The sequence below is a fragment of the Cornus florida genome, unplaced genomic scaffold (assembly GCF_030987335.1).
Source record: "Cornus florida cultivar Cherokee Brave unplaced genomic scaffold, ASM3098733v1 CherokeeBrave_3.0.0_Hap2_Chr03, whole genome shotgun sequence".
In the NCBI taxonomy this organism is placed as follows: domain Eukaryota; kingdom Viridiplantae; phylum Streptophyta; class Magnoliopsida; order Cornales; family Cornaceae; genus Cornus; species Cornus florida.
In genome coordinates, this window is record NW_026775573.1 from 17,254,908 (window position 1) to 17,326,152 (window position 71,245).

Consider the following 71,245-nt stretch of genomic DNA (forward strand, 5'->3'; position numbering starts at 1 on the left):
ACAAACCCACTAACTCATGATAGGGTTATGGAAGTTGTACCCTATCAGTTTATGATGGTACCGCTCAAAAAGTACTCTCTTTTGAACCAGTTCATAAATGTCTGCAGATCCCAAATATTTGAGATCATTAAAATTTAGTCCTGAACAGAGGACAACTTCACATATATGATTAGAAATAATTGTACAACCCCTAGTTGTTCGTTCAACGAGGTGAAAATGACTATGTTCTCTTTATGAAAACCAGTCAAGGAGATTTACACAAAATAACAATCACTTGTCCTGCTCATTTTTCAGTTCATATTTTTTCACGGTTAAATTTTAGCAAGTATTTGTAAAAGAACATGGCTTCAAATGTGAGGATATTATAGTAACAAATGTTCGCGTTAAAGGATAAAGAGGTTAAATCTAAATCTGATCCACCCCCCTCATCACCCTCAATCAACTAGAGAACACGGCTGATTAAAAGCCTTTACCTTCCCAGTTGTTGGGCATGAAAAGATGCAGTTATACGACTGGTGAAAAAGCACACGATCAAGAAAATCAGCGAAGAGCCCATACGATATGCTTCCTCTCAACACAAACATAAAAGCTTGCTCTCCATATGCTGTTCCTAATATCGGGCATTTGGTTCAAGCAACATCCAATTCACACAATCACAGTAACAACTAAACAGTTTAAAAGAAAACCACGTGTAGTAAACAAGGGGGCTATTTCTGCAGCCTAAAAGGCTGCAGTAATATTAATTTCCTACGCAACAGTTGCAATCAGTTTTTGGCATTTTATATAAGAAAAATCATTACCATGAGGTAGCATTTCTATATAGCTATTTCAGACAACATTTTCCCTTACTGACAGGATATGAAGAGCAAACAACCAATGAAAGACATATTAATGATAACTATGCTACGTGAGCGTATTCTTTACCAAAGGCTCCTTTCTTTCAGCTGGCATCTTGGGTGTATCATTCCGTACTGAAGCTCTCTCCTTCCGCTCTGTCAAAATTCACATGTTACCATTAACAATAAGAACAGCATCCATAAAATTCAACACAATAAGAACACAACGTAAACTATTTTCACATGTAAATTCTGAATAGAATGGAAAACGATATTTACATGGTTAGGGCTTTGAGAAGAGGATAGAGGGGGATGTTGCGCAGAAATGTACACAAATTGGCTTTGAACTTCAAATAAATTGAAAAGGGTAAATTGTATTTAATGAAAATTAAGAATGTGGAACGTGGTTACATGCTATAGTTGAAGATGTTCAAAAAAAAAAAAAAAATTTACCAGGCGTATCTAGTTTGATCTTCATTTACAATGCAAATTGCATAAACCTTTCTATAATCGGAAATGTCAAAATGGATGCAAGAATTCATCAGCAATATAACAATAAGAATTACAACTACGCCCGAGCAAGTTGCAGTTATCATCAGAAAATGGACGGAGGCACGGAGATTCATCTGCACTGAAAGTGTAATTGAACCCACATTTTAAAGCTTTTGTCATACCCTAATGTTGGCCTCATCATTTCAAGGTGGTAAGAGAGATGGGATAAAGGTAGACCTAACATTTGACATTATTTGCGCAAGGTGGTTGTTCTTGACTTGACAGCCCGAGCTTTTTACATTGCATCAAAGCAATGGCTCCCTTAAACAAAATATCTATTTGCTTACCAAAAATAAGAGACCAGTATTTAATCATATATTCATGAGGGAAAGTAATAAATAATTATAAAATTTGATTTATATAAACAATTACCATTAGGTCTGTGATGCCCTTGGACTCCGCAGTGGCAGGAGCCTCACACACTGGGCTAGCCTTTTATTTTTATTTTACAGAAAAGAATCTTTCAAGATAAAGATACCAAATTCAGAAGGGAGGACAAAGAAGTGCAAGCACAACAGTAGTTATCTGAAACATATAATTTGCTATGATATTCGGAGTTTAGTAGAAACTAATCATATTAAAGAACAGCACTCACCTTTTGAAATTTGTGCGCTTCAATTCCTAAGAATCTGATGGCGACTGTGGTTGCTGTGGTGCCTGTGGCCACATTTGTTGAGCCATGTAGGGATAAGGCTGCTGAGCGTACAAAGCAGGATCCATCACAGGCTTGCCCATCATCATCCCGGGAGTTCCAGCCTGAGGTGAATGCTGGGCTGGCATATAATAGCAGGGAAGTGAATCAGCAGGCCCTCCAACGGGCATTGCTCCTCTTGGCATTGAAGCAAGTGCTTCATCTCTCGGATCCTCCCTTGGCACAATGTCGACCAAAAAGTCAAAGATATCAGTTCTTGTTATTGCTGCTGCGATGTCATTCTTTTGGAGTGTCCTCCTCTTATTTTCCTCGGTGTGATTCCAAGAGCGCAAAGTCAATTCTAAAATGAACATCTCACATGCTCTGGCAAATACAATTGGTGCCTCGGCTGAAATCATTCTAACATCCTCATCAGCCTTCATGATCTTCTTGATTCTTGCCAAGGGAAGGCTATGGTTCTTGAAGTCAGTAACTTTCTCAATTTCTTGGTATTGGCCGGCCCAAAAAGACTGGAGTTGTTGTTGCAACTGCTGTTGTTGCTGCTGGTGGATATGCTGATAGGCAAGATGGTGCTGTGCAAGTTGAGCTCCAGCTGGCTGACCAGCAGACTGCATGTTCCCAACAGATGCAAGAACTGATCCTCGGCCGGGTGTCCCAGTCATTTGGTTTTGTTCATACGAGTTTGCACTATAAGGCAGAGCTGCAGTACTGACAACACCAGTGACCTGCTGATGTCCATGCCCCTGCTGATCCATTCTGTCTTTTGTATTTTCATAAAAAGAAAAAGAAATAGTAATAATAGAGGCCAAAGTTATTCTATGGTTAATAACAGGACAAAATTGAACATGTAATTAAGTAGTAGAAGTGGAATGATATAGCATTTAAACACAAATGTGTTAGCAATATCATTGCTGCAAAAATCTGAATTTAAACTCTCCTCAACAAAGTATTTTTCCAACTATTTGGGCTGGCTACTGGCTGTATGAATCTTGTTTCGCTATTCACAGTAAAATGTTAATCTCAGTTAATCACATGCTATCATATCTTTCTTTACAATCTCAACTCATTAATTTTAGAACCCCTTCCCTAACATTACCCTTAACAAAAACCACCTCATTATTCCTAATCAGTGCACTTATAGGCCATTGTTGCATATGGCCGACCATCTCAGTCAATTTTCTCTCATTTACCTCCAATTAGCACTACTACATCAACCATCTCACAAAACGTTTGCAATCCTGTCACTCTCATTTTAAGAACATGTTTTTGTCCGTCCAACATTCTGTCCTACAAGTGTGGCTAGTGTAATAGTTGAACTATAAAAGTAGCCTTCCAATTTTAGAGGTATACGGAAATCACAAAAAAATACAGAATTACTCCTCCATTTCACCCATCCTGCTTTAAATCCATGATTAGCGCCGTCTCCAATTTCTCCATCTCTATGCATAATCGAACCTAGATAACAAAAATGTTCGTTTTTTGGTGTTTCTTGACAATTGATCTATACTACATCCCTACTTGCATATCTAATTTTACAAAAACATACATATACATATACATATTCAGGTTTAGTCTTACCTTTTTTACTCTATAGTTCCTCTTCAAACTTCTAGTTTGCACTTATCACTACTCTAGTTTCCTGGTTTCATCAATCAAAATGATATCATAGCATATCATACATGATACATCATGAAACCTCAGTATTTATGTTACTACTGCATCCATAGCTAGGAAAAAAAGATATAGATCCTTTATGTAAACCTATAGTAATTGAGAATCACTTGTTTATCCCGCATTTCTTCTTAGCACAACCATCGTCTCATCATGCATGCCCTTCAGCAGCCCAACAAATCTCTAAGGTAACTTTTTTCATATCTAAAACCCATTATATCATACCTCTAGGAACCATATCTTAGGCTTTGCCAAATCTATAAATATTATATGGAAGTTTTTCTTTTTCTCTAATAATATCCACCACAAACACATTTTGTAGAATAGAAAAAACTCAAAATGCATATATTTATAAAAGAACAAAATTTAACTCGACATCCTATAATACAGAAAGACCACTTCAAAAATTATCAGAAACCCTTCTAAGTTCAACATTTTTTGTTCTTATGTCAATAGAAAAAGCTTTATACTTATTCCTCAATAGATGAAAATATCAATAGCTAACTATCCAGTTTATTTGCAGCTCCGATTATAAGTTTTTGTTGACCACAACCTGTAGGAACCAGGCTATCTATACAACTGAGATTCTATGCTAAGGATAAAAGACTTTGGGGATATAGAGAAGCTTGTCAGACTATACCAAATTAGGTGTTAGTGAATTCGGATAATTGCTATTTCTTCCCTGTATAAAAATAGATCTCTACCCTTAATAGATAATTTAAATGGGTTTAAACGAAAATTTTATACACTATCAACAATTGAATTTATATATAAAATAAAATAAAATAAAATAAAACCCTAAACAATGATCAGTAGTTTGAACTCTCCAAAAAAATTCTCTCTCATTTTACCTGTGCCAAACATCTAAAGTTTGAAGAAGACAGATGCTGCAAAATTTAAGTTGCTAGTGAAGGCAAAAAATTCACCAAGAGGTCATGCAGTCTTTTTCCTCTTTGCACATGGAAGAAAAATTCAATCTTAATACTGATGCCAAAAGATACCACCCAAAAAAAAAATGTTCCTATCCACAGAAAAATAAAAAATAAAAAATAAAAAATAAAGACGAACAAGACAAAACACTCTTCTGCTATAGAGGATCACCTTAGCTTCATAAGTCTTCTTAATTTACTTTCTTTCAAATGTCACCAAAATAGTGAGACAAAGCTAAAATTTTGCCTTCATAAGTTCTCACAAGAACTACCCTCAATGTAGAAGAAACCTTTTTCTCACCATAAAGTGGGAGGTAAAAGAATTGAATCCTTTGTATAACTGCTCAAAATTAACATCTCAAATTGCATCATTTTTATGACATTTTTCCAGTCAATCAAATAAATCTCACTCAGCTGAGCTGCAAGTTATTCTATTGGAACAAGACTTCCCAAAACTTCATCAATCGTTTAACATCAGAAGGAGGATTACTAATGAACAAGTCTTGCCATTTAGATTGCAAGTAGTCCTACGGAACCAGGATGTGAATTATCTTCCTAACCCTTATAACTTACCTTCCTTGATTTTATTTTATATGTTCCTACAGCATGTAAACACCAACAAGCTGCTCAATTGGTTTCAACCTCTTCTGAAGCATTATCTTCTAGGAGACTCATCCGATGAGCCAAAACAAGAATAAAAATGCAAATGCGGTAAGTACACAATTGTTAGTAGAATAGGAAGCAGAACCAAGAAGAGACAAGACAATGAAAAGAACGCCCACTTGGAAGCAAAAAAAAAGGAAGGAGTTTGAAACTGAACGAGGCACTCACTGGGAACCTAAAAGGCAACTGTATCAGAGGATACAAATAAGACCTAGGTTACATGATAGAAAAAGAAGTTGATAACTAAAATAAGATACAAATAAGACCTAGGTTACATGATAGAAAAAGAAGTTGATAACTAAAATAAGAATATGAACAATTATATGATGGGCTTGATGACATCTAAAGAGTATATGAACGAATGAAATTTATTATGGAACACATATTCCCCAAGAGTTTGGAACACTCAATTTAATAACTGCAAAACTTTCAATACTTTTTCTTCCTTTTCATTCTTACTTAAAATGAGGGTGGGCCTTGGCATAACAGTAAGGTTGATCCATTGCGACTTGGAGCGTGGAGGTCTTAGTTTCGAAACCAAAAACAACCTGTCTATAGACTCTATACAGAGGTAAGGCAACATACATCTGACTCTCCCAACCCAGCAATAGCGAGAGCCTCATGCACTAGACTAGTGTTAGGAAGAGCTTGTCCCACATCAGATCCGGATGGGAAATGACTTGGAAATATGTAAGACCGTAGGTGAGTATGCAAGACTACCTAATAGCTTAAACTTTTTGCTCAGAGGACAAAAGCCTGGCCAGCTAGCCAGTGTCTTAAAATGCTTCTTAGGCATTTCCAAAATGCTTTGAAAAAGTATTCTTTTGTTTAGGAAATGTAAAAATTATCTCCCACCCTAGATGAAGCTAAATCATTATATGATAAAAACAAAAAATATATATAAGAATATCATATCGTGTAACATCTTTAGATTCTGAAATTTTCCAAGGACCCTAAAAAAACATTTAGATTATGAAAAGTCCCACATCTTTTTCCAATCCAATGCGTCCCATGTGTCTCAAAAAACTTGTCACGCAACTCCATACATTTCAAACGTAATATAAGGTTATCACTAAAATTTAATGAATCCATAAATGATTTGGATGGTTTGATTATTCAACTCATAAAGATGATCTTACTAGAAGTATCATACAAATTGGCTCATTAAATGTAAACTTGGATCCTCTCGTCACCGTTACTCTTCATCATTAATTCCTTAAGAGTCTAACTTTAGAGATTTCTATCAGCTTGGGAAAAGGAAAAAAAGGCATCGAACACATAATTTCCTAATTTCGATCTTTCTTACTGAGGACCAAACATCCAATGTTGCTTTTGATGAGAGGAGGCTACAGAGTAAACACACAAACACATAAAAAATAAAGATAAAATAAAAAACTCTTTAAAAGCAGATAAAATAGACCTGTCTTAGCAAATTAAGGGACCATAAAGTAAACATTTTTCCCATATATAAGTTCTTTTAAATATTGATTAATTAGAAGGAAATATAAAAAATATAAATTATTCCGAATACATGTTTGTGGCATTTACGTATATATATATATATATATTCCTAAAAATTATTAAATATATAATATAGAGAGAAAGAGGGTACCTCTTAAATTCGAATCTATGCTGCTCTCCTCACAAAGATTGATCACCTGAAAAAGGAAGTTAATTTTATCAGATTAAAACATCGGAAACTACGAAAATTAAGAACAGATGCCAAAAGGAAAAAAATAAATAAATAAAAGACAAAATCGAAGAACTTTGACCAATAATTGATAAATGGAACCCAAATTTCTTTGAGGTTATTTAACGATATAGACCTTAGTTAGGGTTTGAGAAACGTAAGTACCGTAACTATGATTGTTTTTGTTTGATCGACGGACTTAACGAAACCGAGAAAGCGAGACTTTCGATTCTGACTCTGTTTGTCGAAAGTCGCCGCTTTTGTCGGGTATACTATGCTGTTTTTTTTTTGTAAAATGACGTTTTTAGCCTTCTTTCTGATGTTATCTTCGAACCAGCGATGCTCACGTCCTGGTGAACTGTATGAATTATCACGTGCCATTGGGCTCTGAAAAGCCAATTAAATGTTTTTTTTTTTTTTTTTTTTTTTAATAAAGTACAGTCACACCTGTAGTTTGACAAAAGAATATTAAACTTATTTTTTGGATAAAGACATTCTTTAAAAATTTAAAAATAAATAAAGATACCCATTTACATGAAAAATTGACCAAATTATCGTTTAACAGTTTATGAGACTTTTTTAACTTTACAATTTAATAAATTAAACTAATCTACCCTCATGAACAATTTATACATTAAAAAAAAAAAAAAACTTTATATTGTTTACTTTTTTTTCTTTGTTATTTACTTTATAAATATCCTAACTTCTTAAAAATGTAAACGTCTAAAATAATTTTTTATCCAATACATATATTTCAAATAAATTATATTTTGTTATTACTTTTTTTTTCTTTTTAAATTAAGATATTTAATTCTTTCATTTTAAAAATTAAACCAATTTCTTTTTCTTAAAAATAAAAAAAATGGTACCAGTATATCTTTATGTATTTTAAATTTAAATTATATATAAAATATTATGCATTTCTCAACATAAAATAAAATACTACATCTCTTCTTATCTCAAATGCATTCTCCTGATTAAAATTATAAATTTTTCCTCACTTATGATTTTGATGCTTTGATCCATGTCCAAAAACTTACAAATAATTAACTTTCACATATCAATTTTTTTCTATCCCCAGTAAAAAAGAAAATATATATATATCATTTTAGATGTCTACATTTTTAAGAAGTTAACACACACACACACACACATATATATATATATATATATATATATATATATATTTTACTTTTTTTTTTGTATGCATAAATTATTCATAAGGGTAGATTAATCCAATTTATTAAATTATAAATTTAAAAAAAATCTCCTAAACGGTTAAAAGGTAATTTGATCAATTTCTCATGTTAGGTTCATTTTTGAACCTTCAAGGTTATCTTTGTCCAAAAAAATAGATAAATTTTTTCTGAATATCTTTTTGTCAAGCCTCAACTTTAAACTCTTTTTTTTTTTTTTTTTTTTTTTGAACCTCCCAATTATATATATGTTTTTTTTTTTTTTTTTTTGCCCTATAGCATGTATTTACCCAATAAAATATTTTTATTTTTTATTTTTTCTCACTATTCCTCTTTCTACTCTCTCTTGACCAACCATCATCGGTACCATCCACACCACCACCCTCTAGCCATAAAAACATATATATATATATATACACACACACAATTAAGTCTTCAGTGAAGCACATGTCAGTGCACGTTACTGAGATTTCCGGTGAAGACTGAAATTTCTAGGTTCTTATTCACCGAATTTCTTGTCGTTGAAGCTTAAGGCTCTCGGTTGGTCTTCACATTGCTGAAATTCTCAGCATGGGTATTGATTGAACCAGCAAGCAACTCTCTGCATGAGTCTTCAATGGATCTCTGACTGTGCGTGGGGTCGCCGGAGTTATTGGGTCTTCAATAGCGTGGTTTCAGTTGGGTCACATCAAACAGTTTTGTTGTGCCTGTGTCATATTTCTATAGGAGATTGATGTGATGGAAGAGGAGTTGAATATCACGACAGAGCTTATCAAGAAGCAAGAAAGACTGATTCAACGATGGAGAAAAGAGTCACCAAAATAATAAATACAAAAATAAATAAAAATATCAAAAAACACTCACAAAAATAGTGACCACCTGGCCACATGACACGTAGAAACGCAAATACCCAACACAACCCAAGGGTGCACAAAATCGAAGTCAACACTCAGAATTGTCCGCACACACATAGATGAAGTATAATCAAAACAGCAATGATTCCGGCCAAGATTTTACAAGGAAAATTCCTCTCAATAAGAATCAAAAAAGTTAGTTCTTGGAGGATTCGAATCATTAACATTTCTTTTAAAGACAAAAGAGATATTACTAGACAATAATCTTTGATGTGAGATAATAACTTAAACATATAAAAACATGCATATTCACGTTTACAAGAGGGTAAATTAAACGCTTTAATATACAAATATTTCTCAACTGAAAAATAAAAAATATTATTCAAAAAAGAAAGAAATAAATAAATAAACATATAACATCATTCAAAATCTAAAAAATAATTTAATTTTTTTTCTTAAAAGTAAACATTTCTACAGCATATGGTATTCTTTGTGAGATGATCAAAAGACGCATCCACGTTAAATTTGAGCACATCCCTAGCTAGGAGGAGGAGTCCAAAAAGAAGAGATGGAAGATGGGGCACTAGAAACGGCCATAGTAGGAATATTGTATGTCATCTCCAAGTCCCAAAATTCTTCAAAGCTGGCCACACCAGGGTGGATAAGGCATCCCTTTTGCAATTTTCAAAGTGCCGAGAGTTTTCAGTTAACTTTATCAAACTGTATATTGTTAAAAAAAAAAAGAGACAAACTTTCATTTGACTGTAAATAAAATAAACTTTAATGAGGGTGAGTGTAATTAAAATTTATTAATTTATTAGAGTGGTTTCCTTATGTTTTTGTAACTTTAACATGAATATTGGTAGGAACGTACCAAAAACCATGTGGACCAAAAATTAAATATAGTGTACCTAAGCATAATTTTAATTTGTTAACAAAAACCTCCTGTTACCTAAAAACTAGAAACTAATGTGGATCCGTTAAAGGTACAATCTTGCTTCTACGTTCTAATCTACTACGCGTTCGATAGGAATATTTGATATTACCCAAAAAAATTTCAATTTTTTTCACATGCATATAGGTGATATATACACCTGCATGTATGTCCGTACTTGTTAAATGCATCAATCAAAGAAAACTCAGAGAAAACAAAACAAAACAAAAATTTAGACACTTAAAAGCCTATTTACTGGTCTGCTTGGTTTTTTGGTTCTCAAAAATTTAGAAAAAGGAGAATTAAGATGGCTCTTGAAAAATAAGGCCACGTTTGGCATTCATTTTGTTTATGTTGTTTTTGTTTTGGGACTGCTACATTGTCGATTTTGGCAACAAAAATATGTTCGGCCTTGTGTTATTTTACACAGTGCTAAAACACTTCGTGAACAGTGGCCCAAAATCAAAACACCAAAAAGATATTTTTTCTATTTTGACAATTGTTCATGGCCCAAAACCATAACTATGTGTTTTTGTTTCTGACATTTTCATAACAAAACATCGTCCCTAAACGTGCTTCCGATTTTTTTTTTCAAAACACTCTTACAGTAAAAACAATGTTTCTGTTGTTTTAGCCAAAAACAAAATGCTTAAAACAAAGCGCATGCCAAACGGACCCTAAGTCTTTTTCAAAACATTCAACCAATCAGAATTTTTGTAATTTTCAGTTATTTGCAAACACAAAACTAGCAAGGCAGATAAGTATTAATGCACATGTAACATATACGATAACAAAAGTCTGAAGTTTGAGACACATTAAAATTTGTGGAGTAGTGTCTAGAGACAGGGAGGAGTCGTCTAATATATTAGTGAGTTTTTAAGAATTTGTAGATTAGAGAATATTTTAGAAGAGTATTGAGTTTTGTACTAATAGTAAATATTTAAATAGAAAATTTTAGAGACTAAACCTTACTCTTTGATTGTAATGTATTCTATGGATTCGTTAGGGAGGATGAGCCCAAGAAGGAAGTCATCAAGTACTAAGAGTTAGGAGAAAAACTGAAAATCAAAATTATCTGCATATATCTCATTTTCTTCTCCAAACATTGAGTTATTATAGTGTATGTAGAACTAATAAATTTAAGTATTAAGTACAAAGGTTGCTCAACGTACAGATTGTGGCAGAAGACCTCTACCCCTATACAGGAAGGTAGTCATCAAGTCTTAAAGTTAGGAGAAAGACTGAAAATCAAAATTATCTGCCTATATCTTATTTTCTTATAACTAATAAATTTAAGTAAAAGTAGGAAGGTTGCTCGAGGTACAGAGTATGGCACAAGACCTCTCCAAAGGATAGGATTATAGTAGTAGACGAAACTGAGTCGATATATTCCTGTATTGGAACTTAGTTTCCTTCAAAATTTCAAATATTAAATCGTAAAAATAACAAACTCGAGTAGTAATTGTCTTTATGCTTATCTTTCTCCTTTATGAGAACTAGTCATCTTGGGGAAATCACATTGATCTGATCATAATATTCATGCCCCTCTAGTTGAAGAATCTCATAATATTCATGCCCCCTAGTTGAAGAATCTCATAATATTCATAGTTGAAGAATCTCATAATATTGATGCCCCTCTAGTTGAAGAATCCCTTACAAAATTTCACTTCTAAAGGATTCTTAATTTCACTGCTAAAGGATTCTTCCCGACATCCAAAAATGAAAGAGTGACATGTAAATGTAGGGGTAGGAATAATAATCAGGTAAAAATAGAAACAAACACTAACGGTGATAGCATGCAATGAACAGTCAACTTTCTTAGCTAAAATATTTTGAAAATAAACTGAAAGAGAACATTGCACAGTGTAGCCACCAAGAAATTGAATTTGAAAAATGAATCAAGTTGTGATTGTATAATCATGCAAGAAAATTGTATGCATTAATGCATAGTTTCTTTTTCTTTTTTTCTTTTTTTCTTTTTTTTCTGTTCTGAATGGTTTTATAATTTTATTGATACAAAATAAGCAAGGCAAGGCATACCCTAAACATGAAGAATAACAATACTGCAGCAATAGAGAGAAAAAAAGAACAGCTTGATTAACACTAAAGCAACTAGTCCAATAGCAGCATTAAGAAATGTGTGGTAGATCTGAAGGGGATAAGCCAACTGCATCAAGACCCTCAAAACACGACTCCATTGCCAACTGTTGAGGAGAATGGACTGTGACACCATGCACCCTTCTGTTTCTTTCATTCCAGATACACCCGTAAGGTAGAGCTGAATATGCATCTCATCACTTTTTCACTTCATAGAGGGGCTTTCTTCTTGTCATGTCTCCCACTCCACAGAAAGTTCTTCACTCTTCTTGTACAGCTACAGGAATTGAAAATACAGTGGCCCAACAAAAGTAATAATAGGAGGAGATTACTGATTTTACGAGTTCCACTCTACCTGCCATAGATAGGTTGAAGGATAACAGGGCAGAACAATGAGCTTTCTTCACTCTTCCATCAATCAGAGGCAAGCCTATGTATGTGACTCTAGAGAGCCTATGTATGTGACTGGAGAGAGCCTTCTTTGAAGTCCAATGTTCTCAAAATACTGCTTTTCCTCCTCACAGATTTGGACAAGAAAACTAGACTTTTCTCTCTACTCACCTTTAGACCAGAAATAATCCGAAACTTCGTCAGAATATATTCATTAAGTTGACAGCATTTCTAACTGAGGTTTCGAGAATAATGAAAAGATTGTCAGCAAAGAAGCAATGGGAGATGTTGGATCTAAATTTTCTGATTGTGTCACAGAGATCCAGTTTACCATCTACTACAGAATTATTGACCATTGGAGAAAAGCAGTCGGTAACTAAGGTGAACAGAAGAGGAGAAAGTGGGCATCCCTGTATGAGACCTCTACCTTCAGAAAAGAAATCAACAGGAACACCATTGACAAGAACTGAGTAATGGACAGAAGTTACCACCCTGCATGATCCAAGCCCTCCAGGTGTCCCCAAAACCATTCCAGGAAATAAGCTTTACTGCTTTGGAGGAGAAACCCTTGAGGAGTCATGGGCAAGAATCACATTGCTGTCAATCTTCCTGCCTTAGGTGCTCATGCCCAATCATAGTTTCGTTTTTCATTATATATTACACTACAAAAAGACCCTATAGGACCAAATCATGCACAAATAGGTTAAACCCCAACAGTCACTAGGTGAGATTTGGCATAACATGAAGGGTTACCCATAAATAAATGATAGGAAATTACTAGCCAATCACCACCTGCCTTGTAAGCAAATGTATAAATGTTGTTTCATTTTGTTGTGTGTTGTCTTCTTTTTTATTTTTTCTTTTTTTTTTTTTTTTTTTTTTTTTTTTTTTTTTTTTTTTGGCTTGTGTGACAAATTGTCATTGACGGGAACAAAATGGTAAATAGCATCACTCACTCTATCAAAATATACCCACACCAGAGCGTGCACAGAAGGTTTCATACTGGTAAAGACAATTTCTGCAATGATCATCAAGAAGATCACTGAAGTTTTCTTCATGAGCATTAAATCAGTTCTTTTTATCGAACCTAATATTGATAGTTCAATTTGCTAACCACAAACAAATGCCATAATGTTTTTAACTAGATAAATCCATAAACCTTCTACAACAAACCAATTTTTGCAGTAACCAAGTAAAATCAAATTGAACGAGTACAAGCTTACACTTGACAAGAGTGTGGATCCATATAACTATTACAACTATGATATGAATCATTTAACATTTTATCATCTGTAAAGTTCACTTTTTACCCAACTTGGGATAAACAAGAAAAACAAATCAAAAGAATTAAGGAAAAAAAAAAAAAAAATGGTACAAGTTATAAGCTAATCTATCTTCAAACTGAAAATGGGAATATATCCATGACCTTGCATTTTTTTCTCCTTTATTCCCTCCTTTGGATCAACACATTCTTTATAGCATGAGCAATGCTGAAAAGCGTAGACTGGTTCAGTAAGCTGTTAAAACCCAGATATTGAATTGCTTGCATAATCATCCGTTGGGTTGCCATTATTGATTTAGTAGTGATCGAATCAGCCGTTCTTTAGGTGGGTAGAAAAATCACACTGAAAACTTGGCAATGATTAAGCTCACTGCCATAAAAACAATATAGAGGCCGACAAGGCAGAATCCCCAAAATCTAGGCACCCGGAATCTGCACCAAAGTACTACCAACAGGGACCCCATTAGGCTGAGAAGCAAGAACACAAATGCGATTACGATACTCACGTGAAAATGGAGCTCATAAGCTTTCGGATAGATATCAGCTGTCTGAATCACCAAAGCTGTTCCAAGCCCAAAGAGCATGTTAAACATGGGTCCAGCAAAGCACCCAGCCATGGCCATTGCTGGCTGGCCTGCTTTTGCAACTGCCACATCGGCGACAAGATCACCCACTGAGTTTCCCCATGCAAGTACTGTTAGCCCGAGGAGAGCAGGAGGCAATTTGAGAAGCACTCCAAGAGCTGCAAGGCAGTTCAAGAGTTCTCTGGCCACAGTGGAGATCCAAAATACGCTCATTACAAATGCTAGGAGCACTACTGGCAATTGCTCAGTTTTGGGGGGCTCTTTTTCCACTATGAAGTGAAGAGCTGCTAGAGAAGAGCTTGCAAAGAGTACGACCAACCAGAGAGGGAAATGGACGTTTGAAATAAGAAAAGAGATGGGATGATTTAGTGGTATGAACGAGTTGCAAGAGTACAAAATGGCAAGAGGGAAAATAGCTATGTTGACAGAATGATAGAACCTACTCCATTCAGAAGGTGAAGTTTGGGGGATTGTGAGCTTCAGAAGTAGTGAGACTGGAATCTCCCATGCCTTCGAGATCTGTGGACAACAAAAAAGAGAGAATTAAGAAAAAAGAAGAAGCAAGGAACTACAAATATTTACTAAACTACAAATGAGAAGATTTGATGACCATTCATCAGGATAATTTCTCAGCTTACAGGGATACAAAGAATAGTCACTGTCAGGTATATAGTTCAGTGGGTAGCAGCATGCTAGTAAAAGTTACTTGTATTCAACAGCATTATTTATCAAAACATTATAAGAAATCACCATGCATAAGCATTTTGGAACAACTTATACAACTGACTTCAAATGATCAAATCCCAACAGAAGTATGCTAGGTCAGCAATCAAGGAAACATCTGAACAGTGAAAGAATAAAATATATTCCCCTTCGCTAAACAGTCCTGGGACAAACTCTGCTTGGGCAATAGCACAATTGGTATGCATGAAGTAGCCACTGATGCCCATTCTTTCCTTTTCCCTAAAAGAAAAGGCTGCCACCATTAACCCTTGGGCAATAGCACAATTGGCAATTACATAAGAGTGCCCCTAGTACATGTACATGATGTTCTAAGAAAGTAAAATCAGTCCATTTTGTTCTTCTATGGCCTTTAAACACAGAATCGGTTCTCCAGAATGGGACCACTCTAGTAAATGGAGCTCTCTCTAAAAATGAATAATTAAAAAAAAAAAAAAATGCATTTCATGAAATCCAAAAATTACCAGTGTTTTAAATAACTAAGAAAATCCATTTCATGAAATCCTAAAATGGCCAATGTTTTTAAATAAGAATTGAGCAAAACAAAGACTAGTTAAGTGTTGGCTAAAGCATACTATAATCATTGCATATGCTATTTAAAACTAAATTGAGATTCAATATCTATGAGAATCCAAATGGCTTGTTAGTATCTGGTCTTAATCTTAACAGACTTCTGTACTTTTTGGACTGTCAAAACAAATCGAGGGACAAAATTCAGTGAACTCAACAAAGTCTCAAAAACCATGTCAACCAGTTACGTGCGGAGAAGAAACAACTTTTTTGCCCTGTCTATGTCATAGGATATGCCATCAGGTCTTTGCTCACTGCACTTATCCATGCCATTAGAGATGGACTTTTAACCTCATGTTGCCACTCATATATCTCAACATATTCATATTATTTATTGCTTGTTTTAAAGTCCTATTTTCTTATTTCTTGACCAACATTTTATAGCATAAAGCAAGACTGGCCTTCTGGCCAGTTTGTTCAACACCCTCAATATCTTCACACTCATTATTTGGAAAATTGGACTGGCATTTCCCCCCAATTAGAACTCAAAGAAATTAAACACTTCTAATACTTCAATAAAATAACCATATCTAATATCCCTCCAAAAACAACCAGAAAAACTTGAGCACAAATTCCTTATCACTTCCTGATCCTGACTGCTTTGTCATTTTCAAGTGCATTAATCCATGTTGTACAAGACAAAAAATAATAACTACTAATCAGATTCTTTCTTTAGGGACCATCAATTTTGAATTTCACAATCTCATATTCCCATTTGTAGTAGTAGAACTATGAGTCCAACCTAATTTGTAATATATATATATATATATTAATTAATTAATATATGAATGGCAACATTAAATTTAAATAAGGCATCTAGTTAAACCAAAGAAGAGTTATAAAGGTTTAGGGAGAAATGTTTTTGAAACTCCTAAATATAAAAGCAACACCAACCTTAGCTAATAAATTTTATCTCAATTCTGCTTGTATAAAATCACAAGAACTTTCTTTATAGGCCATAAATAATCGAACTTCTTACATATTTGCAGATTTCAATATAGTATGTGTCTCATCAAGGAGATGCCTTCATATATAAAAGAGGCATGTTATTCTCCATAGTCCATACAGGTAGATCTCTTCTAAATAATATGATTATTACAGTTTGGGTTGGCAGTCAACCATATTTACCAAGTACAATTAACTTAAAATTACTTTGAATAATTATTTTCAAGCTCAAGTCTTCAACCGAAGACTTGGGCCGGATGCATGTGATTCAAGACTTGGGCCTGAATAGCATTGTTCAATTACTTTTCAATGTTATCAGCCCTTCCAAATTTTTTATGTTCTTACTTTCCACAGAATTTAGCTTGCAACACAAGTGTTTCAGCAGTCCAATATCCAGTTACTCTTTACAATCCTTTTTTCAGTATAAGGATTGATAAGTAGTTGCTCTAACATTTGTAACTAACTTAAACAGACACATAAAACTCACAGCAGATGTTTCATTCTATGATAATTTATAAATAGATCTATCATAATTTCAACAAACCAAACCTAGTTTTTACCATCATCGTTATCTTTATTTTTAACATAATCCACATAAGGCATGCAACACTCCATTTAGCTTTTATCACTATCATTCTTTTCTGCCCAATATACCACTGTTAAATTGTTCCTCAAGCAAGGTGTTGGCTGTTTCTTCATTTCCACAGCTATTTCCAACTTTTATGTTGGTTTATTTAGCGCTTTCATACAGGTGCTTCACTTCAATGCTGGAAACATAGCATGTTGGATAAGTTTTATATTGGAGCTTGGAAATCAGTTGTTCAAATTGACTAGTAAACACAGATTATTAGTTTAGCACTTATAAAGTCAGTTTTGTATTGTTTCAATCGACACTCCAATAGTTTTAACATCTGCTGCCATGAGGGCTGCATAAAGCAACTCAAAATAGTCATCCGCTGACTCCAACTACCAATTCTACAATGTTTTACTGAAAACAAGAGTGCAAACTACTCAGCAGAAAACTCAGATTCTCTGCCACACAACTATTTATCCCCTCTTTCTTGAGCATCTCACACAACATCACGATATGTCCAGTTGTCCATCATCTTTGAAAAAAAAAAAAACTATTACTTTGCTTATAACTAAATGTGTCTAACCAAGCATGATGAAGAACATAGCTCTTTCAATCTGAAAGAAAGCTTGTAGTTATCATTCTTCATTATCATAGATTTCCCCACCATTTCTTTAGTGAATAGCAAATAAAATTGAAGTCTTAGTTTGACTGAAACCTCATTTTTTGTTTAGTCTTTTTACAAAATCCTAGATAATCTCTGATAGCCCCTACTAGCTTCCAATAATTTTTTGCGTCTTCTAACATTTTCTCAATACAGAGTTACCGTGTTAGTAACATTTGGTCTCTTTAGTTTTCATTCTTACTCCAAATTATCACCTTGTTTTTCCTACAAGAGCTTAAATTTGTAGTTCATAGTAATTACCCGTATATGGGGGCTTGAAAACATTATGCGGCTTATAATGAAAGTTTACTCATGGAAAGGACCAGCAACAATGTGACTACGTGTAGACATTTTCTAACATGTCAATTTTCATGTGTGAAACACCATTTTAGGCTTCATGATTTTAGATAATTATATTGGATACAAAGAACCATTACTAAATAGTGATTGCACACTGGAAAGGTGAAGCAACAACTTTACTTTAGGATGCTAATTCAAGGTTAGTCCACTGAAGTATTAGTAAGTGATGAAAATACAAAACATCTCTAGAGATTAACAAACTCTATGTTTTTTCTAAAAATTAGGGTCATATCACAAGATTTAATCTCCCATATTCATAAACTAAATTAACAAAAAAAAAAGGCTTTGACAGAGAAGAAAGATTTTCCTCTTTTATTAATATATATGTATTATCAACAAAAATAGCAAGGGGCACAACCATGTGGATGCAAAGTATATAGGAGGATAAAAACTAAGCTCCTCCAACCAACTCAGGGCCTTGGACCAGAATAAGGCCATGAAGTTGCTCCATGATACTCTTTTAAAGTTGAAAGACTATGATTTCAAGATTGTTCAATGATTTTTATGTATATACACACACAAAATTCCCTCAGATTGCCATGTTTCGACGGTTTGTCCCTTGCCAAAATTGTGCTGGCCTTGTGTTCCTTACCAAATAAAATAATATGAATATACACACACAACCATGTACATGCAAAGTAATGGAACCATGAAGTAGTTTCAATGATTTTTATAGCTCCATAATCCAGATTGTGTTATACCTATACAACGCTTACTCAAGCTTGACAACCAAAGAGGTACTACCAACAATAATCGCATATGAAGTAGTTTCAATGGATTTTATAGCTCCAGAATCCAGATTGTGTTATACCTATACAACGCTTACTCAAGCTTGACAACCAAAGAGGTACAACCAACAATAATCACATTGTTGTGTGTGTGTATATACATATTATTTTATTTGGTGCGGAACACAAGGCCAGCACAATTTTGGCAAGGGACAAACCATCAAAACATGGCAGCAACCACTAAAAACTAATCTTGCTCAGAAGTCTAAAATTGATTTGTTTCTATGGATGAGAGATATATGACAGTTGTTTTGGCACTGGCATTTTTTGGTTCTCAATTCCAGTGAGAATTTTTATATACCATGGTGTGTGTGTGTGTGTGTGTGTGTGTGTGTGTGTATCTTTTTAGCAGAATTAGAAATGATCGCATTCGGGAGATGGTTGAAGTGGCACGAATTGGAGATTTTTAGAGAGAAAATAGGTTAAGATGGTTTGGACATGTGCAAAGAAGACCTTTAAGTGCAGCAGTTAGGAAAAGTGACATAGTCCACATTGAGGGTAATATTAGGAGAACAGGAAGACCAAAGTTAACGCAGGTAAAGTTAGTAAAGAAAGATATGGTAGCATGTGGATCGATTGAGGCTATACCTTAAATAAACCGGAATGGAAACATGGGATCCATGTAGCCGACCCCAAATAATTGGGAAAAGTCTTGGTTGTTGTTGTTGTTGTTGTTATTGTGTAGGATATATTATATGATGCACATTAATTAACAGCGAACAATTGTTTTAGAGACTCCTACCTAAATAAACTACATATTCTATGGGCTCACTTCTTGATGTCTACGTGGAAGATGAAAAAGAATTTCATGCATATATTACCAACGGGCTAGTGGACTAACGGTATCAAGCCCTTACTTCCCCCCAAAAAAAAAACTTCATGCATATATTCCTTTCTTCCCATACTCCAGTCACAGTTCAAAATTTGAGAAGTGGACCAAAAAGAAGCAAGAGAGCATGGTAAGATAAAGTGGAAACACGACCTTGAAGGAAATAAAATAAACAAATAAATAAAAAATAAAAGTGATAAGGGCCATGTTGTGAAATTCCAAAAGGAATCTTAAGGCCTCGAATGGAATCAGGGAGAGGGGAAAGATTTAAAGATGATAAGACAAAGCTACTTAAAGTCTCCTAGATGTCTCCAAACATTACCATAACATTTCTAGGGAGATTGCAAACCATTCTAGGAACAGGTTTCCCTCAAAACACATTTCCATCGTAATGTTCTGGAAAACGAGCTTTGTGAAACTATAATTGCAATCATATCATGTCAATGAAGGCCATTTGATTTCTACTCTATTAGACAGACCATGAAAAAAAATAAATAAAAAAAATAATGAAATGGATGAGACAAGAACCAGAATAAAGAGTTCCCATGCATAAGGTATCTGCCTCTACAGAGATTTTTCAAATGGACCAAAAGAACATATCAATGCATCAACCATGAAAGACTTGGCCAGAATTTTGTAACGACTTTCAATAGCACAAACCCAGGGTCCAGATGAAAGAAAATAGGGTGCATTGGTACCATCATTCACAACAAAGTAATGACACCCACAAGAAACGATACAAGTCAAAATGAATCCACTACAAAGGGATAAATTGAAGGGCAGAGGGACTTAATCAGAGTAGCACGAAGAGACATGATGATCCTTGCAAAGTAGAGGAACATCATGGCCCTTAGTGAAGGAATTGGCATAATTGGGTTCACACATGATTTTTAACTATTGTAGGGCGGGTTCATAGAGTTGACATAGGTACCATTGGTATTTAAATCAAACTAAAACCCAATATGAAGAGTACCAACTATTCTTTCTTCCTAAGAATTTAATTCAATAAGGGATTGTGATGGACATTGTCACTTCCAGTAATTTTCCCATATACATGATCAATAAATTGATTATTGCCAACTAAAACCATTTTTAGGGATAGAGAGTTGATGCAATATTATTGTTCTTGCTTGCCTTAAATAGGTAAATGTTACGCAATATTAATTATTTCAGTGGATTTTCATTACAAGAACATGCTAAACTGGTAGCATTTTGTTCTCATCATACAAATCAAGTTAGTTAGAAATGTGCATTTTGTGATTTATGCGGCAAACTCACAACAGTACAACAAATCAATTATGACAAATTTTATGGAAACCATCTTGAAAAGAAAAAAAAAATACAATGGAAACCATTAACATGTTGAGGTACCATTATCTAGGTGAGTTTGAGAAGGTTAAAAATCATGTCATAGCTGCAACTCCTCCACAATTTACAGGTCATTTATAACCCACTCCCTCCCCCCAAGGAGTGGCTAGAGCTTTGGTTATTCTTAAGCGATCATATAGTTCTTTTCTTTCTTTCTGTTTTGTTTCTTGTTCAGGTATAACTTATCCTTCTCGTGTATGTCTTTCTCCATAAAATATACACACACACACACATATATAAAAGAATTTATGTCGCAGATAAAGCTCATACAACATTACATAGAAAAGGAATTCAACTATCCTCCAACATTTTATTTTCCAGCAGGGATTTGTAGTTAAGTCTATGATAACTGATCAAGTTATTGTATTAGGTCTCCAAAAACAATACACAGTTAGATCCAATTATTAGCAGCACTTTTTCATTAACACTTGGTAACTGAACTAGTGTCATCCTTGCATTACACTTGGTAACTGAACTAATGTCATCCTTGCATTAACAATTACAGATTTCTAACATAAGCATACTTAAGATACAATATGCACATTGCCCTATAAACCATGCATGAGCAACATAAATTGAATTATTAGCAGCATATATTTTTATTGACACTTGGTAACTGAACTAGTGTCATTCTTCTATTACCAATTACAGATTTCAAAAGTAAAAAAGGTTAAGATAAAATATGTACATTGGCTTATAAACAAGGCAAGAACAACATAAATTGAATATCAGACATACCTGCCCAAATGCTTGTTGAAAACCAGAAGCAGGTTTCTTTTCGTCCAATTTCTCCATTACTTCTCCATTTTCGCTATCCGATGTCATCAAACCCTTATGGACCTCAACATCCCCAACCGAACCCTTCTCACTCCCACATTTCCCTTTCCCATTATCCATCCCTAAATCCATCCAAAACACAAACCCAACGAAGAACACATAAAACCCAACAAACCCAATTGCCTGCCAAAGAAAAATCTCAGCACTAAGATACACATAGAACAAGAACAAAGCCGCAGTCAAGTAAAACAACACGTCCCTCACAAACGGTGCAGGATCAACTGAAAAGGGTGCTGCATAAATTGCCACAAACCCTACAACAAAGGCGGAAACGAAGGTCCCCGCAGACAAAATCGCACCGAACCCAGTCCTCAATTGGCCGCCACGGACGGCGGCAACGGATGCGAACACGTCCGGGGCTCCATTCCCGAGAGCTAGGAGCGTCACAGCGCCCATACTAGGGGACAAATTGAGGTGGGTCGCGAGCTTGGTGACAACAACAGAGAATCGGTCCTGTGCGGTCTTGACCAAGATATAGAACTGTAAGAGGATGCACAGAGAGAGAAAGGGGATGGAGAGAAATGGGTTTTCGCGGAAGAGGCAGAAGTGGAGAGAGAAGTAGTTGAGGAGGCCATTGGAGTCGCCGGAGCAGTGGAGGAGGGAGAAAGAGCAGCGTTGGTGAGGTGGGATTTGGGTGATGGATGAGCAGGATTGTAGGGTGGTGTTGAGGAGGGACCTGTGTGGGATTGGTAGATCTGCGGAGGGGTGAATTGGGGATGATGATGGTCTGAGGAGGAGGAAGAAAAGGAGAGTGGTGATGAGGGTCAGTGAGATTGCTGGGATTTTGAGAGAGAGGAGAGAGAAGGCCATGCCATTCCAAAAAGGTGCTATATATGTCTACTTCTTTGGAGTACTAACATTTGGCTTCTGAGTCCTCAGTTTGTGCAAGCGTTTGTTACCTCTCTTTTCTTGAAACTTGATGCAAGGAGGAGAGACACTATAATAACACGCTTACGGTCGACGACAATGACGAGTTTCTGTTCTACAAAGAAGCGAGTGGTCCAAGTGGCGAGAATTCAAAAAGGTCAAATAAAGTAAATTCTAAAAGTGCTGCCCTTTTTTTTTTTTTTTTTTTTTTTTCATTCATATATTTTTTCTTTTTTCGTTCTTTCTTTTGTAAGAGGATCAAGGCATATAATATTTATTTATTAATTTTATTAAAAGTTGGAGCCCAGATCCCATGATGTATTAATCAGTATTGTAGTGATATTGTAAAAAAAAATCAGTCAATTTGACCTATATTATAATAATATTTTATGTCTTGAAATTTAGAATAAATATGTTGAAACAGAATTTAAATGTGTTAGAATCTCTTTCCAATATTATTATTTTTAATTTTTGCCCATTTAAATTACGTTTAAAAACATTTATTTCAATGTGGAAACATAGAACAAATATGTTAAAAACTAAAAACAAATGCGTAGAAAAATTTTACGACACCATTAGAGCAGGAGGCCAGATAGCAGAGGATTCAATCTCAGGTATGGAGTTATGAAAGAAAAACACTATAGTAGAAGAGGAGGCTGTTTGAAGTGTTGCCAGTAAAAACATTCACTAGCACCAAAGTGCTTCTAATTTGACAGCTTGTTACATATTGCATTTGGTAGTACCTTGTAAGCACTTTTCTATTATAAAGGACTTTGTTCCAAATTCCTTTTGATCCAAACTAAAATTTTAGGTTTTCTGAAATGTTTTTGTGCATTCAAGTAGTTTTATAAAGTAATGTAGATGTAGGAGTATAGTTATGAAAAATGCTTTACAAGTTTCATCGATACACACATCTTTATAACAAGCAGCACATTTTTCATAGCACATGCTAAATCAGAAGTTACATGCGGACTCCTTTGAAATGCAACTGTATATTTCAATGACACATGCCTTAGCATGCTTTTTAACACACAATCTTTGTTTTACTACTTATACATACGCAATCTTATTAACATTTGGTAGTGAGAAAGAAGGTGCATCTTCAATCCATTCTCAAAACCCCGAAAATACTATTGCCGAAGCTTTCTTAACAACCACTTCTTCCGACGGGTGATGTCCATCCTCACAAATGCCTTGGCATTTTTCTCATCCTCCAAAAGATCACAAGCATGAAAGAAGAGTTGATCGTCCATGTCCGGTATGACTTGAAGTGCATCAACAATGCTTTCTATCGAGCTATAGGTCCTGTCCTGTGTATTACTTCTATCTGCTTCTTGCAAACCCTTGCTGGTTATCTTGATTTTTCTAGAGCATGCAGAAGTTAATGGGGTTGCAGAATGCCTTTTTTTCTTCTGATTAGATACTTTATTGTCCCTATCTGGGGATTGTAGACCTCCAGAAATTCCATCCATCCACAATTCTAGGGCATTGTGACCGATATCCATTTCTGGACTTAATCTTGCATCTTGAATACCATCGCCAAATATAATGCTCAAATCGCTGTAACTCTCCAAGACTTGATCTTTGTATTTTGCTGCATCAGGATGCTCCTGCAAATTTTCATCCATTATGAAATACGGTTTAATTAACAATTGTGAGCAATTGGAATGAGTAGTTTACACTACTTTGCAGAATTCACTTTAGGTGTTTAATGCACGTAAAGTGGCATCATGGCATTCATAAAGAAGGTTCTCTTTTTTTCAGGAATATTGCACTAAATTTTCCACAAACAATTTTGGATTGAAGTAATTTTTAACTGAATGAACTGTAAAATAAACACTTGGTAGCTCAAAAGAGTTATATTGGAGTATGGAATTCACCTTGATGTAAGCTTTCCAGACACTATCTTCAGCTGCTACTGCTTGTTGAATTTCATCCTTCACAAAGCCTTTTTGGTTGAGAAGATTGCTGACGTTGTTATATTGTTTCATCAATCTTAGATATTGGTTCTGCAGTACATATTTGTCACATTGAAGTCCAAATCTTTCATTGAATGATGTGGTCATGCAGACCCAAGCCTGCTTACTGAATGTACGATCAACCTTATTCCCTTCGAGCACTTGCTCTGACATAAGGTGAATAAAATATCGGTCCATTGGCTTTGTCCAATCAATGCTCATAGAATCACGAGCAGCATATGTTTGGTCATTCTCTTGGCCTAAAATTTGAAGGGGAAAAAAAAAATAAAAATTATATGTATATATATAGGAGGATTAATAAAAGGAAGAATTAATAGGGTAATGCTGCGCAAGATGAAATAATTACACCATGTAAAATGCTGCTTGAGATGAAATAATTACACTATGTAAGATGCAGCATTTCCAATTTTTCTGTATTATCCAACAATAGAACCATATCGCCTCACTTCTCTTTTCTTAAAAAATTTATGTTATTACATCCCATGTAAATTATCCAACACAAGTGATGAAATCTGTGACAGTAGCAAGCTTGTGTATAATCTTATAGAGACATAGTCCATTTCTATTCTCATTAAAACCAATCAACTAGTGACTCATGAAAATAAAAACACCAGTCCTCGTCCATGCATGGCAAATCAGCTTGAGAGAGAGAAAGAGAGAGAACACACCAATATTTACCCCCAGGATGTGGTTGTCGGTCAGCACACAATGACTTGAACGGTCATGCCTTCCGTCAGTAATTGCATTTCCATATATCAAGAACAAATCATTATAGTTTGGAAGAGTTCTATTTTTGTATGAATATTCATCAGGGTGGTCCTGCATATACAGTATATAAGCTATTACAAACTGAAATATAAGTTTAAAATGTTATTAGATATTTAGATTGAGATATGCACCTTGATGTAAGCATCCCAGAGATCCTCATTAGCAGTTATCATCTGTTGCATTTCATCCCATGCAAACCCACTCTGACCAAGAAGAGTTTTCATATCATTGTATCGCTTTCTCAAAATCTTAAAACGAATTTTTAGAACATCTTCCTTGTGCTGAGTCCCAAATTTTGCATTAAACTTAGAAACCATATATCCCCATGCTGCTTTGTTAAATTTATGATCTACCATACTCCCTCTACGGATCTGCTCTAGCATTAGATCAATGAAACATCGGTCCATAGGTGGCGTCCAACCAGTCCTCAGGCAACCTCCATTTTGAAACACTCGAATATTCCTTCCTAAAACAAATTAAAAGAAAACATAATCCAAAAAAAAAAAAAAACTCTCCTAATATATTGAAATGCATAAGAACTTGCTTATATGAATAAATGATCATATCCACAGTGAAAAAAATCATGAATGAAAACATGTGGTAATCTTTATATTTTCAATCACATGTTCCAAAGAATTCAATGCTAAGAACCATCTAGTAATACTTTCTTGTTGACACAATAATGCTTATTACTGCCAAAATGCAAATTGCTCATAGACTCGCCAAAATGGAAACTCACCATCACCGCTGAAGTCCATATATTGATGTGATTGGTCGCATCTTGCATCAGAAATGGAATGCCCATAGATCACATGTAAATCATTATAATTCGGCTTGCTTTTTGTTCTGAACGATCTCCCATCCGGATGCTCCTACACATAACATATGTGAGCCACTAACAATCAGAACATAATGTGAGCCTCAAACAATTATGGAATTCACCTTGATATAAGCATCCCAAATATCCTCACGTGCTGTGACCATTTGCCGGGTTTCATCCCAGGAAAATTCACTCTGGTTAAGAAGATTCTCCATATCATCATACAACTTCCTCAAACTTTTATGCTGACCCCTCAAAACATATTTGTCATACTGTGATCCAAATCGATCACAGAACAACAAAACAATATTTTCCCATGCCTGTTTGCTGAAAATGTGATTAAACGTATGGCCTTTATGCACTTGCTTTAGCATAAGGTCAATGAGATAACGGTCCATCAAAGGTGTCCAAACTTTTCTTGACAAGTTGCTGTCTGCATTGCATTGAATGTCCTTTTATTTTATGAATCAGAGGATCTCATAAGTAATTATAGTGGCAATTATCTTGACATAGACAATTGCAAACACCAATGATTCTGCTCCTCTTTATTTTTTTTACTGAAAGAACCATTGAAAGGCAGAGTAAAATAAATAAGCCTTATTTAGCTTTAGTTCATATATATTAAGTATCATATGTGATTGGGGAACTGGTAGGAAAAACCACTGTGAGATCTCCCTTCTTTTATGAACCTCACCAGGGAAGTGAAAAGAGGGGAGTAGAGAGGACTTAGGGGGGCACAAGCTCATTCTTCAAGATTTTTCAGATAATTTAGGATTCATGAGCAATATGTTCAGTATAAGAGAATTAACTTGTGAAATCAGAAGTTCGAAGAATCTTGTCATTACAAAAATAAATAAATAAAATAAAGATTCTATAAGCCATAAAGTTCACACGGTATAATTCAAAGCTAAAAAACTATATTAGTCCTATTAGCTAAGGTCATATAGAGAAGCATGCTATTGTACTAATTCAACCTAAGTTGTAGAAGGCATCTGCACCCGTTTACATGTAACATATCATGACTGAACTAACAATTCATGGAACATGCAGCATCAATTATCTTATCCTAATTTTTATCACTGAATATGCAGCATAAATGATCTTATCCTAATTTTTATCACTGAAATAAGAAACATACCAGTCATAAAAAGTGGATCTTCACCACTAAGATCTATGTTATGAGCCATACAACTAGATCTCTCATTAGCACTTTCTTTGCCATATATGACACACAACTTGTGGTAGCTAGGTACAGTTGTAAATTTATAGCATCGAGCTTCAGGATATGCCTGCACTAATACAAATGAGCTAAAAACATCAACCAAGCATAGCTCACAAGCCTCATATAATGACCATGTAAATAGTGATCACCTTCGTATAAGAGTCCCAAATATAATCTTCAGCTGTAATTATTTCTCGAGTTTCATCCCAAGAAAATCCACTGTGATCAAGAAGAATCTTCACATCATTATATAGCTGGCTCAAATATTTGTACCGATTCTTGAGAACCTCTTGGTCATACTGAGATCCAAATTTTGCATTGAATAATGCCACCATTTCAGCCCAAGCCTCGGTTGTAATTGCGTGCCCAATTCTGTTCCCTCTTGGCACCTGGTCTAGTAACAAGTCAATAAAATAATGGTCCATTGGCAGTCTCCAAAATGCTTTCACACAGTTGCTGCCAGTGAGAGTTTGACCCTCCTTCCCTCCACCTAGATATAAAAAAACACTCATTAAGATTTCACTCGTTATGTTCGTCAACGATTGCAAACATTGACAATACTAAAAAGCAAATCATCAACACTTTGAAATCATGAACACAAACTAATCATTAGTTTCGGAACTATAACTCAGCTCTCAGTACCGGGTTATCTTCAAAGCCAAGTACTCCCAAGCGAAATTTAGAAAAGAACATTGATCAATAGTCAACAAGAACTTCAATAAAACAGCAGTCAAGTCTGCCATGCAAATACATACTAAGGAAAAACAAGAACCTACAAGTTCATTGTCCGTACTATAAAGTATAAAAAAGCAAAAGATCACTGTACAGATCCAAGTTCATATTTTGCACAAATCTATAATTGCAACATTGACTTGTGGGACCTCATTCTCATATAGTTATTAAAGAGATCACTGACACCCCATTATGATGCAAGCTTCCCTTAAAGCTGTAGTTATTCCAACTTGGTGATTTAACTTACTTGTTAATGTCATTGTTGAGATCGTCATTTTCACACTGATGACCACAAATTCTGATAAAATTTGCATTCAAATAGATCAAGCCTGGATGTGCATACATTCATTGTAGAAAGTCTATGATATATGAGAAAATCAATTGCACGATACTTTTTAAATAATAAAAAAAATAGTAAATTCTTAGAAGTAGAGATCAATTTTGCATTGAATAAAACAAGCATATCTATTCGATCTTATAGCATTTTTCAAACTAAAACACAAACTTGATGAAATATTGATCCATGGATGGCAGCAAAGATGTCTTATAAATCACATACTTGCTGGTGCCCTAGTGTCCCATCTGTTCCTGAAACTTCATTACCAGAGGAAGCCTACCCATTCAATCACCAACAATTAAGAAATTATCATTTGAAGTTGCTATTTGTTCATTAAGAACTTGAGATGATGGTTGGAAAATGCAGATCCTTTAAGCTAATAAAGAATGAGTAGGATTAAACTTGGTCTGACTGCATTAATTTCTAGTTCATTTACTATGTGCTAACAAGAAGAAAAAAGTAACAAACAAAACAATTGGAAAAAAACAAACCACCTCCAGTGTAGTTCAACTACATGTTCTTAACTTCTTTATAATCAGGCACTTCATGCACATCCATCCGCTCCCCCTTCCCCCCAAAAATAAGATCATGCTTTGCAACAATAAATCGTGGCCCGTGATTGACCAGTTTTAGGATATGCTTGGCTTAGCTTATGATGGAGCATATAAAACTGTCCATAAGTTACTTGTTGAAAGTGGAAAACATTAACTGTATACTGCTTAAAGATTGCTGAAGAGTTATATTAGCCTTCAATGATTTTGGAGATGATATGGGAGCATCTATGTCCACAAATCAAGAAACTTGACAGGAAATACAGTTCCATCAAATTCTTGTTCAATTTATCAACCAAAAACTACAGTCTTTATTTGGGGGAGGGGGCGCCTTATAACAACATTACTTTTCCCCACTTTATGTTGACTCTTCAGAGTTAAGGGCTATGGATTTATAAAACAGCTAACTAAATAAACCAAAAATCAAGAAAAGGAATAAGAACAAACCAACATTCGCTCCTTGGATGTCATCATCAAAATCTACATCATGACTTGAACGACTGTATCTTCCATCTGCTGTTGTATACGCATAAATCAAGCACAGATCGTTGAAGTTCAACACAGCTTTATTTCTGTAATATTGTGCATCTGGGTGAGCCTGTAAGCATTTTAAGTCAATTACTCACCAACAAGGATGGAAACAAAAAGAAGATGAAGAAATGCACCTTGACATAGGCATTCCAGACATTATCATCCGCTACTACCATTTGTTGAGAAACATCCCAAGAAAATCCATTCTGGTCAAGAAGATTCTTTATATCATTGAATTGCTTCCACAAACTAGTGTATCGACTTTTCAAGACATCTTTGTCATATTGAGATCTGAATTTTGCATTGAACACGGTGATCATGTCTGTCCATGCTTGTTTGTTAAACGTATGACCAATTCTATTGCCCCTATGCATATGATCTAACATAAGATCAATAAAATAGCATTCCATTGTCGGCGTCCAAGATACCCTCGACCTATCACTGCTGGCAGGGGCTAGGCTGCCCATTCTTTCCCCTGCGAAATTGCGAAAATTGCTGAAACCATTCACTTGTTAAAACATATAATGCTTCCAGTGCATAAAAAATTGACCAACATAATGAAGGCAAATTTCCTAGATTTTAGTTGGCAAAAGTCCAAGCTTACAATTACTTCTTCTACATGAAGTTTATTGCTCGTGGTCATAATCCAAGGTTATGCACAATAAGCAGGATTAATATAATTTGTCTTCAAAAAAATAAACCAATTTCAATTCTTAAGATATTAGTGACACATGTTAAAGGTTCAGTTGATGTATTTTGGGCAGCAACAAACAACTCACTTGAACAACAAGAAATATAAACACACAAAAAAAGGGCAAAAAAGCGAAGAGAACAATAAAGCAATGATCAAATCAGTAAAAACGTTCTGTATGGTCTAGAGTTCTGAATTACAATACCAAGAGCAGGCTTCATTAACTATAGCAAAACTAGAAAAACAAGTGAGAACATAGTAAAGATCAAGAGGAATAAATATAAATCAGAAAACAGTTTCTTTACCTAGACTTGATCATTCCACAAGATAGACCAGACATGATCGCACTCACAGACTTTAAATAAAATTTGTTAGACAGAGGAGTGCATCTGAATTACACCTCTACATTTAAAAATTAAATAAAATAAAGCCGCTATCAGACCAATCATGTTATAAAAATTAATAGGCGTTATGAGTTTGCTTAATTGTGGTTAGCATGATTATTAATTAATTGAAATTGAATAAAATAAATCAAAACTAAAATAAATCAAAAATTGATCAGATTTTGATTAGGATCTATACACTCGCACTAGATCCAATTTGTACCCATAATGCCTATTATCACAAGGAACACCTTTTTTCACTTCATATCGAGGCCTTCACACATGCACTATTCAATATCACCTCCTCTACTCAAGAATTTTTGCCATAAAAAATATGCTGATGAACTAGGAATGACCCATTTCCTCCTCGTCACAATTTGGTTGGATTCCAGTGCTAACAAGAAGTTTTTACAAGTATCTCAGGCTCAGCTAGCGGTGTGCCCCTTTGCTCAAAACACCTTTAGTTTTACTTATATACCAAAAAAAAACTTTTCTTTTCGGAAGCAAAATGTAAAAATAGATAAGAGAGACAACACCAACTTCAGAGATTAAAGTGGAATGACAATTGAATAGTGTATCCAAATAAATAGCTACAATGCTCACAGATAGGACTATGCCCATTGATTAACGGAAAGAAGGCAATGCACAAATAGGAAGTAAGTCAACATCACAGACTCAGCTTGTTCCATATCCAATTTTTTATACACTCATATATACACATATATATATTTATATATAGGTGTGTATGCATGTATATATAATTATATATACAGCTGAAAATGCCTTCAGAAAACGAATCCATTGAAGAAGACGAAGCAAGAATCGAGTGAATCAGTATCTTCACTGCAGCTAAACAAACATATATATATATATATATATATATATATATATATATATATTGTACACACATAGAGAGAGAGAGATTCCGCCCCAAATTGGAAGACAAAAAGAAACCCTGACATGAAAGAGAAAGTAGAGAGAGAGAGAGAAGGGGGAAGAGACTAGGGTTGCGTACCTCGAGAGTTGGAACGCCGAACACGACACGGCCCCGTTTGGAGCTTAGGGACCCGGTTGCCGGTGGATCCGCAAAAGTGATGATGAGAACTGAGAATTTAGCTGAATAATTGAGCCATTGAACAGTTTTGTTTACTTTCAGGTGTACACTAGTGTTTTATTGAAAATAAAATAAAACAAATACTAGTACACAAAATTAAAAATAAAAATTCTAAAAAAAATGACAAGGGCGTTCGAGATGACTCATATTACGGCTATGTCGGGACTCGGTACACTGGAAAAAGGAAAAAAGAAAAATAATAATAATAATAATAATAACATTAATTAAGAGAGCAAAGAAATGAAAGAAAAAAACCAAAAAGGAATGGAAGAAAAATAATACTGTAACTTGGGATGTTTGTTTAATGAAAGAAAAGAAGGAAAGAGAGTAATTATGTTTGGTTTCTAAAAAAAAATGAAAATACTTTAATGAATTTACAACATACTCATTTTTGTCGTTTCTTTTTTTATAGATTTTGTCATTAAGAAAGTTTAATTAAAAATATTAGTTTTTCTTTCTTTTTTCCTTCCATTTCCTCACATACTTTATTATATCCTCCAAATTACACTTTTTATCCACATTCAAACATTTTCCCTCTCTTTGAGAATGGCTTCTCCTCTCCTATTTGAAGATGGCAAGTTTTAACAAAGAACCCAATATTTAAATATTTGAGTTTATATTCCACTGTCAAAAAAATTTATAATTTGTGACTCGTTATTGAGACTCTGCCTATGGCGTGGTGGGTGAGATCTGCAATCATTTTTAAAACATATGAAAGTAGAAACACCCGATTTCAACACCACCTTAAAATGATTATTCAAATATCACTTTTTCCCGCCCCTAAAATTTCACGAGAACCCCAAATTCTTAGAAACACGACAACAAAATCTTTCGCAAGGCGTTGGCTCGGTGGCAGAGCCAAGGCTTTACAATGCTGGTGGTCTCCTGCACGGGCATTTTATGTTACAATGTTAGAGAACTCTGCTAGAAAATCGTTTCACTAGAATGCTTCACGTGTAGAACCATACACAAAATCATTGTGGAATCAAAACCTTACAAAAATAATCATCTCCGATGATTATCGTGACATTAAACCGTCGAAAAGTCGGATTGGTCCAACTATCTGATTACATGTCATTTTCCATCAATATTATTAGTGCTGTTCACCACATTCACAAGTGAAATTATATGAACACCTGTGGGAGGGAAAATGACGGGAAAATATTCTTCTAGAAGTCCAAGAAAACATTAAGATTCAGAAAATTAGCAGTTCTATTGATTCAAAAAGGCAATAAATATTCCTTCTCTAACATTCTCAAAAACAAAAGTTTCCCTATTTCTTTTTCCCCGATATAATTTAACTATTTATCCCAAACAAGAGAAGGCTAAATTACAATATGAAATCACACAAACGGGAAAAGTCGTCAACTATATTTTGTTGGCAGCTCGTAACCAGTCATAACTATTTTGTCACTAAACATCTTGCCGGTTTTGGGCATGACATGCCAGTGCAATGTCAAGTTAAAATCTTTTCCCCGGAGATTGCTTCCCTAACAAAGCAAAAGAAAAGATTTAAAAAGTTAACCAAGGAAAAATAATGGGCGTTCAAAGATGAAAAGGAGAGAAACTACTTCACAAAGAAAGCTCACCTGATCAGTGAAACGATACTTGTTTGGGGTATGAATCCAGAATTTTGCGTGCTCCTTGGAGGGTATGATTCCATCCCATAGGGATACCTGTAAAATATAATATTGAAATCAATGAGCCATGGACACAGTCACACAGTTTTAAATTTAATCTGCAATGAAACCAAAGAAATGAAACAATTTCAAATCACAGGCCTCGTACTATTGATGGTATACATATTAAGTGGTAGCAACGACTCAAGACAATTTAATCAATGGCTTGAGAGAGAGAGTAAACAAACATCAGCTCCTTGGGGTATAGAAATACCTCATAACCCTGCACTCAATAGACAAGCAACCTTGCCAGACATTTTGTTAACAATACTGCAATAAGCACCTGTATTTGCCAAAAGATCACAAAACAGACACATTTTTTCTATCGTATCTATACTAAAAGGTTAAAAATCTTCAAGTAATGCACATTTGACTAAGAAATGGCTTAATTTACTTCAGGGTAGAAATTTAATTATAGCTTATCATGAAATTATACATTAACCAACAGAGGTCGCTAAAGTACGGATGGGCAATGGGGCGGATTTAGGCTAATTTCCTAAACCCTATCCCATCCAATTTAATCATTGAGTAAACACATTCCCATCCCACCTCGGGCAATAATACAATAGCAATTTTTGAATAAAATGAGTGATCACATAATGTGGATGCTTGTACTTTGAGGTTCCAGGCAATACACTTCAAAAATACATCATGGCAGAGTGATTGTCATGGTACATGATCTGAATTTGGGTCCATAAAAGTGTCTGTTTAACTTGTAATTTTTGTAAAAAAATAGGTTTTATGACCCAAGGGATGCGAGTACTCAGACATGGAAACTCCCCTATAACGAAGCATGGAGACACAATAATTTATGTGTGTTAATGAGATGATTATGTTAAACATGCATTTCTTCGTTTAAGTATTTGTATGTGGACGAATTTTCAGTACTAAAAGAAGAAATAACTTCTTAAGCTAGGTTCAATATATATACATGTATATATATATGTATGTATATATATGCATGTATGTAGCATGTATGTATCTAAAAGAAGTAACAATTCACAGGGTCTTCTGCACATCTTTTAAGGATATAAAGGTTTAACCCTTTGTCAATGTATGCACCCCTTCTAGTGTTTTTTTCTTAATGATACTTGTAAGAGAGAAAAAGAAGGTTTGAACCTTAGCGAGTGACCAAACAAGACTGTGACACCCCAGGTGGCATATGTCAACCAGCTTTGAAACCACCTTCATATAACAATCTTCAATATTCAAATCCCCTTGGGGCCACCCCCAGAGATTTTTCCAGGCAATTGCCCGGTGCATGTAGGATGGGGGGGACTACATGTGCCCGGTTGTGGATTATGGGGTGCTTTAAGAGGCTCGAAACCACCATTGTCGAAAAAATAAAAATAAAAAATTTGTTAAGTTCATTCAAATAGACTTCCCATTTACCAGTGCTCTGAAATCTTCCCCTAACACACAAATATTCCACCAATTCAGGTTTCCAACAAATTGTACATTTTCAGTTGTTGGAATTTCCAAAAAAATGAAGTTAAACCTTACATGACAAAGATCACTTCCTGAGCCCTACCAAAAAACAATTCCATTCATCTATGCACGTAGCTATTCTGCCTGAATTTGAGCAAGATGAAAGACTGAAAATTCTGCATAAGATACCATCAACTAACAATGTGTTGATAGTACTATCATATGTAAACTACTTGACCTTTCACACCATCCTTGTTTGGCTCCCAAGCTGCTACATGGAAGCTAGCAAGTTTAAGCAAGGCAATTTCTTATACTTTATCTAACATATACAAGCAAAAATGCAAATGATTATGCTTACTTCTTGACACTACTATAGACAATAACTGATACAGCACCAAAGAAGCTGCCGCTTTTATCACGTCAAAGTCCTTGATATGATACCATTCCCTCCTTCCCAAGCCTAACACCAACATTCGACACTTACATCACAAGTAAAGTATCACCAATGTCAGCAATAAAATCTCACATCCTTATCTACTATTATGGCTTTCATAAAAGTTGTTGAAAATAATTTATTCCACACAAAGGAGTAGTTATAATTTGTTCTACCTGAAATAGGCCCAGAAGTACCTCATGGTTTGTGTAAAATCATGTGCCTTATTACAACACACATTCCATGGGTTCTAATGAATAAGCCTCGTTAAAACACAATCCTTTCTTTTTTCACTTTGATAGGTAAGACATGCATGCACAATATAGTCCCAACGTGGACTTGAACCCTCAACCTCCAATGTGGGAGGAGGAAGAGATACCACTTGGGCTAGGCATTGGTGGTAAGAAAATCCAATTTTAAGCATGGCAATTACAAAAATCTATTTTTCCTCTCCCTCCTCCCCGCCCTCCAAGCTGAAATATATGCCCACATCTTTTTTATTCTTATGCATGTATCGTTAGCACTCCATTAAATGCTTGCTTAACTGCTTAATAAGACCCCTGATCATATAATAGAATTTCTTGACTTCACCATTTAAGATTTCACCTAATAAATACAGTAAAGATAGAAAACATGTTAGCACCCAATGTTTTGCATGAAGCAATGGCCATGGCCACTGTGTTCTCTAGTGCCCCTAAATAGCAAGGTTGGTGAAAGAACAAGGCAAAGGAATGTCTGACCAACAATGCAATAATAAAAAGGGGGCAAGAAGTAACAATTACAACTTCTCTCCCACATGCACATGTATACTATACTATGCAATATGTATAAAGCTGGTGTATAAGTCACTCGTGGTTATAGCAAAGATAATGCCTCGAGCCAATGTTCGAGCAGCCCCCCTAAATGAAATGGCGATTCAAGCGATGCACGTCTCTTCTGCCTTGGAAAAGGTGTTCAACGGGAAAGAATGGAGCCATAATTAGATGACATGGTCATCAAAAGTTTCAGTAAAGAAGAAAAGATACACGCATGTGGTCAAACTATGGGGTTCAAGCAAGACTCGGAGGCTCTCTATCCGCGTGTGCCCGGTTTTGGCACAAAGTTTGACCACCATCGGAATCACTGATCAAAGAAAAGAAGCGCGCAACTTGATGATACTTAAAACCGGCGACCACAATACTCTACAATTCCAAGACCCGATCACACACAACATCAAGTTCAATTACCACCAACAGTCTACAACGGGGAGCCAGGGCTCGAGCAACATACCGTGGTTGATGGAACTGGCATTCCTCTAGCTACTCATCTTGGAAACTTTGCCGGTCATTGCTATGTGGTTATAGCACTCATAATCTAATACATCTCCACGTGAGGAAAATTGTGAATTGAAAACATTAAAAATGGAGTCTATGGATGAACAACCATACAAGCAGTAATACCTGTCTAGCAGGGTACATGTGAAACACAAACTGAATTTTGCCCCAAGACAATCTCAAGAAATTCAAATTTGAGGTATTATATAAAATTCAGTGCCACATTGAACTCACAACAAAAAGCAGATTCTGTCAGATGCAAACAAGCTTACCTGATTCAGAGCATTCTTAGGGGTTTCATATTCAGCTGCTAAAAATACAAAAACCTGCAAATAGGATATGAAAAGATAAATAAATTTCTAAACAAAATAAAAAAAATGTAATAAAACATTTGACTGGAATGAGACCGTGGTATTTTGGCCTTCTTAGAATTTGCACTGAGAATTTCCATGAAAAATCCAAACAAAACACTGATCAAACTCCCAAACCACAACACACCCACCCCACCGCGAAAAACGAAAATAAAAATTAAATAAAATAATAATAATATAAAATAAAATAAAAAAAACAACTGGCAAGTATCAATCATATTCAATGAAGAAAAAACCGACTCTAACATAAACACTGGGTATCTCTCAATAAAAATTAATAGTCAGCATCTATCTCAACAACATGTTCTTCTTGTCTCTTATTTTGATTCTCCCTACACTTGCACTTCCCAGGTTAGACAATAGCATAGAAGATAAACAAATAGTACAAGAATCTCTTCTTTTTTTTTTTTGATAAATAAAATGTATTAGAAAGCATTCATAAGGGGAACGCATCCCAAGAGATAAACAAGAAAAATATAAATCACAAGAATTACAACAAAACGTTTATTTTATACCAATATATCAAAGAGAAATCACAGGCATTGATGTAACTTGCTAAGCTAGTAGCCCACGGTGAAAGTATCAATATATCAAAAAAACTATAGCACATAACATACAAATATATCAGGAAGCAATGTACAAGTAACCAACCACAGAAAACAGTGCACCTAAATGCACATAGATTAATCTATACATAGACTCCTCATCGGGAAAATGAACTTGACGAAAGAATGTAAGAAAATAAAATTTTACCTCAGAAAAGATTTGATGCAATTTTTATTGTATTTTCTTATGTAGTTTCATCTGCTGCACTTTGCTCATTTTCAGAATATTGGGCCTATATTGTAATAATTTTGTAACTTATTCTTTTCTTTTTACAAGTAAGTTACTCACACACAAACACCCATTATTGCCCCTAAGGGGATTTAAACCCTTAACCTTCCATAATTCCATTTGTAACTTATCAATATCAAATCAATAACATTAACAAGATGCAGGCAATCGTGTGGTGCTGTTATTATCACCTTATGAAAATGTAAAGAACACAGAAAATAATGTTAATACTTGGAAGGAGAGTTACAGGTCTTAAGAAGCAACAGATAGAACAATTGTTTCATCTCTCACTATTATGACAAACGCAGCAAACCAACAACAAAACAAGGATCATGACAGACTAGTAAAAAAGCCAAACACAAAGATTTACGTAGTTCGGCAAAGCCTATGTCCACGGTAAAGATCCTATGAAAGATTTCACTATGTGCAAAAAACAAGATATTACAAGTTTCAGCCCCCAAACCCTAACTATCTTTGTCACTCTCTTTCATGCGATTATCCGTGTTCTCCCGTTAACCATTCCAAACACTAAACGCCCTTATATACTGGCCTACGAGAGCACTAAGCAAGGTCCATGACCCATAAGCAAAAACGGGTCAAAAATTCGGGCCGACCCAAGGTCGCATTGAAACAAAATTCGGGCCATGACGTCACACTCACATAAAATGATTTAAAGAGATTATAGCTCCATAATGATTCTCATTCTTCAACTTCTTCTTCATTTGTAAATTGAAGATGAAGAAGATAATCAGTTGACAAGTGAAAAACCCACATCAACAAAGTATAGGTCCTCACCAACGTATTTGTGACACAATAGAGGCACAAGTTGAAAATATGTCAGTTATATAAGTCAGATAATGAGTTGGCATTACTACTATTTGATGTGTGTCAAGATTCTTGACCTGACCTATATCCAGATAGCAAACAAGTGTGCAAATTGTTGCTTAAAAAGCCACACACACACACACACACACAAAAGGGAAAGAAAAGAAAAGAGCAATCACACCATTTAATCAAAGCTTTAAGAAGCATATTCTCAATAAATGCTAATTCCCTTACCAACATATATATATATGGGGGGGGGGGGGGGGGGGGGGGGCGCAAAATTGAAGATCCTAAACCAAAAATAACAACACGTCAATCAATTAACAAGCAAGCTATTGCAGCCAGTAACTAGGAATTATAATAAGTTCAACGTCGTTCCCATGAAAATATGTGAATTGAGTTGTTCATCTGTGTTACATTTTGTTCCATAGGGATTCAATAAAAACCAAAAAAAAAAATTGATATGCACAAGACTGGTGTCTTTAGAGTTTAGACTCATAAGTGGGACAAATTCTCTTTCAAACAATCTACAAGCGCCACCCCTCCCCCCGCCACAAGGGAAAAAGAAACAAAGTGGTGAAAAAAAATGCATTCATAGAATCTAATCAATAACTACAGAGTTAAAATTAAAGGCACACAAGAATATGAGCCACTGTAAAGTAACAAACCTGCTTCGTATTCCATGTAAACAATGACTGTAGGTTTGCTGATATATTCAGTGTCATGCTGACCTGCACAAAATACAGAGCATATCATTTTAAATTAAACCAGTAGCTTCAAGACAGATTCTTTATTCTCTTTTTTTTTTTTCCAGCATTTCTATTAGTACAAGGCCAGAAAGTGAACTTGTAACATGACAAGTACATACAATAGTATATGACCAACACGATAGCACCACCAAAAAAACCCACAACAATAATAAGAATGGATTTCTCTGTTCTTTTCTCCGGTAATGAGAAAATTCTGAACCTAGTACTATTAACCTTGAGTACAATTGGTATAACTCCACATTAGCCTCCTAAGTTTATCACTCAAAATTCTCTCATCCATCAAAATGTTTGATTAGACCATCCAGAACTTAGAGCAGACATTGATCTAAAAATGCATTAATCAGACATAAAAATTAAAGGATCAAGAGTGTCTATTGATAGACATGGTGGACAACAAACCTTGAGAGAAGTGTTTGTAGGTCAGTGGAAAAACATGCCCTTTAATTACAATAGCATAGAAATCTTCTCAGTGGTAGATGCTGAGGCTATAAATCATGAGTTTGATATACATATTTGATTGGCGCATTCTAGCATGCGTATAAAGCTGGGCCTTAGTGGTTTATCTAACATTCAAGGCTAAGTTATTATTGTTGAACTGAACAAAAGCAAAGACTTTAGGATCACTCAAATAAATTTCTCCTCTTTATAATCAACCCCTCACTCCCCCCACCCCCACCAACACACACACGTATTTTAGTGAAATTATGGCAAGGTCCTATATAACAGTGACAGACCAACATTTTGAAGAATTTAAAAAAACCAAAATTTGATTGTGCGCATCTAGTAAGACAATCTATGCATCAATTATTAAAGTAATAAACATATAAATCTCAAAATTCACAATCTTGCAATCAATTTTACTTCAATCGGATGATAAACCCTAAAAAGGGTCTCCACCAGTCAAAATCTTATAAATTCAACCATCTCGCAAGTAGATGGACTTAATGTAAATAATAAATCGATATATAAATATATATAGATATAGACATGTATCTAGAATTACCTCGTCATTTCCTTGTGTTGACATATGGAACCAATTGATGTTCAATACCTACAATCAAAAACACGCACAAACAATCGAATGGAATCGAACGATTAGGGATTGGGGAGGTACAGATCTGGAGGGAGATTTTTAGAGAGAGAAAGTAGCAGTGAAAAGTAGTACCTGGACTTGGGCGGTGGGAGAGGGGGTGTTGAGATTGTCGGAGATAGAAGCCATGGCGCATATTAGGGCAAGTATCGTTACGGCGAACGTTAGCAGAGCGTTGGCTCTGTACCCGAACGAATGCATCTTCTTCTTCGTCACAACCTTTCTTTGCCCTCCTTCACACTTTTATTACAAACAATTGTTATCTCTCTCTATGCACAAAAACGTCGATCTTTATACTATGGACTATATTGCAACGAGTGAGGACTGACTTCGGAGTTACAGGTCATGCAATAAATCACCAATCTTGGAAAATAAATACACACATTTAGAATATTTTGAAAATTTATTATTAATTGTTTTTTTATAAGAAAAAATGGTAATTTGAGCTCATTACGTAGGAATTTTTAGATAGTCCAGTCATGGTCATGGACTTATGTAAGAATACTAACCTCTTTCGGATTAAATGGTTTAGACGAATCAAAATTTGGCACTAACCTCTTTCCACCAATTAAAATTTGGTACCAAATTTTAATAAAAATTGACACGTTTGTTTGCATCTTGAATTGTGATTGGCTGGAACCATATAATGATCTCTCCTAATTTAGACCAATTCGAGTTAAATTCCAACCAATTAAACTTATAGGAGTCTAATGGGATCCAAACTTAATTGAAAGTTTAAGAAAATAAACTTCTTCGATTGAGTAAGTGTAGAATAAATGTGACGTGTTCGTGTTAAAAAATAATTTTTATTATAAATTATTTTAATAGCACGTGATTTCAATTAAACTTGTCTTGTAGTGTCTTGGTCTTGACCTATTTATTAGAGAAAAATGAGTCGCATTGGGTTACATATTAAATAATTTGCAATAAAAAATGTTAGATCTTAACTTATTTATTAGATAGATTAAATTAGTTATATTGTATTATTTATTTAAAAATATGTTCATAAGTATATAAAAATATTCATATAATACCACGACACAATTATGACATGAAAACACTGATTACTACCCTATAAAACTCATTGCATATTTAAAACTCAATTTGCACTTAAATTTGGACTGATGGTTTTTTGAAGCTTTGACCGAGCTCAAGTTGAACCCTAAATCCATTTAACCTGCTAAATTTTGTTTTAGGTGCTACTAGGTGCACTAGGCATGGATGGTTTCAGAATGGGCCGGACCTGCCCCCATTGACAACTAGTAATATAGCTCGGTCAATCCTGGGCTTGCTTGACTCAAGCCTATAACATCTAACCCAAATTCAAGATGAGTTTGTGCTATTTTGGACTTCATGGTGATACAACCCCTAATAGGTTGCTGACTCTATATCATGACCATTAGTTTCAGCCCATTTCCCAGTCACATGGATTTTTGTACTGGGCTGACTTCCTCTAAACACTATTCTTGGGTTTTTGAACCAATATCTGAAAGTTGCATCAACTAAGGATGGTTGGCCATGGGAGGTAGCTAGTACCAGCAGTTAAAACCATTTGTTGAAGCCGGATGTAAAGAAATTATTACATGAGATTATATAATTTGTCAATTATAATTTCACGCGTAAGTAAAAATTTAAATAAAATTGATACATCTACATATATGAGTTATGATTGGCCATTATCATATATTTCAGAATCATGTAATTGATGACGTGTAATTAGCAAGACATCTATCGTATTGTTTGCTATCTTCTTGTTTAATATGCATTTCTTATTATTTGTTATCTTCTTCTTGTATAATATGCTTTTACACATGTTTTACTTTTACCTGGTCTTCATTCAATATTTGAAAATAGTGTTTGAATGACACATATTGCCTTGATTTTGTTTGATGTGTTGGTGTAAAACGTAGCTACAAATGCACATTGAAATGTATGCGGGCGGACCTGGTTAAGGACGATGACCCCACTGGATTTTTTTTTATTTGCATTATTATTTATATTTTTTGTTAAAATTTTAAAAATATTTGTAAATTTTTTTAAAATGCTCTTTCTCAGTTGATAAAAATACCATACTTTACATTTACTTTCACTATTTTTTTGGATCTAACGATAATCACCTCTTTTTCACTCCCTCCTCAAAAAACTTCCTAGCTCCATTACCGTTAGTGCAGGTAAGAGGGGACCTCATTGCAGTCCTCTAGGGACACTTCACATCTTTAAAACTAATTCTTGGGATGTGACTTCGGCTGCTTAATTATTAATTCATTTCAATTGAATAATGGCATCACTCGCCTGAACCAGTGCATGTACCGTTTTATTTGAATATTTTTTATTTTTAAAGTTTTTAAAAAGTGTTTACACAATTAAAAAAATGCTTACACGAGTATTATTAAACCTCTCTTCCAAAGTAACGTGGGACGTCACATACATTTTCTTTTAGAACATAGTGTTCTCGCTGACATAACTTTCATGAACTTGTGCACGCTCTCCTCATTTTCAATAAAAGAATTGGCTCTGATACCATTCATTACAATCCGCCCAAATACATATACGCTCTTTATACTTACAAATTTTAAACGGATCTACAAAATTAGAAAAATATACACATATAAATGTCATACTTACAAATTTTAAACGGATCTCCAAAATTAGAAAAATATACACATATAAATGTTACCAAATCTCTGCGGGAACATCACAAATATTCTTATCCTGAACTAGCTTAGACACAACACGTTGAGTGCTGATTTATCGACTAAAGGATGGGGAGTGTACGTGAGAACAACCTAGTGGAGATGCACCACCTACCCAGTGAGAACAAAATGTTATTCAGAGATGGTGGGCCATGGGAGGTAGGGTCCAGCAGTTAAACCAGTAGCAGAAGCACCAGTTGTTGAAGGGACAAGTGTCTTAATTGTTGGCACATGCCCATAAACTCCTTGCCTAAGTACAAAAATTTCACGTACCATACAGACAAATTACAGTTCATTTAATCCAAGAAACAGCTGTTTGGTTTATACGTATTTATTTGGGCACAGACAGTACAAGCCTAGTGTCTCCTTTGGGATAGAAACAAGGCATGGCTTGTGGTTATGGTTCAACTCTGGATTTCCTTTTTTTGATAAGATTTTAAAGGTTATGATCTATTCTCTATCATTTCTTTATAACAACATATAAATGTGAAGTAATGCACTCTTTTTAACATGATTAGACAAGATGTGATACTTATTAATTAAATTCTACTTTAAATCCATTTTATTAGTTTCTTTTTGGTACAAATCATCTAGATTAATGCTGGATCTTAGCAGTAGATCAAAACATTATACTTGTAAACATACCCAATTGAGATGCGGCATGATGATCTAACCATATTAAGCAAAAACATAAAACGAAAATCACACATCACAGAAATACAAAGATTTGACATGTACCTACAGCTTAGGACAATGGTGAAGTCAATTTTCACTATTAAAAGAAAAAGGAAGAAGAACCTTACTTTGAGATTCCAATTGTACGAATGACAAAAAAATCCCAACACCCTTATATACCAAATTACGATAAAGACTGATCAGCATGATTAAGGCTGAAAGAAAATTCGGGCCACAATTCAACACATTTTTAATAAAGAAATTACAAACACCAACTTACAAAAACCATTACAATTTTACAGACACCATAAAAATATATAACAAAAAAGAGAGTACCCAATGACATGAACTGAAACTAGCTCAAACAAACTTCAATTTATGCCTCAGTTGCTCATTCTTTTGGGTAAATTAATTTTCAACCAAAAGCATGCTCATATCTCCTTCATAATTTGCAGAATGGAAAAACCAGTTTTTACAAGTCTCTCTCTACTTCAATTTTACAAAACAAGACCATGATACAGCAGGGCCCTAAAAGACCAATCAGATAATAATAATAATAATAAATAAATAAATAAACATCACCAAAGAGAGAGCTTGTGAATGAAGCCATGAATGTAATAGGCCAACACATAATACTCTGCTTCTGCTTTAACACCTTTAAATACAGATCTAAAGATACAACTACTTATAGCTAGTTAGGTACTACTACAATTTGATTACTATTATATCACACATTTGATGTAAAATTGAAACCATCACAACTAGTCTCCCTCAAAAAGAGTGAAGAAGTGAACCCCAACCTTGATGATACCAGATCAAATTGTAGAAGATTGTCCTCCAATTGATACCCTCCGAGGACAATGGAAGCACTTGGATTCAATCCTCCATCCAAGAATCCGAGGCACGCTACATCCTTCCCCATTGGCACCATTGAATTAGTCTCAAAGATCCTCCAAAACACTTCACTATTCTGCAAAATAAGATCTATAACAGGCAATGCTGGCCTCGCTAGACCCCCACTAGAGTCCTTTGTGCTAAAACAAACATCAAATGGCGCGATCGGAGCGACTCTAGTAACATTTGAAGCTATGGCCTCTTCAATAAAAATCTTAGTAAGAGATGTATATATAGAACTTTCCATGACAGTATATGGATTGACAGTGCTAATCTTTGTTCCACCAACGCCTTTGTTCTCGATCACTAACAAAGAAGAGTTTAAGGGCACTAATTTTGCATTTACCCTTAAGGATTTAATCCTAATGTAGTACTCATATGAACTATAAGGGTCACTATACTCACTACTATAAGTTATAGTATCGGTGTTTTTAGCCTTTACAATGAGAGGAGTGTAAATAAGTAACTTGGAAACATCAATACCAGGAAACAGAACATAAGGTCCATCACCAATGAACATAACACCATAGGAACCTGTTGTGGGGGAGAGGCACATTGCGAATTTCCGGCTGATGTTGAACTCTGCCATGAGCTGTGCCGGTAACCCTAGCCGGCCAAGGCCAAGACCAGCTATTCCCTTGGCTCCACTAGCAAGGCCTTCCGAGAGCAATTCTGGTGCACAGAGGAAGTGGAACTTGGGGACAGAGACCATCGAATTCGGATTCAGCCCATCGGTTGATTGGAGACTCAGAACATCCTCACTTAGGTACCCTGCAGAAACTTTGCTTGTGAAGACATTTTTGGAGTAGACAATGCATTTGTCATTGTTGCTGCACTTGGGTGTATTGCTAGAGATACAATGCTTGCAAGGTTTGTTGCCGTGGACTAGTGAGCAGAGAGGTGAGTGGCATTGAGCTGATCGATATGAGGAAGAATTATAGCTCGAATTGCAGCTGACCCACAGAAAAGGGCCACTGAGATCAATAACAAGATTGATGGGAACAAGAGGTGTTCTTTGGCTGATAAGGGTAAGGTATTGGTGAGTCGAGGCATGTTTGGAGATGGGAAGAACAAGTGCATTGGGTGGGATTGGTGTTTGGGATGAGGTGAGAGAGATTAGAAAGAAGAGGGAGAGAGAGAATAGAGAGAATTGAGAAGAAGCCATAGGAGGATGTCAAAGTTCAAAGATCTAGGAAGTGCAGTGAGGGGGTAGGGGTATTAATTTGGTGATGAAACATAGTACTTGTGGTTGAATGATTGTTGCTTTGTGATGGCAGAGAAAAAGATGGAAAAGATCATGTGATCCCATAAAGGATAGGTGCAACAATAAAAAGTGGTGTGACATTAATGCATGCTGTTTAGATTTTTTCTTACCATCAGAACAGCAATTACTACAATTTACTGGGACAACTGAGATGGACTTTAGCAGATGCAAGTTATTCTGAAAATACTTTTTGACCTTAACTGTGATAAGAGAGAGACACAGAAGGAAATGGAAAAGAACTTCTACACTTGCAAAAAAAAAAAAAAAGGAAAGCAAAAAGAAAAAGATAAAGATTAAAAAAAAAAAAAAAAAAAAAAGAAAAAAAAAAAAAAGAAAAAGAAAAAGAAAAGAACTAAAAGCACTTCTATGCTAGGTTTTCTTCTTTCAATAGTTCCATTTCCATCATACATCCTTGTGAAGTCCTCTCTAACTCTTTTCTGTATAAACATGTTATACACACACACACACACACACACATTTCTAGCTAATAATACTTTTAGTGGTAGGCAGACCTTATGTTTTACCAAAAATCAACAGAAATAAAGAGAAAAACTAGCAGGGCATATAAACTTGCATGGATCCAATCTGGTCTTTTATATAATTCAAGCCTCAATTTGTGAATAATTGTGGAGATTATTACAATAATATATACTGTATTTTTTATCGACAGCAGTTAAAATTGAACCCATAACCTATCACTTTCCCTTTAGATGTTATGCCATGTCCTGTAATGAACTACCATCTCTCATTCCCATGTACATACAATGCCTATGCCCTATAGTAAATTAAGTTTTAGAGCATGGGATTACTTCTTAAAAAGAATATAATATGGAGAAACCTAACTTTCAAAACAGTCATTTCTTTTATGTTGGAAAACAAGATTCTACAACTCAAGACATTAACACATAAATTTTACCGCATCAAGTCCAAGCAAAAACTATGGACAATAATATGAAGCCACACATATGAAACATTCAAACAATACTTAACCAAAAAAAAAAAAAAACATTCAATACAAATTTATAGAAAGTGAAACATAATGGACTTGAAAATTGAATTGGACAGTTGTTACACATTCATCCATTTGATACAAACTTGTAAGTAGATGTAGATACAATATTTTCTAAAGAAAGCTACAAACCTCACTAATGTTATCACCTTTGTATCATCAGATATCTTATGGAGTCATAAGAGCACATCATGAACAATTTCCTCATACCCAACCAATTACAATTCCCACTCTAAAATACACTTCAATATAAAAATAAACCCTAAGATTAACTAGGCAAAGTAAGAACTTTGAGAGGAAAGAGTAAGAAGCATTACAAAAAAGTTCCAAGTAATATAAGGCACATGATATTTGCAGCCTTGGACTCTTGGATAGAAGTGAAGCACCACACCATAAAGGCACAAACCTAACAGGGTAACACCAAAACAGTGTTGGGGTAGTCTGGCCAGTCACATAACACTGCAACTGCCAGTATTCTCATCACTAAAGAAGTGGGTGAAATTGTCGGTCACCGGAGGCTGCATTGGTGGCCCATAACTCACCGCCGGTGGCGGCCGCGCATACATCATTTGTTGGAACATATCATTCCCATTCCCATTCCCCCACCTTGGATTGCCTGGCCCCATCATCCCTTGATGGTATCCACTCCCCATCCCTTGATGGTATCCACTGTTCATTGCTGCCATCGCCGGCACTCCTTGCACTGCCGGAATATTCCCCATGTGAGCCATTGGATAATTACCCATCTGACCCCCATTCCTACCACCAGGCCCATAATTTACATCCATCTGACCCACATTTCTTCCACCAGGTCCATGACTGAAATCCATCTGACCCACATTTCTTGCACCATGCCCTTGACTGAAATCCATCTGACCCACCTTCCTACTACCAGCTCCATGACTGAAATCCATCTGACTCACCTTCCTACTACCAGCTCCATGACTGACATCCATCTGACCCCCCTTCCTACCACCAGGACCATGAGTGACATCCACCTGACCCACCTTCCTACCACCAGCTCCAAGACTGACATCAAAATCATGGAACCCATCTTGCTTATTGTTCATTTTTTGGTCCCCATCACATTTATCTCCCCCTTTCTTGCCCCAAAACTTCCAACTTTTTTTCTTGTTCCCATCACCACCAACACTTCCTTTATTGTCACCCTTATTTTTTCCTCCTCCATTTTTACCTTTCCCTGATAACTCACCACCATTTTTGCCACCATTTTTACCATTTCCACCACCCCCATTTTGATTTCCTCCCTTGTTATTCCCTCCACCATTTCCTTTCTTTCCTCCATTTCCATTCTTACCATCATTTTTTCCACCATTGCCCTTTACTTGCACATGAAAATCAATACTATCACCTTTTTTGACAACCCCACCATTACCACTCCCACCCTTCTTATCATTCATCATTCCCTTAGGCCCCCCATTGGGTCCATGGCCATGACCCATCATTGGCATCATCTTGGTGGGTGGATTATTATGACCTTCAAAACCAAAATCATCAAAGTCATCCTCATAATCATCCAATTCATCAAAATCATCATCATCAAAATCCTCATCATCAAAGTCCTCGTCATCAAAATCATCATCATCAGGCAAGTTGAATTTGACAGATTTTTGGTCCTTGGATGGCACTTTGAAGTCCTGGAATTGAGGCATGCCTTTAAAATCTTTAGACCCTTTGACATGATGTTGCATCTGTTGTTGGGCTTGTTGTTGGCCACCCTTGTGTTGGTCCTTTCCACCCTTTTGCAACTTCTTGTTGTCTTTCCCACCTTTGAAGTTGTCAAATTGCATGTTCTTGAACTGGTTATTGGGATGGTTTGAACCCTTTTGGGGTCCCCATAGCTCAGCATGTTTCCCTGACTTCACAAGCTTTTTTATAAGTGTGGCAGGATCAACATTTCCTGTTACTGTCACTTTCCCTTGTTCTACATCTATAGCGGTAGTATACACCCCTAGCCAAAAATAAATACCCAAAAAAAAAATATCAGCAACATAAACTTACAAAATAATCTATAGAATCTAACAAATCAAAATTCAAAAAGCAATTATATAAATACTGCCAACACTAATTCAAAATTAAAAATTAATGGGCATTTGTCCAGATGGTATGATCTCCCCCTCTACAAAGGGAGATCGAGTATTATAGTCTGAAAAATATATTTTTGCGGGTCGGTGGTGCTTGCCTGAACTTTGAAAAAAAATTTAAAAAGAAATTGTGGATATGTGTTTCTTTGTTTGTTTGAACTTTCAAAAAAACAAAAAGAGGAGAAAAAAAAATATATATATATATATATATATATATATATATATGAAGAATAAAAAAATGAACATGTACTAGCAAAAATGGTTAGAAAATAAGGTGACTAACCTTCAAGCAAATGAGGTGACTTTGAAAAAAAAAAAAAAAATTTGTGAGTATGTGTGTGTGTTTGTTTGAACTTTGAAAATACAAGAAGAAAAAAAAAAAAATTCAAAATATGAACAAAAGAAAAACATGTACCAGCAAAAATGGATAGAGAATGAGGTGACTAACCTTCAATTTTATGCAGCAGTTTCTTAACTTTCTGCTTACATCCATCGCACTCACAGTTCATATTCACTCTAAGAACACAAGTCTGTAATAGAAAAAGAAAACAAAACACAGAATGACAAAACAGAGAAAAACATTAGTCTTGGACATCTATTAATACAAAATAAGGAAGATTATAGGGAAAAATGTAAAAGAGCTAGATTTATATTGATTGTACAAAGGAAAATTACCTGCATCTTCAAGATGTCTTGTTTACTCATTCTTTTTGGCACAGTAATGGAAATCAGAAAGATCTGATTTTTGGAATAAATTGAAGCACTGAGGATGAGTATGAGACAGAGAACAAGGGTTTTTTTTTTTTTTTTTTTTTTTTGTTATTTCTTTTGGTTGGCTTTTCACTAGAGGAATTTAAGAGAGAGAAGTAATTGAGTTTGATGCTCTCACAGAGACACTGAGGATAGGAGATCACAATGTGAAGACTTCAGGAAGAAAACTGAAGAAGAGAAGTAGAGGGAGGAAAAGTGACTGGAAAGCATTAAAACTCTCCCACACACACTTTCAGCTTTGTCCCATATTTAAAGGTTCAGTGCTGTTATATATATATATATATATATATATATATATATTTAGACAGAGAGAGAGAAGCATTATCAAGGCAATTAAAGAACTCATCATCAAAGAGAAAAAGAACTAGATACGGGTTGGTTTCATTACACATAGTGCTGTAAATCACATTCACATAATTAAATTTATCACTGACAACTAGAAGACTTTTGTGGAAGATATTTAAGATGAGTTGATCAATGATTAGTTTTTTGTTTATATTCTACCATGGTCCATGAGCAGCTCACTGGGCCCATGTATTAGCTGGGTTACTGTTACCCCAAATCATTTTGGCTAAGGACCTGGATCCTCTTCCCCACAAGGTACCTCACGGGGCAAATTCAAGGTCCAAGAATCATTTCATTATTGATAATTCACTTGTTAAAATGAGTTTTTTTATACTTTAATAGTGAACACTAATAAAAATGGTGAATTTTTTTACTACTGTGGTAAAATTTCATCTTGGAATAATGACATTTGAAAGAGAATAAGATAAAGTTTGCATAGGCAACACTGAGACAAGAATGTGTTATTGAAGAAAATTTTGATTGTTTGACTAATAGGTTTGTTTTGCAACATGCTATGCTAAGTTGAAAATTTAAAACTTGTTTGGTTCAATTTCTTAACAAATTTTTAGAGAATTCTAAACCAACCCCCCCCCTACCCAAAAAAAAAAAAAACTCCAAAATTAGGGCTTTTTCCTTTTTGTTTTTTCTTCTTGCTCCCTCATTCTTAGTAAATTATTTTCAAATTTAAAAAACGTAACAATTAAATTTCAACTATTTTTTCAAGTAAATATGAAAAACTTTTCTCAAATTATTTGCCCAAATACCCCTCTTTAACTTTACCAAGAAAGTTATTTTATGTTGATTTTACAATCATTTGACAATCCTCCTAATCACAGTAATTACTCAAACTTATATCCTCTTTCTTTTGACTATTTTCATCAACAAAACTGTCGCACTTTGATTTTAGAACGATTTTTTTAGGACAAGATTCTGCAAGTACAAATAACATGCTGATATTTAAATTATTGATATATAAACCGAACGACTCTCAGCCGCTAAACATACATTGTGGGAAAACGAAATGTTTTCAACCAATGGGAGCCGAATAACCTTTTCTGATATTTATTTCATTTCTCATATTCAAAACATGTTAATTTAAGAGAGACTACATGAGTGGTATAAAAAAATAAAAAATAATAAATTAATAAAAAATAAAAATTAATAAAAAATAAAAATTAATAAATTAATAAAAAATAAAAAATAATAAAAAATAAAAAGTGAGAGAGAGAGAGACATCATGACATTATGAACTGCACCTCATTGTAGCATTCCTGTTTGTCAAATTATAGGAATTGAAATCATGGCATGTAACACGACTTAATCCACCAAATCAGGATAGCAATAGATGGTCACACACCACTGCTTCTGCTAACTAAATTCCACTTCTTACACCTACCATTTACCAACCAAATATCAATAAAATAGTCTATTTAATTATACATATTTGGCCATTTATTTATTGAAATAATGACATTTGGTATGCACTTTCCTAAAAGGTGAAATAATAGCGTAATAGCATAGAATGTGGCAGCATGTAAATTACTAAAGCCATCTTCTAAATATGCCCATGGGACACACACACACACACACATATATAATGGTAGAAATTTTATATTCTTATTTCTGTTCTAGCGAATCTAGCATATCAATTTTTTTTATTCTTTTATTTTCACAAGATCATGAACTCATATTTTAATGCAGATATTCAAACCTGAAAATAGTACGGTTCTGATTCTGCAAGAGAAAGAGAGGGGCTCCATACATGCAGAACTGATCTATCCAAGGGTGTTGAAAAGACAACACTACCCTCTACTCACAGAACACCTTTACAACCAATAGGGGTAAAATTGTCTTTTGACATAGAAAGGGTATTTTTTGTCATGATACGAGGCGCCCAAACTGAATCATCTCGAAATTACCATAATACCCCTTCTGATACAGACGCACGCTAGAGTCAAATCACAAGAGTTAAAAAAGTTGTTCAACAATAATTTTCTGTAATATATGGACCCTTCTTTTGCAACCAAATTATTGTCTCTCCATCTTAAAAGCCCAACCCATGAAGAATATGTTGTCCTTCTACTCCTCCCTTTTTCTTTCATAGTGTGTCCCTTTGCCTGCAAAAGTGGTTTGAATGGCGACAAAAAAGAACCCCCCACCATAAGACACAAAACCCAAATATCTATTCTCACTAAATATACTTTTTATGATATAGGTCGGTCACAAAAATGGCTTTTGTAATATAAATAAATAAATAAATAAAATTGATTAATGCACTTTGTTTAATACAATATGTAATGTGTAATGGTATTGGTATAGTTATATCATTGAGCTAGTTGAGTTGGGGTGGGGTTTTATGGGCTTTAGACCCTCGTGTAGGGAAGTCAATGTCAAGTCTTGTCTTTCCTAAATCATTCCACTAGGAGATTTGGAATCCCACTCATCTTTATAATTTGAAGGTTTAAAAATTAAATTAGTTGATGCTTACCCAAGCAATAGGATTTTATTCTATTTTTTTTTTTAATTTTTGGTAAGATAGAAAAGTTGATCAAGGAACTATAAAGAGAGCAACCTACGAACACTTCTCTTATTCCCATTTATTTATTTATTTATTATAATATTTTCTTGATATTTTCGAGTACTTATAATCTTAACCGCTTCGTTTAAATGATGTATCGAACATTAGGCATTAATAATACATTAAATAGGATTGCAAATGAATTGAATTGTTCATCAACAATTTGGACTCGACTTAGACTCGTTTGTTAAATAAATAAGCCGAATTTAAGTTCAATTTTTAAACTCATTTATTAAATGAGCCGAGCTCAAGCTCAATTTCTAAATTTGTTTACTAAACGAGCCAAACTCAAGCTCGATTTCTAAGTTGTACGTGTAAGCTTGTGTATACTTGTTTATGTTCATGAACATAAATACGTGTAAGCTCGTTTATGTTCATTAACTGTAGGATAGTTTACATTTATTTTTATTTTTTTATGATTTTTTTTAATTTTTAAAAGTAAAAAATAAATATACAATAATTTACTAAACGAGTTGGCGAACTAGAAAACAAGTTAGAACAAATTTTGACTATAAATTCAATTTATTTTCTTAAATGAGCCGAGCTCGAACTTTTAAAAATCATGATGAGCTCAAGTCCGAATTAAGTTTTTTAAGTTCAAGCTGAACTATAGACAAACGAGCCCGAGTTTTAACAGCCTAAGACTCGGCTCGGCTCGGCTCATTTGTAGTTCTAATCCTAAAACTTGTCATCCCAACAAACATGATGGGTATCAAAATTGTTTTATTCGTGACAAATTTTTACTACGAGCATGAATTTTGAATATACATATATATATATATATGTATGAATTATGAGTTTAGGTTATGTGACTGATGCCTATCACGCCCATGGCCATGTAGACATTTTTGTAACCTATGTCAATTTAATTTGAAGTCGTGAACTTCATGAGAAAATATTAAGGATTCATTCAACAATAAAGAAAAGCATCACAAGTCAGGTGAAACATTTAAGGTAGATTCGTCTCCCATCATCCCATGCACCACAACATTTGAATAATGCTTATAGATCTTGTGATCTAAACAATAGCACTCCAATACAATGAATCCACAAAACACGTGAAATCGATCTGTCCAATTATGAAAGTAATAAATGAAAAGTTTGAACAAACAATTCTTAATAAGGAATACAAGTTCTTTACTATATGTGTTTTTTTTTTTTTTTCCTCCCAAAGGCCTTATTTTGAAAATATTTCAAAATAATATGTTGAAACTTTAGGCTGAATCACATTTTAATATATTACATGGGTTATAATGCTATTACTTCGAATTTCAACAAAATGATTTAAGTTATAAAATAATTATGTTGAATCAAGGTTCACTGCAACAAAGACTTAAATAAATTTTTACACAATAATTTTAAATCTCAAAATAATTAAATTAAATTACAAATTAATGTGTTAGTAGAAAAGAAAAAGAAAAAGAAAAAGAAAAAGAAAAAGGAAAAGAAAAAAAAACCGTAACGAGAGGACAGTGGTAATAACCAAAGCAAGCTATTGATCTGGGTAAGACAAAATAGGATAGGGACAGTGAATACTCTTTAACCTTTATGACAGTGAATATATATATATATATATATGTATTCATAGTTTAAAGGGACTTGACGATCAATGTTGTATCCATTAGATGACAGACATGACAGTCAATGCGGGCCGGGGTTGAGGGAACAGTGGCCTTATGTCGGTAAAACATTACGCCCATCCCAACTTATTAGTTTCTTTTCACCATTAATCATAATTTCTATTTTCTAAGACATATATAATTAATAATTATTGTCCATTTTCTATAATTTTCAACCACCCATTTGAAGTTTAAATATATATATATATATATATTATGGGAAAAAAATTTAAAATTAAATTGTAACTATGGAGATATGAATTTATCATATTAACCTTTTAAATTAAAAAAAAAAAATAATAATAATCTAATAATAAAGACTTTCCTATCACATTTTTGAGGTTAGATAGTTATAATTTTCTCACCTCGCACGGTTGGCCTAGTGGGTAAGACTCGGATCTTGGTGTCATGAAGAATTAGATCTCACCTTTGAACCTCTAAATAAGTAATTTTTGTGAGTGTACCTATACAGATTAAGTTGACAAAGTAAGTCTAAACTTGTCCAGTCTTACATATGGAATACCTCCCCTAGAATTTTTACCCCTATAATTGCTCATACAGGCGGACAGAAAGTGCTCTAAAAGAGACATCATCGCTTTCGTGGACCAAAAAATAAAATTCAAATAGTATTTTGGAAGTTAAAAAAAAAAAAGATTTAAACTACACTAATACTAGTAAATTAGAACAGAGTTGTAGTTTTGACTGTGAGTTTATATTGTAAACTAAGAGTGACAACATATCCATCAATCACTTTGGATTTGGTTACAGTTGTGTGATTTTACCTACCTCTTTACCAAATAAAGGAAGGGTCATGTTTTTGTTACTTTGGGGAAAAAATAAGAACAATGCAATAATAATGCATCTTTCAATATATATCTATATATGTACATATATAATTTCAGTTTCATCAGATTGATACTTCATCATGTAGATTTGACAGTGTTTAACACAAATGACTATGGAGCTGAAAAAAATACTTCTACCTCCTATTATTCACAGGTTTTATTTATTATTATTATTCTTACTTTTTTTTTGAGTAAGGCGCTTTCTTCCTTCCGATCTTAAGACAGAAATATGAATAAAAAAGGCCCCTCTTTCTTATTTTCCAACCCCTTTCCTTCCTCCACTTTTTCCATGTATCAAATGAACAAATTATTTTTACAACTTTGATAAAGGTTATTTTCCAATCATGGACCTTAATCACAAAGCCAACCAAAGAAAAAGGAAAAAGAAAACAAATATGAATCGATCAACTAGAGAAATAATAAAAATCAAAAGGCTTTAGTTCAACGGTATAACCCCTTCATCCTGAAAGAAGAGGAGAGGAGAGGAGTTCGGCCAGACATGAACAAAAGTGCATGAATACTTATATGAACACACACAAAAACTAATGCAACCAAACAGTCCCTTAACTATAAATCATAGCTCCTCTCTTTATTGTAGTCCTTAACAGGCTAATAACAAGCTAAGGTCCTATTGCTCTCTCTCTCTCTCTGTCTCTCTCTCACACACACACACACACACACACAAATCACAAATGTGGCCAAAAAGATCCAGGCACTTGAGAAACTGATTACTTTCACTTTAGACATCATTCAGAACTTTTGTTCCCTTATAACATATTGCTAGCTTTCACTTTTAGACATTCAAAGCTCTGATCCCAAAGATTCAAATCTACTTTTCCTCTCCAGATTACTTCCAAGCCAGATATTCCCACCTTTTTTCCATTCAAACCTGCTTTATATATTCCATGACCAAGTACCAACATTCCTTTCTTAAACAATACTGTAAAACAAAAAATTTATAACAATTAGGCTCGTAAAAATAATTTTTTTAAAAAATATTTTTTGTTTAAGTAAAATATTTTTTTATTTTTACTTTATTGGTATTTGGTAAAAATTTACGTTGAAGTTGAAATGGAGTTCATCGGGCGGGACATATAAAATAACTTACTGAAAATTAATAGATAAGTTATTTTTGTTAAATTTAAAATTTTTTTTTTCTTCGTAAATATTTTAGAACAACCAAACACTAAAAAATAAAAAATATTTTTTAAAAAATATCTTACGTCCAAACAAATGGAGCCTTCATATAAAATTTGTTACAGGTAAATAAATAAATAAAAATATGCTTTTCCCTTTGAAAGTGTCCTATTTAAATTTTCAAATATTAAGTATTCCTTTCTTAAACAATGGATATGATCATTGCTCATGTTATGCCTTGGAGCTATTAAATGGAAGCCTAACTAATTAGTTGGAGAAAGTATGGCATATTTGGCCTACATTGATAATAAAATCAGAAGACCATAAGATAATAATAATGCCTGTTTTAAGACATCTAAGGCACTTTGTCTACGGAACATTTCTTCACACTAAACAAAAGAACTAATCACCAAAGGCTGTAACTTGATGACGATTTCTTGCCTTTCAAAGTAAAAGATCGAGGGTTCAAGTCTCCACAAGGGCAAAATGTACGCGTAAGTGTGTTTTTTTGCCTAGGTTTAAAAAAGGAAAAGAAAAAGGGATAACTAAACGTGGTCCTCCTTCCAAATAAAAACTAGTTGGTAGGGTTCCTAAATTTCTAGCTTCGTAGTCCCATCTTATCTGCAAAAAGGGATAACTAAACCTGGTCCTCCTTCCAAATATAAACTATTTGGTAGGGTTCCTAAATTTCTAGCTTCATAGTCCCATCTTATCCGCAAAGGTTTATATTTTTTCAACTTTGGGCAGAATATTTTGCATTCTGATCTCCTGCTTCCAACCAATTATATACCCTGTCCGTCAATTAAATAGATAAAAATGTTCTGTCACAATCGATTTACTAAGTAGGAGTTCATATTCAGTCTCTCATATCACCTGTACAGAGAGCTAATTGAGGGAGGAAAAGAAAACATGTTACGACAAACAGAACAAAAATCATGGCATGAAAGTAAAACACACCACGGACAAAGAGTACAAAGATGTACGTGGTTCGGCATAAAGCTACTCCACGGCAAAGATCCGGTAAACGATTCCTTATTGCAAAAAATAGGAGATTACATGTTTCAACCCCCACACCCTCGCGTTCTCTTTTTCTTGTGATTTTCAGTGTTCTCTCGTTACACACCCCAAATCCTAAACGGCCTTATATTCTTTCCTCTGATTTTCAGTTTTCTCTCATTACACACCCCAAATCCTAAACGACATTATATACTAGGCTACAAGAGAATTCTCCAAGACCCGCAAGCAAAAAGCAAGTATAAAATTTTTTTCGGGAGCACTGCCTCCAGACCCTCATGGCTTTGGTGGGCTTAGGCCCACACAAAGCCTATTTTTCAGGTCGACACACGACCCAGGCCAAAACAAATTGGGTCTGGGACCAAAAAATCACAGGACAATTAAGAAGCAATGTTATACATCATAAAATATGTCAAAAGATCTACAAATTAAACAAAGTGCACAATCACAATATTTAATCTGTTAACCAGAGACAAGTAGTAACTGTTAACAAGAATCTACCCTAAACGGTTAAGATGTTAGAGAGGGTGTAACTTCAATATTTAATCCTTTGAACAGTAATCAAAATTGGGCATATGACAACCAAATCAATTTATCAATGCATAACTTTTTATCTTGCTATCATCTTTCCACTGAATTTAGCTTGCAACATAACTTTTTCAGCGGTCCAACATCCACAGTAACTCTTTACCATCCTCTTTTCAGGATAAGGATCGATTAAGTAGTTGCTCTAGCATTTGTAACTAACTTAAACAGGCACAAAAAAAATCACAGCAGATGTTTCATTCAATGATAATTTATAAATAGGTCCATCATAATTTCTACAAACAAAACATAGCTTTAATTGTCATTATCTTTACTTTTCACAAAATCCTCATAAGGTGTGCAATACCTCCAATTAGCTTTTGTCACTCTCATTCTTTTCTGCTCAATTTATCAATGTTTAAAGTGTTCCTCAAGCAAGGTGTTGGTGACAATTTTTGTTTCTTCATTTCCACGGCTATTTCCAACATTTATATTAGTTTAGCAATTATAAAGTCAGTTCTGTATCGTTTCAAGCAACAACACTTCAATAGTTTTATCCCACTGCATTCAGATATATGACACATCACAACAACAACAACAACAAAAACAATGTCAAGCACAACAAGACAGCCTCCTCCCACATAACCATGTCAAGCACAACAAGACAGCCTCCCATACTCTCCTCTTCCTCCTCAAAGTGCATTGATGGTACATTGGTACCGACTCCTACTTAAGCCCTTTGCAAATCCCATTAGCCTGCCAAGCAGCAACGTCTCCCAAAAGGTCTTCATGTAATAATCTTCAGAGCAGGGGTTTTAGTGAGCTTTTCTTTTTAATCATCTCGATCCCAATTCCTATACGTTCTTTTCTTTTTCTTTTTCTTTTTTTTAACACTGTTTTAGGGCTGCAACACGAGTACTTCCCAGTTCATATACATTGTTTATCTAACAAGGGAACAAAAACATCAGGAGGAAACCAAAATCCCAGCAGTAACAATAGAAGTAATACTATTTTTCCAGAACAGATTTTAGAACAATGAATTCCAAAGGAAAAAGAATGCATATAAAAAATGGGAAAAAATCAAATGCTCCTAACATTGAAAATTTACTTGGTATAACCAAAGAAGTTTGCGGATAATTTTAAGTTTTAACCACAAAATTCTCGAAAATTATGGTTTTGCATGCCTGATAAAAACATATTTTTATATTCAGTATTCTTAGAAAGACGGATAAATTTTCTAAGTCAGACCCAGGACTTTGCTATAGTTCTTACTACATACAACCCAATCCGTACTGGATGTTTTGTATCAAATCCAATACCGTATCATCAATGACAGGCAATCTAATTTGGAACTAAAATTCAACCAAGATCATTAGTTCATTACCAGGCTGAATAAAATTAATCAACAATGGATGCATAAATTTGGAACACAAGTAGAGATGGTAGCTGGTTGAGTCCTACAAAAAGAAAACACTTGCCAAATCATATTATTAAGAAAAAAACTTGCCAAAAACGAATTCCAATAATTAAACTCCACTGATCAGAATTTCAAAACAAAGGTAAAATAGAAGTACTGCAAACAACACTAACAAAAATCTAGTTCACTACAGTCAAAAACAGCAAACCCTATTAATAGGACTGACATCCTTCTGCAATCCCCTTGTAAAACAAGTTTGATTAGTTCTCCCACATGCAGCCTCTGTTGCATGGTCCTGGCCATCCCTCTGCCTCAGGGGCAGGCTGTCCAATCCTCCACCACCACCGATCCTTGCCTCTGTTGGCCTCTCATTAGTACTTTCTGCCAGGATTATTGACAGTTTCTCTGTCAACTTGAAATCCAGAGCTTGCATCCCTGTGTGCTCAACATCATGGAAGACAATGCACCGGGTTGGCTGATCCCAACTAGCATGGAGCTCCTCTGTGATCATCATTTTGCTCACAATGCTGTGTGTCCGGACATCAGAAAGTTCAAACATCTTTGCAAGCTGATCCAAGCTCAAAGAATCATAGGATGACGACGAATGAGTGAAAAGATAGGTTCTTAGGGCCTCTTCCTTGATTCTGATCCTGACCACCTCAAGAACATTCTCTCGGTCCCTAAGAAGCCTCCAGACATCAAGGGACTTGATGACATCAAACGCTTTCTGGAAGTCTCCCTTGCTAAGAGCTCTGGTGGCCGCCGTTACATGGTCCCTTATGCTTTCAGGAGGACCAGTAAATGTTTGTCTCTCACTCGCCTCAAGTAAGCGACGGAAAGTCTTACTTATGACTTTGCGTTTGACATTGTGGCTGTTGGCTGCCATGTTGGGAACCTCCAGCAGCATTGCACATATTAGATGGACGGCCTCCAGAAGCTCAAGATTAATGTGCATATGGTATGGCATCTGCTGACTCCTTTCCACCCATTCCTGACAAAATGCAATCATATATTAACAGAAATTAACCTCTTGGAAAATTATACGAGGGAGAAGTTATATTAAAGCACAATAAATGAAAAAAAATAAGAAGATATATTAAAGCAATGTCTAGCAGAAGAGTTTCACAAAAAACTCAAATAATCAAGACAGAAAATACGTTTATCATAGTATTATATAACATATTAGAAGCTGAAGAACTTTCATGTTCCTAAAACAAAAGAAATACAAAGACCTAAACTTGTAGAAGACTCTTAATTAATAATGAACAATATGGAAATCCTTTTGTGGAAAATACTTGACGAAGACTCATGCATGACCAATAGTTAGCCCACAACTTAAATCATACTACTCCAAGTAGGTTGTCATTCCTGCATAGAATTGTGACAGATGCATGTAATTACAAGTTCTGCACAATTAGTTTTATTATGCAATATTAATACCTGTTCAGGAGTCCTCTCATGATATCGGCTTTGGGAGACACCTTGTGCAAGTAATTCCTTCACTCTACCACCTGAATATAGTTCAGAAAGGCAACCATGTCCTTCAGCAATTAGTCCCATCCTAAATGCACATAGACCAAGCTGCGCCATAGCCCTGTTAAAAAGTATCTGAGTCGAAATGTCCATATGCTGGATACTATCCTGCAAGTGACTCATTAACAACAGATCACGGGACTTTTAAAATTCATCGAGTAAAGCATGGTGGTATATTTGACACACTGTTCCTCGGGCTTTAGTTCGCTCATCTCCAAATATGGAGATGAGTGAAACTAGGATATTCTCCGGAAAAGCAGCTACCGTCTGTTCATCCAACTTCCTCATGGCATCATATACCTCTTGCGGTTTATAATAGATTTATTTCAACCCGCATTAGTGCTACCTTTGCAGCAGCCTTGTAATCCCCAACCTGTTCTAGATATTCCTGGAAATTCTGAGCAAGAACTGAAAACATAGGCTCATCCCTGAGCCTTTCCACATACTCACGAGAGTGTGGATCAATGCATTGCAAGCTCTTAAAGAACTCAGCATATATCCTTTCAAGGAAGGCCACCAAATTTCCCCATACTCGAATCGTCCCATTAAAGTCTGCTCCTTTTTGGCTTTCGTTCTCTTCAGGCTCCACCATGTCATCAACCACAATGTTGGGATACTGGACAAGGATGTCCAGTATAACAAGCATATTTTGCACGCACTTCTTCCACACGTTTAAAGGCATGTGATTAAGACCAAATTGGACAGAGACAACACTGAACAATATTTCAATCTTCTGAGCAGGGGTTTTAGCGAGCTTGGTCAGGAAGGAAAGCTGTTCAACCAGTTCAATACTTTCAGTTCTCTTCCTACCCCGTGCTGCCCCAATCTCTTTGAACTTCTTGTTAACTATCTCCCATGTAATATCAGCTGTGTTCATCGTGAATTGCTTGTCCGTGATCTTATCCTTTTTGTCAAAACTGTTTTGCATCGCATTGTTTTTCTGATCAACAGTAGAAGACATTTCCTCCAAGTAGACAACCCTCTGCTGCTTCTTCTGCCCCTTCTTCTTCTTCTTCTGCCTGCTGGAATCATCGCTAGCACTAGCATCCCCTGTAGGTATCTGTTTCCAGTGGCTGTAGTGGTAAATTCATCTGTTCCCCTGGCACTTACCTCTTCTTCACTATCACTCTCACCATCACCCTATTAACAGCAATGACAACAACTTTCTTAAAATTAATGAACATAAGATATATTCTTTGAGACCGTAAATAGTAGGTATAAAAGTTTCATCCATACATAAAATAACAAAATTGGGATTTGAAACTGAAGCTACAAACCTGAGTAAAAAACCGGGATGCCATAATTGCTATTGTCCTGTCTTAGTTTTATCCAAGAAATAAAAGTATAATAATCTGCACAAAAAGAAACAAAAAAACGAATAATTAAATATGTAAGAAAAAATTTAATGACATTGAAAATGAGATGCAACATTTTCAAAAAATGAAAACTCATCCAATACAATTATAAATATATTGAATGGAAATATTATCAATCAACATTCACATAAATGTGCTACTTTTCAAACTAATTAAACCACTAACCAATCTAAATCCCATCTAAACTCAACTTCCTATGTGTATTCTGACTCAATTAAGCTAATAGTAATATTTAATTGCAATTTTTCATAATTGTTTATATACTTTTTATTATACCAAAAATTAGTATAATGGTTTGAGTACTTCTATTATACCAAAAATTGGTATAATTTATGTACTTTTATTTCTTGCATATTTAATTGTTTTTTTGGGAGTTTTAGGGTTTCATTGAACCATGAGAATTAACCAATTAAGTGAAGTAATAAAATGAACATAGAATAGAGACCAAATTCACCAACAGTCCGGCCAATAGAGAGAGAGCTAGCTATGTAAGAGAGAAATTCATGAAATTAATTATACAATAAAAAGGGAATTAATAACTCAACCCGGAAAGAACAAGGGCACAGATGTCGTCTGGTACCGTACCACAAGTCTTGAGATGGGTCTTGTGAACCACCCTCACCACAGCACACACGCTCGTCACGCGCCACCCACAGCGCGTCTAAAATTCAACCGACCCGAAGTCGTCCTCTTCTATTCGCGTGTGAAACTCAGTAGCCCTAGCTTTACTGCTCAGCCTCTCTCTCTCTCTAACCCAAACCAACATGTTATTGGATTGTCGAATGGGCTGGGCTATGTGTAGTTTCAGTGTGGCCCTTTGTTTTTGTGCCTTTGCTTTTATAATTATTACTTCATTAATACAATTTACCTCCCAAAAAATAAAAAATTATAAAGCTCCTTTTCCCTTGGACGCGGAAAAGGAAACAATCGACGGAAATGGTTTTCCGAAGGTGAAAGAGGCAAATCTTTGCAATAGACGAAGGTAATCCAATTCTTGAGATTCAACTTTGTAAACCCAATTTTCTATATAAACCCTAGCTCTGAAATTTGGTGCTTTTTGATCTGATTGTAGTAGATTTTTGTTGAACAAACAAATGGGCGATATTGACGACGATAAGGTAAAGCCGAAGAGAATAGTCTTCGTGACAGTGGGTACTACTTGTTTTGATGCTTTGGTTAAAGCAGTGGATACTGAGAAAGTCAAAGAAACACTGTCTTCAAAAGGGTATACCCACCTTCTCATTCAAATGGGCCGTGGATCATATCTTCCTACAAAGGTACTTTGATGTTCAATTTATACCTTTTCCCTTTCATATATGTATGTGTGTGTATACTGTGTTAAATATGATTAAGTTTTGTAAGTGTCTGCTTTGTTTTTGAATTTGGCAAATTGTGAATTTTGATACAAGTTTCTATGAGGTGTCTGCTTTACTAATGTTTGGAAGCATAGAAATTCAGAGAGAAAATTCTACAAGAGCTAATTCTTCAATATACAAATAAATGGACTTGTATTCAACTCTAAAATTACCGATTGTCTCGAGATAATATAAGCACTTATTCACATTAAAAATGGAATGTTGTAAAACCATGAAACATTGTGAAACTTCTCAATACTTTGGCTGGTGTTTTGAATTCTTAAAACCTTTGGTCGTGTGCAAACTGGTCATACAAAGTTAAAACTTGTATGGAATAATGATTTTGTTTCACATTGATGTGGAATTTCAAGCTTGTGGATGCATTAATGTGGCAGGTGAAGATACCAAAGCATCAGAAGTTGTCCAATATTTGGCAGTTTTTTCTAGCGTAATTAATTAATGTATCAATTTAATGTTTTGGCCATTTTTTTCTGGCTTAAGGACATGAAGTTCTATACTATCATTCACAACATTTTTGCATAACTTAAAGTACTTGTTCAATCATACACTTGCCTCACAATGTCATGTCAGTATTCATTTTCACTTTTTCAATACTCCACAACTATATAGGGGCTTATTGTCAACTCTTGTTGTAACCAATGTTAATTAAAAGTTTTCTTGTTGCTCCTTCAATAGTTCTGATATTAATTATTACACTGTATACATTCTTATTATATCATCTATCTGTGTGTGTGCGTTTGCATTAGGCCGTGGCATTTATTGTTTATTTCCTAAAAGTATAACCATTTTAATGTTTCATTATGGATGTCTGAATAAACACTTGGAACTTTTCTGAAATTTTGTTTAATCATTTAAATTAGAACATATTTTATCGAAGAGATTGGACTTCATTTTATCGGAGATTTTCCAAATTAAATAAGGATGCTCTTTTCTTCTCCTATATTTCCTTTAAGTTCTTTCTCATGCTTAATCCATTTTTTTTCCCCACAAATATCTTTATGCAGTCCGACGGAGAAGATGGGTCTTTGGTTACAGACTACTTTTCTTTTTCATCAAGCATCGCCGACCATTTGAGATCAGCATCTCTTGTTATCAGTCATGCAGGTAAGGTCATGTAGTTTCTATTTATATTAATTTATTTTTATTTTTATTTTAATATAATATAATTTTTTTATTGTTGGTGGTGGTGGTGATGGGGTTGGGGGCTACCCTTAGGATTGGCTGGATTGAACCAATAAATTCTGTTATTCCACTACTGCCGCACTTTGTTGACACTTGTCAATTAAGATAGTCAATAAATTGGACTCAATTTGGGGAAAGGCTAGTCATTTTTAAGATTTAATACCAATCATCTGAAAAAATGCTACCTTTCGTAGACTGTAAAAAAATTTATTTAATTGCACTTTAAGCGGTTGTAAGTCGCTCAATGTCTCGATTTTTTAGAAAATTTCTCTGTGCTTGCTGATTTTCATAATAATTCCTATGTCTTCTTCTTAGGTTTTTTTTTTTTTGACTAGAAAGTTCACTCTAAGATACTTCAGTGCATGGACGTAATTTTGTAGAAAATTGAAATTGATAGATTATACCATAATTGCTAGATACATTTGCAATAGTATATCCCTACCTGCTACCTGTTTTCTTCTGCTCAATTAAGTTTTATATCAGTACACAGCGTGACTTATCCAAGCTATGATACAACTCATATTCCTTTCGTTTTCTACTTATGCGGTCTCTTCAACTGCCAGTCTGCTGTAATCAGCAACCCATTCTAGTGAATCTTTACCACTGGAATTTTATGAATCTCTCTTTGTTGATCGATCAAGGAAGATTAAAGTCCTGCTACAGCACAAGCCAATCATTCAGTGCATCGACCCTCGTTTTTGCACAAACTTCTTAGTACTCACACACTGATACATGTTTACAGTAATTGTTCTTCACCGTTAGTTCTTCACCTATTTATTCTATAATGTATCTGAATTTCCAGTATTTGTTTTTTGACAAATGATCATTGAAATTCTATAAAACCAGTGAAAATTTTGTCTATTTGGTTGCTTCTGGCTGCCACCCAACATATTTAACTGTTATTCTGCTATCATTTGACTGTTAATTGAATGCCATAATGTCATGCACTATTCAATATGGTGTGCTATTGTTTATGGTGTTTTAGTCATTGAGACGGTTACTAATATTTAGCATGAATATGACAGAACATGCACTGAGTAAGGTTTGACTCTGTTTAGTTTTTTCTTGATATACCATATTGGTCTTGAATTAATTGTTTACTGCACAAAGTTAGTTGTTCTTTTTGTGTAACATGCTTGGAGATTTACTTGGAGATGATTGATGCAAGTGTTGATATCCTACTTATGGTTGTTTCATACTTTAACCAAAAGAGAATTGAATTTCGCTAGCCATAAAATGCTAATCCCATCTCATTCTTACACCGCTATCACTGTAGGGTACATATGATATTTCTCTCCATTTTAGTTTTTCTTTGGGAAGTTTGTCCACATACGTTCAATTTTGTAACATGTTTTGAGATTTACTTGGAGATGATTGATGCAAGTGTTTATATCCTATTTTTGGTTGTTTTATACTGTAACCAAAAGAGAATTGAATTTTGCTAGCCATAAAATGCTAATCCCATCTCATTCTTACACTGCTTTCACTAGGATACATATGATATTTCCATTCATTTTAGTTTTTCTTTGGGAAGTTTGTCCACATACATTCAATTTAGTAGCTCAACTATGCTGTAAAATTTCTCTACTTAAACTAGTTTTCTGTAGTGTAATGCTTTCTAGTCCTGTGAGCATATTGTACCAAACTCCTACCATCAGATATCAGTTGAGCAGAATGAACTGTTGAACTTTTAAACCATTTCAATTCATTGGAGTTGGGTGGTACGATAAGTTGCTGACTTAGAGTGTGGATAGTATTATAGGAACACCACCGAAAAACAATGATAATTTCTACTTGTATCATGAATCGAGTCTGCATATATTTGTATATATGCAAGTACATTTAAGACTGATTTATGTTGATCCTGGTGGTGTCAAAGAAATGAGAAAAGAAAGGAGAGTGTCTGCATAATTGTATTTGAATGTGATGCAGGTTCAGGGAGCATATTCGAGACATTGCGGCTGGGTAAACCTTTAATTGTGGTGGTGAATGAGGATTTGATGGACAATCATCAAAGTGAGTTAGCAGAAGAATTAGCTGAGAGGAAGCATTTGTTTTGTGCACACCCTCAAACGCTCTTCCAGACCATTGCAGGTATGGATTTGGAGTCGCTCATTCCATACCCTCCGGGTGATGCCACACCAGTTGCTAAACTTATAAACAAGTTTCTAGGCTTCCCAGATGAGTGATGACATTGTAGAAACAAATACATTCCATTGAATTAATCGGAAGTGTACATGGGGAAGCTCTTCATACACCTCACAGGAAGGCATGATTTTTAAGGGTCTGTTTGCCACTTTAATCCCCTCCCATTACATCGCTCTTTTCATTTTTGGATGTTCCAAAATATATTATTTGAAAAGTTAAATGTAATCTTTTATTTTTTATTCTTTTATAGTATTTTCAATTGATCCTTTTTATATATTTAGCACAATACCATACAAATCAATATGGTAAATGAATGAATAAAACCAAACCTGTGGCTTAGTAGTAAATTTTTTTTTTTTCATTCCAAGCTAAATGTGAAAGGTTCAAGCTTCTCTAAAAGTAATTTGAAAATTGTTTGCCGGGAAAAATAAAGAAGTGAATTACACTTGCCGAAAATTTTGCTGGGATGACTCCAGATTCAACTACCAACCTTCAAGATGTGAGGTGAGAGTTTTGCTACTGGACTTTCTCTTTATAAATCTTATCCACTTCAGGAGGCACCAAGACACAATTTTGATTTTATTTTCTGATGATAGCTCTCTTTTTTAGAACCAAAAAAAAAAAAAAATCATTGATTAATTTAGAATTCTTGATAAATTTTTTTTTTTTAAATGCATATATATATTTAAAGCCTAGTTCGTATACCCACAATGTTGTTCATTAACTGAAATATGTAGTTGTAATAGCTCAATCATAGAGCAAGAAACTGAAGGATGAGACTCAGGAGTTGAATAAAAAAACACTACCAAGTTTTTGTCTTTTATGTTAGCAAGGTCAATATTTAGGCTACTTCCCCTGAAAATCAGGTGGTAGCCATTGACTTTAATAGCCATTAGTTATGAAACATTGAAACTTCATACTTTAGCATGTGCATTCCCATATAGCAATCTTACCCTTTTCCATGTGAAAGCTTGTTTATTTATTTCAACAACTAATTATGAGTATGACTAAAGAGCAGTTCAGGTGAACTCAGGCTCTTGTCATATCTAATTATGAGTATGACTAAAGAGCAGTTCAGGTGAACTCAGGCTCTTGTCATATCATTTTTTTTTAAATTCACGCACTCACTTTGTCCTCTATAAGGATTGAATTCTCAACCTTTTATTTTTGAAGGTAAGAAAATACCATTAAAGTAGAGTATTTGGTCGCAGTACCATTTCATTAATTATTTCGCTCCAACTACCCAGTGCTTCATTTTTCATCTTTATTTTTCCAGGAATGATATAAGCCAATACAAATCAGTCATACTTGATGTTATAATATATATATATATTTTCAATCATTTTATTAAGTCAGTTTTGACTTCTGAAGTCACATGGTTTCCGTTTTTTCTTTTATGATCCAAAAGCAACTATGGACTACAGAATTGGGGAAGGAGAAGGGTAGACTCCACCCACCCATTAAATTCCTAATTTTAGATGAAGACTGAATTCAATTTCAGATGCACAATTTCCAAGACAATTTTTAACTAAATTAACAAACATCTCTGCTTAAAATGACAAAATTTTTGGGCCTGCAAATTAATTTTTTGCTAATTATATGTTTACAGATGATTTGGTGCAAATGCTTCCAATTTCTCATGATAGCAAGACAGAGACTACACCATATATGATACAACAGAAGAGACAAATAAGTACAGATGACCTTTTTATAATTCACGAGAGAGAGAGAGAGAGAGAGAGAGAGAGAGAGAGAGAGAGTCATTTGGCCAAATATACAGGCAATATATCCTCCTAGGAAGAAAAATAGAGCCTCCCATCATGTGACCTGACAAGCAATATAACCTCCAAGATAGAAAAACACAACCTCCATAATCCAAATTGGATCTTAAACCCTCTCTCTCTCTCTCTCACACACACACACACACAGAGTCCTCAGTTCATTGCTCTTTGTGCTCATGGAAACTAACACCACTGCTGCTCCTGCAAGGCCACCTGGTCTTGCTGCAGAAAACCATACACACAACCACCACCATCATCCTCATATTCTCCCTTCCTCTTCCATTCTCACAATCATCTTACCCACCACCATAACCATCTTACTCCTCTCAGTTTTTTTAATCATTCTAACGCTGCGACGTCAAAAATCCGCGAAAAACAACAGCAGTCCCAAAACCAACATCATCATCAACAACAGAAACTGCACGTTCATTGCTCATAGCACCATAAACGTTACTGCTAGCCCAGGTAATTACTCTTGCACATTCAATAATTGGGGTGACATATATATGTGTGTGTGTTTAACTCGATTATTTGCAAAAAATCTGATACGGGTATCGAAAAATGTGGCAGATGTGAAGGGTGGGTGTCTATATGGAGGGAATTCGAGTCGTTTTCCTTCAGCTAAATACAGAGGAGTTCAAGTATTCACTATCAGAGAGCTTGAATTGGCCACAGATAAGTTTAGTGAAGCAAGTGTGATTGGAAATGGAGGATGTCGAGTGGTTTATAGAGGAGTCCTTAGAGATGGGACTGTGGCAGCTATTAAGATGTTGCGCAGGGACGGAAAGCAAAGAGAGCGTGCATTTAGGACAGAGGTTAGTGATCTTTTTTCTTTTGGCAAGAAACTCATACACTGATTTGTTCCTACCGGACTTTGAACCCTCATCTTTCACTTTGGGAAGTAAAGGTGATACCACTCGGCTACAGCCCATGGTGGTAGAGGTTAGCGAGTTTGCTTATTAGTTTTTGTTTCTTTTGTTGTCTCCTTAAATTGTATCTTTGTGGTTATTTTGATTTCAATTTGATTCTCCTAGACGGTGTATGGAAGTTTGTGATGTTCATTTGATTTTACACATACAAAAATAGTTGTATAATAATGTAGAGATTCTCTCTATTCATTTTACCAAGTACTTAGTTAAGCAGCCACGCTAGATGACAGAAAAAGAAACAGGCTTTCTCATGTAATATTTATATCAAGAGAATTGATCTCCATTTGGCTGTAAATTTTGTGCTTCTATGTGTGTGTGTGTGTGTGTGGGAGAGAGAGATCATTACTGCAAGTCCTCTAGTTTTTACTTTTTCTAACCTCATTTAACAGTTAACTGGTGTTGACACATTCACAAACAAGCCCCACTTTTGAGATCTTTTAACATTTTAATTATGCCTGGAATCTTTACTTAAGCAATTTCTCTCTCTAGTTTTAAGTCCTCTACATTTTCTTTTCTTCCAATCACATTTAACAAGGAACTTAGTGTAGCTTCTTTTGGAAATCTTCTAACCCCACTTTAAATTACTATTAAAAGATATCTCCCAATAGTATTGACTTAAGCTCTCTCTCTCTCTCTCTCTCACACGCGCACACACACACACACGCTCCTAGGGGGCCCACTGGTGAGGTGATCTCCACCGTTGCGCAAAGCACTGGAGAGGATTCCATTTTTACGAATAGTCCCTTCCTTTTTTGGCACATTTTAACCCCTCTTCAAGTAACCACTTAAAAACTTTCTGGAATTTTGACTTCAAGCAATCTGTCTCTCTCTCTCACACACACACACATTTTTTTCTGTCTTCTCTGCATTCTTATCTAAATGCATTAATGAATCCTATTCAATCTTGCACATGGGTGTGTGACAAAGCCTTTTTTTGGGAGGCAGGTGGACTTACTGAGCAATTTACACTCTCCCAACATAGTGGAGCTTCTTGGCTACTGCGCAGACCAGCACCACAGGCTCCTAGTACTTGAATTCATGCCCAATGGAACTCTCCAACACCTCCTCCACCCTTCCAACAACCAACCCCGGCTGCTGCTCAATTGGGGAACCCGATTGAGCATTGCTCTTGATTGTGCCAGAGCTCTCGAGTCTCTCCATGACCACGCAGATCCACACGTCTTCCACGGTGATTTCAAATGCAGTAACATTCTCTTAGATCAAAATTTCAGAGCCAAGTTGTCAGATTTCCGATTGGCCAGAACAGGATCGGACAAGATCCATGGTC

The 71,245-nt window shown here is 34.9% G+C and overlaps 8 protein-coding genes and 1 pseudogene across 12 annotated transcripts in view; 2 read left to right on the forward strand and 7 right to left on the reverse strand.

Moving 5' to 3' along the window:
* Positions 1–758: 758 nt before the first annotated feature.
* Positions 759–7,389, reverse strand: LOC132299729 (nuclear transcription factor Y subunit C-3-like). Its single transcript, XM_059796521.1, has 4 exons — positions 7,159–7,389; positions 6,916–6,961; positions 1,984–2,800; positions 759–992 (listed from the first exon to the last, which is right to left on the reverse strand). The coding sequence occupies exons 1-3, from the start codon at positions 7,372–7,374 to the stop codon at positions 2,010–2,012; spliced, it is 1,053 nt and encodes a 350-aa protein (XP_059652504.1). The 5' UTR covers positions 7,375–7,389; the 3' UTR covers positions 759–992; positions 1,984–2,009.
* A 6,199-nt stretch (positions 7,390–13,588) lies between these two features.
* LOC132299731 (cation/calcium exchanger 5) lies at positions 13,589–22,959 on the reverse strand. The gene is made up of 2 exons (XM_059796523.1): positions 21,905–22,959; positions 13,589–14,849 (listed from the first exon to the last, which is right to left on the reverse strand). Exons 1-2 carry the CDS (start codon positions 22,811–22,813, stop codon positions 14,085–14,087), a joined length of 1,674 nt encoding a protein of 557 aa, XP_059652506.1. The 5' UTR covers positions 22,814–22,959; the 3' UTR covers positions 13,589–14,084.
* Positions 22,960–23,785: 826 nt separating this feature from the next.
* Positions 23,786–32,058, reverse strand: LOC132299732 (uncharacterized). Of its 3 annotated transcripts, none has more exons than XM_059796524.1 (11): positions 31,900–32,058; positions 29,945–30,285; positions 29,727–29,877; positions 27,809–28,149; positions 27,576–27,726; positions 26,560–26,870; positions 26,357–26,489; positions 25,749–26,083; positions 25,518–25,668; positions 24,751–25,088; positions 23,786–24,480 (listed from the first exon to the last, which is right to left on the reverse strand). In XM_059796524.1, exons 2-11 carry the CDS (start codon positions 30,275–30,277, stop codon positions 24,001–24,003), a joined length of 2,724 nt encoding a protein of 907 aa, XP_059652507.1. In that variant the 5' UTR covers positions 30,278–30,285; positions 31,900–32,058; the 3' UTR covers positions 23,786–24,000. The 3 variants fall into 3 exon arrangements, with proteins under 3 accessions (XP_059652507.1, XP_059652508.1, XP_059652509.1); XM_059796525.1 differs by having other exon boundaries at positions 29,945–30,305; XM_059796526.1 differs by lacking the exon at positions 31,900–32,058 and having other exon boundaries at positions 29,727–29,851; positions 29,945–30,078.
* Positions 32,059–33,186: 1,128 nt separating this feature from the next.
* Positions 33,187–41,080, reverse strand: LOC132299733 (signal peptidase complex subunit 3B-like). The gene is made up of 6 exons (XM_059796527.1): positions 40,817–41,080; positions 40,655–40,702; positions 39,550–39,612; positions 37,124–37,177; positions 33,588–33,674; positions 33,187–33,488 (listed from the first exon to the last, which is right to left on the reverse strand). The coding sequence occupies exons 1-6, from the start codon at positions 40,940–40,942 to the stop codon at positions 33,363–33,365; spliced, it is 504 nt and encodes a 167-aa protein (XP_059652510.1). The 5' UTR covers positions 40,943–41,080; the 3' UTR covers positions 33,187–33,362.
* A 3,756-nt stretch (positions 41,081–44,836) lies between these two features.
* Positions 44,837–46,168, reverse strand: LOC132301200 (probable aspartic proteinase GIP2). The gene has a single exon (XM_059798476.1). It carries the CDS (start codon positions 46,166–46,168, stop codon positions 44,837–44,839), a length of 1,332 nt encoding a protein of 443 aa, XP_059654459.1.
* A 1,070-nt stretch (positions 46,169–47,238) lies between these two features.
* On the reverse strand, positions 47,239–50,584 carry LOC132299734 (heavy metal-associated isoprenylated plant protein 34). The gene is made up of 3 exons (XM_059796528.1): positions 50,057–50,584; positions 49,830–49,911; positions 47,239–49,248 (listed from the first exon to the last, which is right to left on the reverse strand). The coding sequence occupies exons 1-3, from the start codon at positions 50,084–50,086 to the stop codon at positions 47,726–47,728; spliced, it is 1,635 nt and encodes a 544-aa protein (XP_059652511.1). The 5' UTR covers positions 50,087–50,584; the 3' UTR covers positions 47,239–47,725.
* Positions 50,585–59,694: 9,110 nt separating this feature from the next.
* LOC132299735 (eukaryotic translation initiation factor 3 subunit C-like) lies at positions 59,695–63,151 on the reverse strand (annotated as a pseudogene).
* Positions 63,152–63,305: 154 nt separating this feature from the next.
* LOC132299736 (uncharacterized) lies at positions 63,306–67,486 on the forward strand. 3 transcript variants are annotated; one of them, XM_059796530.1, is made up of 4 exons: positions 63,306–63,523; positions 63,614–63,818; positions 64,922–65,021; positions 67,032–67,486. In XM_059796530.1, exons 1-4 carry the CDS (start codon positions 63,306–63,308, stop codon positions 67,286–67,288), a joined length of 780 nt encoding a protein of 259 aa, XP_059652513.1. In that variant the 3' UTR covers positions 67,289–67,486. The 3 variants fall into 3 exon arrangements, with proteins under 3 accessions (XP_059652513.1, XP_059652514.1, XP_059652515.1); XM_059796531.1 differs by having other exon boundaries at positions 63,617–63,818; XM_059796532.1 differs by having other exon boundaries at positions 65,663–67,167.
* Positions 67,487–68,995: 1,509 nt separating this feature from the next.
* The window catches only part of LOC132299737 (probable serine/threonine-protein kinase PBL7), a 3,645-nt gene continuing 1,395 nt past the window's right edge, over positions 68,996–71,245 (forward strand). Inside the window, exons 1-3 of the mRNA XM_059796533.1 lie at positions 68,996–69,493; positions 69,599–69,843; positions 70,903–71,245. The exon at positions 70,903–71,245 is cut by the window's right edge and continues 46 nt beyond it. Of these exons, the coding sequence (XP_059652516.1) occupies positions 69,205–69,493; positions 69,599–69,843; positions 70,903–71,245 (877 nt within the window). The 5' untranslated portion in view covers positions 68,996–69,204. The remainder of the gene's footprint in view (positions 69,494–69,598; positions 69,844–70,902) is intronic.

Coding starts and splice junctions, on each gene's coding strand:
- LOC132299729 (XM_059796521.1), bottom strand. CDS start 7,374: ATGGCACGTGATAATTCATACAGTTCACCAGGACGTGAGCATCGCTGG. Junction 6,962..7,158: donor CAAAAACAATCATAGTTACG/GTACTTACGTTT, acceptor TTCCTTTTTCAG/GTGATCAATCTTTGTGAGGA. Junction 2,801..6,915: donor CATAGATTCGAATTTAAGAG/GTACCCTCTTTC, acceptor AAAATACAAAAG/ACAGAATGGATCAGCAGGGG.
- LOC132299731 (XM_059796523.1), bottom strand. CDS start 22,813: ATGGCCTTCTCTCTCCTCTCTCTCAAAATCCCAGCAATCTCACTGACC. Junction 14,850..21,904: donor TTCAACAAGCATTTGGGCAG/GTATGTCTGATA, acceptor TGTTGTCCACAG/ATCTCGAAGGCATGGGAGAT.
- LOC132299732 (XM_059796524.1), bottom strand. CDS start 30,277: ATGGGCAGCCTAGCCCCTGCCAGCAGTGATAGGTCGAGGGTATCTTGG. Junction 28,150..29,726: donor CATCCAAGGAGCGAATGTTG/GTTTGTTCTTAT, acceptor TTTTATATCTAG/GTGGAGGGAAGGAGGGTCAA. Junction 27,727..27,808: donor TTTGGGACTCTTATACGAAG/GTGATCACTATT, acceptor GTATTAGTGCAG/GCATATCCTGAAGCTCGATG.
- LOC132299733 (XM_059796527.1), bottom strand. CDS start 40,942: ATGCATTCGTTCGGGTACAGAGCCAACGCTCTGCTAACGTTCGCCGTA. Junction 40,703..40,816: donor CTCCCACCGCCCAAGTCCAG/GTACTACTTTTC, acceptor TTTTGATTGTAG/GTATTGAACATCAATTGGTT. Junction 33,675..37,123: donor CTAAGAATGCTCTGAATCAG/GTAAGCTTGTTT, acceptor TATATTTTACAG/GTATCCCTATGGGATGGAAT.
- LOC132301200 (XM_059798476.1), bottom strand. CDS start 46,168: ATGGCTTCTTCTCAATTCTCTCTATTCTCTCTCTCCCTCTTCTTTCTA.
- LOC132299734 (XM_059796528.1), bottom strand. CDS start 50,086: ATGAGTAAACAAGACATCTTGAAGATGCAG. Junction 49,912..50,056: donor AAGACATCTTGAAGATGCAG/GTAATTTTCCTT, acceptor TTTCTATTACAG/ACTTGTGTTCTTAGAGTGAA. Junction 49,249..49,829: donor ACTGCTGCATAAAATTGAAG/GTTAGTCACCTC, acceptor ATTTTTGGCTAG/GGGTGTATACTACCGCTATA.
- LOC132299736 (XM_059796530.1), top strand. CDS start 63,306: ATGTTATTGGATTGTCGAATGGGCTGGGCTATGTGTAGTTTCAGTGTG. Junction 63,524..63,613: donor AATCTTTGCAATAGACGAAG/GTAATCCAATTC, acceptor ATCTGATTGTAG/TAGATTTTTGTTGAACAAAC. Junction 63,819..64,921: donor GATCATATCTTCCTACAAAG/GTACTTTGATGT, acceptor ATCTTTATGCAG/TCCGACGGAGAAGATGGGTC.